This window comes from Etheostoma cragini, chromosome 7 (assembly GCF_013103735.1).
Source record: "Etheostoma cragini isolate CJK2018 chromosome 7, CSU_Ecrag_1.0, whole genome shotgun sequence".
Taxonomy (NCBI): domain Eukaryota; kingdom Metazoa; phylum Chordata; class Actinopteri; order Perciformes; family Percidae; genus Etheostoma; species Etheostoma cragini.
In genome coordinates, this window is record NC_048413.1 from 13,460,134 (window position 1) to 13,531,720 (window position 71,587).

Consider the following 71,587-nt stretch of genomic DNA (forward strand, 5'->3'; position numbering starts at 1 on the left):
CTACACTATTAACTAGGAACTAGTTAAGGGAAAGATACTCTAAAATAGGAACCATCCAGTGGAAGCTCTGACCACAAGTACCTGGATTAACTCCTAATTTTAACTACGGGAGTGAACATATTGCCCTTGTAATTGTATATAGGGAGAACAAAATAGCCCATTAAGATAGGGTGATATATTTAACCTGAACATTTTACCTCACATCAAGAGAAGTTTAACAAGTTCGTCAGTGTGTCTCACATTGTTAATGATGACATCAGGACCCTGCCATTTAGTCTTCTTCCTGTCATCACGCGCTTGCTTCACAAGAGGCCACAGTTTATTTCTGTTTGTCTCTCCTGTTGGGTTAAATCCTCAGTCATCCGGAGGTTCTTTCTCTTCATGACATCAGCGTTGATGAAAGCTCTCCATTATTTAAATCTAAAGGTGCGCATGGTGAACTGAATGATGATGGGACGTGTGCTTTTATCCTCTCTCGGGCGTCCGACCCTGTGCACGGTATCCACGGTGATGAATCCCACCTTGCCTTTTTTCGTCTGGGATGATTTCAGCGATAATCTCCAGCACCTCCTTCCTCACATCCTCGTTGCTGCTGTCTAGAAGATTCAGAAGACGAAGATTCTTTCCATTGGATCTCCAGCCCTTTCACAATTTCCTGCATTCTAGCAATCTCAGCTGTATTTTTCAATGGTGGAATTAGGATGCCCTATATTGCCCTTCCTCTTTTTACTTGCAGCTCAACTTTTATGTGAACACATCAAATGTAGTCAATTGCAAGGTATTTCCATCGCTGATAAGACTATTATTTGAAGTCAACTGGCAGATGACACAACACTGTTTTTAAAAGACAGCTCCTAGGTTCCTCTAGTAATTACTATAATAGAAGTCTTCAGTAAAACTTCTGATCTGCGCTTAAATCTAAAAAAATGTGAAATACTGTTGATTTGATCGCTAATCGCTAATCGCTAATATTCCTGTGAAAAACAGTATTCATTACTTAGGGCTTGTTATTGGTAAAAATGAACTCCAAAGATGCAAGAATAATTTCATTCCCATTGTTGAAAAAGCAGAAAAGAAATTCAATCTTTGGCTTTTAACGTGACTTATCACTAAAGGCAGGATTCTACTCTTAAAGGCTGAAGGTACATCCCGATTAACATACGCTGCACTGTCTTTATGTGTAGAGCAACAAATGTGTTAAAACTACAGACAAAGTTCTAAATGATTTTGGGTGGAAAAACCGCACTCACTATCTGAGAATCTTTACAGTGTTAATGAGGCTATTCATGCTTTTCACAAGTAACCCTTAAAACTAGAAAATCAATGAAAAAGTTAAAAGACTTCCAATAAAGACATTATAAAAGCTATATAAAATTTCCTCAGGGACATTAAAAGTGCCAACAGTTGAACTAACTATTCAAGACAAAACGACGAATACAATACCCTTATTAAGGGTTAGACTGCTCTGCAAAATGTAAAAAATAACAGAAGCCAACAGTATGTGCCACTTTTTTATATTTTGCTGTAACCTACATTTACATGATTATATCCTGACATTCCTTACCAGCTGGACTGGGTAATTCAGGTAATATTTTTTTAATAATAATAATTTAAACTGATCCCCTGTGGGGAAATTACAAGTTAACTGTTGTTATTACACACTACACACAATTAAAATGATAAACTATTTCTTAGTTGTGTGAATATGACTTGGTGATAGTTTGACCCGTTGACCCGGGGTCATGGCCAGAGCATGGCCCCTATAAAACCAAAGGGGTTCATATTTCTGTCTGACCCAGTTCCAGGGCCTTATCGGAACATGTAGAGTTACCGGTACAGTACGATCTGAAACAGAAAGCCACAGACTTAAAACCCTTAACAACATATGCATGTCATGACGGCCTACAGTATCTATGTGGTTGGCGATCGGACTAGACCACAACAAAATAAACCTGCCTGACAACATTCACTCTGGCATGCAGAGTTTGTCATTATCTTATCGTGATTATTATTTTTCTATTTTCACTGTGTTTATATGATGCATCGTTGTGCTTTGTGTTATCTCCTAGGTCTTTGTTTTACTGCTTCACAACCAGTTGACCTTTGGGTACAAATGACGTGATTGTTTATTGTTTCTGGGCAGTTTCTGGGACACAGATAGCATCTTGTAATCTACACTTTTTCAAAATGGTATGACCCATGAAGTATCTTACTATGATCTCTAACCTGCACAGCTGCTCTGCACAACATGGGGTCAAAAGCAGAAAATAGAGGATATTAAATTAATCTATATGGTGTATATATACTGTGTACATGGATAATAATTAAACTATGATTGTATTTAATACATTTCATTATAGATTTACATTTTCTGGCTACTCTGCATTTTTGTTGACCATGTAAATAGAACATAGATTCTAAAATAGTTTGACTTTTAGATAAACAAACCTGCACCCAACATCAGCACCTTCTGTCTAGTTTTAGTTTATATATTGATATATGAATCTGGGAGCAGGTTAAATACCTGTGTTTTTAAGTTTGATGGTGGGAGGAACCCTTTTTACATTGAGGATCATGAAATGTGGAATTTCATTTCAAACTGATGATGAACAACATTAGTTTGACATTTAGCACAGAAAATATTAATTTACTCATCAAGTGATGATGGGGATTCAACATAAGGACACAGCTACAGCAGGAAAATCCATTAGTACAATTACTACTACTAATAATAAAGCTCACACTCAGTTGGAGTATCAGTAATAGTTATAGGTTACATCTCCCTAATTTGCAGGACTACTACTGCACAGGAGCTTTTTAAAGAATTATGGACCCGAGGTGTCTTCTAGCTCACCCAGTAAGTGAGTCCTGCACCAGCCTGGGTTCAAAGTCATCCCCCATCTCTCTCCCCCTTTCATGTCTATCCACTGTCAAAAATAAAGCGAAAAGCCCCCAAAAATAATCTTAAAAAAAAAAGATGATGGACCCTTTATCCCCAATTGTGTTTGGTAAAGATGTTTATTGACTGCTTTGTGAGAGAAATATCTGCGGGAACGTGGCCACTTAGACCACTAGAAAAACTAAGAACAGATAGGAATAATTATATTTGCATTAATTATATTAAGCATTAATGGCTTTAAAAAAAGAGTGCATCACCTTTTCACTCAGGTAGAGACAGAAACATGTGAGTGCTGACCCAGCATCAGCATCTCATCAATGAGAACAGTTTTAACATAACCAACTCAAAGGGTGGTCCAAAAATGTGGGATTTTTGAATCAGGCTACTTCTTTTTTTCAGTTGCTGAAAATAGTAATTGATCATTGATAAAGGCTGCTTAACTGTAATCACCTGATTGCGGGGGCTGTGTGATAAGTTTACTTTTAAAAGACAAAAGGTTCTTTAGCAAAACTATAACTTTGCTTTCCCTATAAATGAAAAATTTAAAAATAATTTGCTCCAGTTACTCCATTGCTCGGCTGGCTTTGACCACTGAACTTAAAAGAGTCTGTCAGGGCCATGTCAATTTCCTATAGACAGTTAAAGAAATAGACCAACAGATCCCGTTGCTCTGGACGGAGACCAGTGAAGTCTATTAGAAGCACTTTTCCAGTGACAGCTGAGCGTTACTGCGCAGCCTGCAACTGGGCATGAAAACGTAGATGTGACCTGAGCAACCTGTCTGAAAGTTCTAAGTCTTGTGGTAGCTGTGCCAAGAGAAATCTCAATCATTCCAAATCTTGCAGAGACGGAGAGCGTAGGCACAGGGTAGAAGATAACATAGGCACAGGCTAATTATTGCTAACTAAAATGTTAGTTAACGTTAGTAATTAAACCTAAACAGCTAATGTAAGTTGAAACTGCCCGGACTGTTAGGTAGTTCCTCTCCTATGTAACGGTAAGATGAGTGGTTATGACACAATCGTTTGCCTCTTTTCACAAAAACGTCTGCTACGGAGCCATAAAGTGAGATGCAAGGTAAACCTCAAAATGAATGGCAGTCAATGGAAGGCTAACGAGGGATGATGGCTTGTTAGCATCAAAACGGCGCCATAGGAGCTACACATTGCGAAGAGAGGCTTAATTGACCAACAGAAAATCGGCCATTTTGAATTTATTGATAAATGTTGGTGTATTCGGTGTATTTTGGGCCATTAACAGGCACTATACTTCCCTTAGCATATTAACCCAATCTACATACAAAGTTGACTAGTGAATGTTATAAACAATATAAGACAACCAATAAAATACTTTACCACATAGCCACTGTCTTATTTTTACCCTTATTAAGGGGAAGATTGCTTTGCTGACTAAAAATCACAAAAGCCACTATGTGCCACCATTTTTCGTTTAGCCGTAGCCTACGTTTGCACTTTCATCTAAATAGCTGACAGTGCTTACCAAATGGAAAGTATGGTAATTGTTAGTCAATGTTTCTTGCTTAAAATGGTCTTTGATAATTGATTTTAAGTTTAGATGGGATGGTCCCGAGATCAATATAGATTTTATTTAACTGTGCACTTAGATGTTGAAATAAGCCAAATCATAGAAAACTGTTAATCGAAGATTCATTAACTGTATGAAACATTACTTGTTGATATTGTGACCTGTTGATATTGTGACCTGTTGACCTGTTGGCATGGCCCCTATAAAAAAAAATGGGTCATGTTTCTGTCTGACCCAGTTCCATGACCTTATTCTTCCAAGGCCTTATTGGAGTGTGTAGAATTACCTGTACAGTATGATCTGAAACAGAAAGCCACAGAATTAAAACCTCAAACTTATCAGATTATGTGTGTGTGTGTATATATGTATACTAATTAACCATTCATTGTATTTAAAGGTCCCATGGCATGAACATTTCAGTTTATGAGGTCTTTTTAACATTAATAGGAGTTCCCCCAGCCTGCCTATGGTTCTCCAGTGACTAGAAATGACGATAGGTGTAAACCGAGCTCTGGGTATCCTGCTCTGCCTTTGAGAAAATGAAAGCTCAGATGGACCGATCTGGAATCTTGCCCCCCTTATGACCTCATAATATACTGTATATATATATATATATATATATATACACACACACATACACACACACATATATATAAATACAATGGTAGTAGGTTTAATGCTGGTGTTTTAAATTCTGATGGTGGGTGTAACCCTTTGTCTTTGTTGGTGATCATATAGTTGGCAATTTCATTTCATACTTGAGGATAAAATTGTTAAAACAAGATTCAGCAGAGATAGATTTAGTTTTCATTGAGTGATGACAAGGATTTAACACAAGCACACAGCTGCAGCAGGCAAAACACATTAAGTACTAGTAGAACTACTCCTTCTACTACTTAAAGAATCAAACACACAACTCCTGAGATTAAGGAGCATTGTTAGGGATTATGGGTTACATATCCCTAATTGGCACTACTACTGCACCAGGAGCTCTTTAAAGAATTATTATTTTATCCTCAATTGTGTTTTGTAAACATGTTTATTGACTACTTTGGGAGGGACAGATGTGAGGGCACATGGCCACCCACGTTAGAAACAGATAGAAATAATGGGAGCATTAATGGCTTTAAAAAAGGAGGGCATCACCTTTTCACTCAGGAGAAAGAAACATGTGAGTGCTGACCCAGCATAAGCACAGAGGGAAAACAGAAAAGGAAAATGTCATTTTCAAATTTTTTTCAAAATGTCTCTAAATTTGCTAACAACTTAAAAAAAAAAAAAAGTACTGTATTGTTTTTTTTATTTTCACAGTGTATAACACGTGTATAGTAGGCAGACTTCCCATGATCTAAAGCATGTGGAATCAACCATATGGATCAGGTTTGACCAGCCACACATGTTTAAGGGCTGGGGCTGGTGTTGTATAACTTGTTGCTGTTTTTACAGATATTGTCTGGCAGCATCCTCAACCTGACATTAACAAAAAAGAATATCCCCCACCCTGTGACCCCCTGTGACCTGTGCAAATAAACACTGTACATTCATGTACACACACCTAACAGACCCACATACTCTCTCTACTCCTGTGTTTTGAGACCACTCTTAAATCTAAACATCGTAGATGACATGTGATTTCTGGAATGATGTTGTACATTCAAGTCTACTGGGGCAGTTGGGGTGGATTAGGGTTTCCATAAAAGAGGATGGACACCCTTGATCTTTTCAGATATTCACAAAGGAGAGGAACAGGGCAGAACTGGGGAACCGAGTGAACACAACAAGAGGAAGAATCCAGACACATAAAGATCATCTCATTTGAAAGAAAGAGAGCACAGATTTATTGGATTATTAGTGTGGATTGGAACTGAAATCATTTTAATCTGCAATCAAACCCTTAAAACACTTACACTTAAATGCATATTGTCGTCAGTGGGCCTCTCTGTAATTGCATGAATGACATAATGTCAAGGTGTGTTTTCTCTCTTCTATTTAGGCTTGCATGACCTTTAAAAATATAGTATTGTTGCAAATATATTCTGTCTCACTGTCTACACTTTCAGCATGGGTTCGTTGGTGATGAAGTGCATGTTGCTGTGTGCATTGATGAATGGAGCGGTGACGTGCGCCTGTATGCTGAAGAATCACACCCTATGGATTGAGAGGCACGACGGTGGCCAGTGTGTGGCCATCAACACTACCATCTGCAGCGGCTACTGTTACACACAGGTAAATACACACTCTCACACTGTTCGTGGTAACTCTTCATCTGAACATTTTGTTTAAGATGCAAAATAGTGAGGTTGATCTGATGCACATGATAAAAAAAACATTTGATGCATCCTAAATCTTCTAAAGCCCTGATTTTGCTATGTTGCAGTTCAATATGTGGATCAAAATGAGTAAGATACGTTGTGCAAGTAATTTAGTTAAAAGTGTGATAATACTTACTTAATTGTAACACAATTACTGACACACACCCTCGTGTAAACAGTCCTTGTTTCCCGTTTCTTAGGACACCAATTTGAGGGGACGCCTTGGGAGGAGTTTCCTGATCCAGCGCAGCTGTGTGCCTCTGTCCTTGGTGTACCGAGCCGCCCATGTGCCAGGCTGCCCCCAGGATGTCAACCCTCAGCTGTTTTATCCTGCGGCCAACCGTTGCAGCTGCAGGCGCTGCGACACGCGCACACATCACTGTGTTCGCAACAGCCGGATCCCTAATGACCGGTGCACCGCGACCCTTACTGTAGGCATACGTAGCCTACACACCGCCGCCGATTTGAGCTGCAAAAAAGCACCGCGACCCGGTGTGAAGAGCCAGACACCGCTCTCCGTGGGAAGCTAACGCTATCCACATGCACACGCATGGTGCAACAGCGGATGAACTTGCAGCTTGTTGATCATAGGCTAGTGTTGGGCATCTCAGCTCCTCGTATTGTTTTGTCTAGTTTGTTAGACAATGTAGGCTAATGCTATGAAACACTAGATTGAACATGTATTTAATTTTGTAAAATTGTGGAAAGTAATTAAGGACAACGAATATACAGGCCACACAAGAGTGCATACGTGTATTTCCACATTAAAGAAAGTCTAATATGATCAGTTTGGAAGGAGAATGGTCTTGTTTATTTACCATGGTTTCAAATTACTGGGGACATTTGTTGTACTAGTTTCCACAAACATGCCTATTGCTTAGCCCTATGCACAGTTTTGTGGAAAAAAAGCCACAGGTGTAACTCCTTACACTAATTGGGACTGTGTTGAGTGCCAGCAGGCGTGATTAATTCACGTGACCAGATCAGTTACACCTGTGTCTGCCAACCCTGTGAGAAACCTTTAGGAAAAGTTATATCATTATCAAATGTGGAAGTGGTTCGTGATATGTGTTGACCCATCCCACTTTACTAATAGCCTACTACACTCTGTTCATTGGCCGTCAGGTATGAAACGTCCCTGCTGCTAACCCAGGTCACAATAAACAACCGAACATAATTTGGAGAGGTCTGTTATTTAGCAAAAGTTACATAGGGGGTACCCAAAATATCAGGCCGTTTTTCAGCTGATATTTAATGCGTCCCGTCCCCTAACATGCAAGGGTCTGTCCTGTCATCAGCATGTTGTGTTTTTGGTTTGTTTTTTATTATGTGCTCGCTAAATGTAGCTATAATCTGACTAGCTAGCTAACCAGCCAACCGTAACGTTAACGTTACACAGACCATTTACGTTAGCGTTAGCTAACGTTAACGTTAGGCATAATTGAACGTTACCCGATATCCGTTAACGTTGATGCTAGTTAGTAAGCAAACAGTAAGTGGCGCAGTCATACTTTGCTTGTATCGGTAATTAATTAATTAGTTTTCTTTTCTTGGCTTAAATGGAACTGAAACTTCAACTGGGAACATAAAGCTCAGCTGAAGACTTGTTATCGAATCAAATGCTAAGGTAAATACGGATAGCGTTTTCTAATCTGTCAACTAGCTAGCTGACTTTAAATCTAATTTTTAAAAGGTGAAGAAGTTCAGGGGGCGTATCACAATGAATTACGTACAAAACGTTGTAAGGTTTAATTTTTAACCTGCTTATCACCAAAGGGCACGTAAAACAGTTTAGTAAGACTGTGGTAGTTTCTGTGCACTCGGCATGAACGTTAAATCTGGTTGACAATTGACTTTAAAAACGGTTCGGAGTGCCAACGGTCATAAAATATCAGTTATTTGATGGTGACTGCTTTTGTTGGCTGACAGTCACATAACTTTGTTTTACGTTTTGTTGACACTAAATTGACCATAAACCTAGCTAGCTAACGCTACAACTGACATAACAAAAGTTTTACCGCTAATTAGGACTAAGAGCGTTCGATGGAAATATGGAAACTCCTTTGACTTTTAGATCAATATAATCATCAATATCAACATTAATTTGATTGGTACTTTTCCGTTTCATGTTGAACGTTAAAGCAAGGGTAACTTTGGTAAACTGTTGGACGTTGTGTGTTTGTTTGTTTCACTAGTTATCCCTCCAGTGGTTCTTGCTAAGAACACCCACCACCATCTACAAAATGTCAGGAATACACCGTGTTCATTACAAAACAATAGTTTTTAATATTAAAAATACTGCATCCTCACAAAAGAGCATCATTTGTTAATAGCTTTCACATAGTTTGTCAGCTTTTATTTTGGCATGATGTAGTGGAAGATCAGAAGACGTTGGCAGGAGTTGTGAGAGAAGGCAATGCACAAATAAAGAACATCTTACTACAATAATGTGTGTGCGTGTAAACCTGATCAACAAGTGAAAAGAGTCAGGTATGTTGTCCTATTAGGTTTTTGTATTGTGCAAATTAAACACCTATAATCCGAATCTATCTAGTTTTCCAAATGTGCAGTGAAGGAGAGATACCACACATCCTCCCTCTGCTGTCAGACTTTATAATCAACACTGCTCCAAGTAGACCACATGCACCCTATGTGCCAATTTACTTGTGTAACATCAATCTACACCCTATTATGCAATATCAGTAACTCCTGCAATACTGTGAATACGGTGTTATTAAACATTCTGTCTGTGTCCTTAACTGTTTTAACTGCTTTATTCTTGCATTTTTACCGATGCGTTTGTCATTGCACTTTCCCTTTGATGCAGGATCACTGAAAATGTTTCCACTGTGGGATTAATTAAGAATTTTATCTTACTTAAAATGTTTTATATGTTAGTATTTTTCAGATCTTTCAACTGCCATAATGAATGAGGATTTTGGAAATAATATGCATATTATTTCCAAAATCCTAGTTATGGCCTAAGTTCCTATGTTGGCTAATTGAATAAATTAACCCACAAACAAAAGTGAATACACATACAAATCAAGTAAACTAAGACTTGTTTTAAATCAATTTAAAAAAAAGACTATATTTAGTTTTCACTACAAATATGTTACACAGAAGATGTTTTTTTTGTGAAAGATTAGCCGGATGTTATATTTATTATCGCGGTTTGCATAACCCTCAACAGTCTGTTAGCATATCACTCTTACACAAGGACTTTGTTGTTTTAAGCTATTGTTAACAACAGACAGACACAAATGAACAAATGTATATTTTTATCATTTGCACCCGAAGCTAAAACGTTATTACCGGCTGTGGTTCCGTTCATATTTGTTGAGTAATCAATGTACTGTACATAGAATATTTAAGTGTTCTTTGTGAGATTTTCTGTTCTTAACTGTAAATTGATTTCAATTTGAATTGTCTACGCGTGTATATGTTGTACATTGTTTTATACTTACTTACTAGGTATTCTGCTATCTATCTATCTATCTAATTGGGTTAGGCACTTTTTAAACTATGCGTGTTTGTTAATTGCTGGTCATGTCATTCAGGAAATGTTCTTTGTTATTAGATTACTAATTTTTGTTTGTGTGTGCCAGTGCGGTGGCGAGCAGCTCAGACCAGACTCTTCTGCAGCCCTCCAACCGGCGAGGCAAAGCCCCAACACTCCATGCTGCTGACCACTAAAATGAAAGCCACAGGTCCAATACCGGTGGCGGTACATGAGAGAGGTGCTCACCAACCCAGTGACAGTGAGTGGAAATCAGTGACCCTAAATATCTGGAAGAGGTGTTTCAGTGTTAGTGTTTGATATTCAGTTTCTGAACTCTGTAGGCACAAGCCAACAGTTTGGTGACACTGTCTGAGCCTTACGTCATCATTTTTAATTAGTCAAGGTGATACAGTGTAAGCGGTAAAATAGGGAGGTTTGACAGTATAAAAATTTGGAGACCGCCCGACTCTACTGTACACCAGTCTCTGATTAACCATCAACATACACTACGGGTCAAAAGTTTGGGGTCACTTACAAATTTCTATTTCACTCCATTATAGACAGGATACCAGCTGATCTGGGTGGGTGGCTGATCTTTAATGCAATATCTACATTTCCCATTATCAGCAACCATTCATCCAATGTTCCAAAGGCACATTTTGTTTACTAATCTGATATTATTTTAAAAACTAACTAACTAAGAAAACATTAAAAAACCCTTTTGCAATTATGTAAGCACATAATGTAATCTGGAAACTGCTGCCCTGGTTAAAAAAAAAGAGGCAACTGATCTCAGCTGGGATTCTGTCTATAATGGTGTCCAATGGAAATTTGTGAGTGACCCCAAACTTTTGACAGGTAGTGTACGTTCCTCTAATATTAGTCAAAAGTATTCCTAAATTCAGCTTTTTAAACTGAAAAATTAGGTCTAACTTCATATATACAAGGTTTATTTACCATGAATTCTAAAAAATAAAACTCTAGTGGTTAGAAGTTGGTGTTAGTGGAAGTGAAAAACATGACAAAAGTGTCAAAGTGTTTTTGACCCAAGAAGACCATACAAAGGTTGAACTGTTCCTTTTATATGAACCTTTTTTGACCCTCTGCCGCTGCTCTCTGTCCCTTTTTTCTCTTTCAGGGTTACTACGTGAGGAACAACATCCTGGGGACAGACGGACGGATGGACAGAAATGATTCAGATCTTCGGAGAAGTGAGACTGGAAAAAAAATCCACCTTAAAAGGAAAGACAATAAGTCTGACATGTCTCTCAGTTTATTACAGGAGTTAATTTGAGATGAAATGTTTTGTTACATCTCCACTCAAGCCATCTCGTCTACAGCTACTCTCCTACAAGCTGTCTCAATGTGGAAAACCTCAAAAACGATCCATTTCTTGAAAACTTATTTTAACTTTTAAAACGGTTACGAAAGAGAGTAGTATGTAGAGGGACAACAGTAGAGAGTAGTATGTAAAGAGACCACAGTAGAGAGTAGTGTGTAGAGAGACGACAGTAGACAGTAGTGTGTAGAGGGACGACAGTAGAGTAGAATGTAGAGGGAAAACAGTAGAGAGTAGAATGTAGAGAGACGACAGTAGAGAGTAGTATGTAGAGGGAAAACAGTAGAGAGTACTATGTAGAGAGACCACAGTAGAGAGTAGTGTGTAGAGAGACGACAGTAGAAAGTAGTGTGTAGAGGGACGACAGTAGAGAGTAGTATGTAGAGGGACGACAGTAGAGAGTAGTATGTAGAGGGACGACAGTAGAGAGTAGTATGTAGAGAGACGACAGTAGAGAGTAGTATGTAGAGGGACGACAGTAGAGAGTAGTATGTAGAGAGACAACGGTAGAGAGTAGTATGTAGAGGGACGACAGTAGAGAGTAGTATGTAGAGAGACGACAGTAGAGAGTAGTATGTACAGGGACGACAGTAGAGAGTAGTATGTAGAGAGACAACGGTAGAGAGTAGTATGTAGAGGGACAACAGTAGAGAGTAGTATGTAGAGGGACAACAGTAGAGAGTAGTATGTAGAGGGACGACGGTAGAGAGTAGTATGTAGAGGGAAAACAGTAGAGAGTAGTATGTAGAGAGACCACAGTAGAGAGTAGTATGTAGAGGTACAACAGTAGAGAGTAGTATGTCCTGTTCTTGTTCTGTGTGTCACGTAAAAGTACCTTTTAGGAGCCCACCCACCATCTTTTCCTTAACCTAACTGCGTCAAAAGTAATGCCAATAGTCCCGACCAAGCCCCTTTTAGATCTTATCCTAAAGGAGATATTTTTAGTGTAAATACGAACGCCAAAGGCATTTGACCAAACGTCCGTATTTTTGGAGTGACAATGTGTTGAAAAATGACAAATTGGCGTGACAAATAATCAACATGAAAATGTCCTGCTCATTTTTCGTATTAAAGCTATTCACACCAGCAGCCATGCAAATTTGCGATTTCAATAAAGCTTCCAGGTATTTGCTCCAGCTCAGTGTCGAAGGGACAGTTTGAGTTTCAACTGGGGAGAAGAGAGAGAGAGTGAAGGAAGATACGGTGTGAGCGTACATGAGATATCATATCATAACATATAAAGTGATTACCACTGGAGGTATCCTGTCTTGTTTTCCGGCTGACCTCTCCAGATTAAGTCAGGTTGTTTATTGTGACCTCGTAAACACACAAAATAACAGCTTTTGCATGTTAGTGGATGGGATACACAAAATATGCCTGATATTTTGGCTACCCCCTATGTAACTTTTGCTAGAAAACAGCAGACTTCTCCAAGTTATGTCAGGTTGTTTATTGTGACCTGGCAAACACACAAAATAACACACATCATGAAAGGCCAGACCCTTTGCATGTCAGGGGATGGGATACATAAAAATATCAGATGAAAAACGGCCTGATATTTTGGTTACCCCCTATGTAACTTTTGTTAGACAACAGCAGACCTCTCCAGATTATGTCAGGTTGTTTATTTTGACCTGGTGAACACATAAAATAACAGCTTTTGCATGTTAGTGAATGGGATACACAAAATATCAGCTGAAAAATAGCTAGATATTTTGTGGACCACCTATATAACTCATTAGGTGGGCAGTTAAAAAAAGTTGTTAATTGAAAACCCAAGTTAATCTAAATGACATTAAAACAGAATTCACGTTAGAGGACAGGGAGGATTTATAGGCCTGTCAGTCTGCCTGATTAATCTACAAAATTTAACAACGCTATAAACAATTCACAAGCCGCCTGGCAGGGATACGTACATTGGCACGACACCCGTCACAATAGACGTACTCAGGGACCGTCTTAAAATTGCAATAACACCTTTTTCAATCGAAAATACTTTTTTTGCTGTTCAACATAGAAATCTCAAACCAATTTCCTTATAGAGAGGGAGAGCCATTAAACATTTCACACTTGTGAGACTTGTGATGACTACTGAGCCTGGTCTATTTCTTGGCTGGCGATGCAGTGGGTGGAGTGCAATGTTGAATTTATCCCTGCATCTGGAGGGCTGGACTTGTGTATCTCTGTATAAATATAACCCTGAGCTTCTTTCTACTCTTGCCTTGCTCAGTGTCTCTCGGGGACTCTCAACCTGCTCTCCCTCTGCGGCCTCCTCATTTGTGCTGACCAACTTTTGCACTCAAAACAACCAAGAACCATGGCCCAGCAACAGCAGATTAGGTATGAACCGGCTCTGTCTAATCAGGACACAGGGACCCTCAACATGATACAGCATGTAGAACTAAATGGGAAGAAAGCATGTTTTGGTTATGTAAATCCATTTAACATAGTAAACACTAATAATTTGCTATAATAGAAACCTTAGAATGGGTAATGTGTGTATGGGTTTACTCTGTCAACAAGTTATTTTTAGATGAGCAGATTCCCAGAGGCAGTCACTCTATACCCAGTTCCGTTGCAATGCTAATGCCTCACATACAGTATACACACACTTCAAATTCAGTTTTAGTAGATTAAGTAACCTTACTTGACAGTGACACACCTTGCTCTACTCTATGAAATTTATTGAGAAAGGGAATGATTGTTATGCTAATGTCTGTTTCAACTTGTATTCAACAGCCTCCCAGCCAAATTGATCAATGGAGGGATTGCAGGCATGGTTGGGGTTACCTGTGTGTTCCCAATTGACCTGGCCAAGACCCGCTTGCAGAACCAGCGCAGCGGGCAGCAGCTGTACAAGAACATGTAAGGGTCAAACCCACCAAAACAACCACCACCCTGCCCTTTCCCTTGATTTTAAATTGTAAACTTAATGAAATGCACATGCAGATTGTTAATAGCCTTTTCTTACCAAGCCTGTTTTTTGCCAGTCTATTCATCACCTTTTAGTGATACCTTTTAGAGTAAGGTGTAGGAGTCCCATTAAGCTTGACAAACTGAGCTCAGCAAAGGCTGATGAACCCCAAACTGACCAGATTCTCAGTATTTAGTATTTATTTAGTAATCCCATTTTATGAATACATTCATAATCAACATATACAGTATACCAACTATCTACTTTTATAAAGGCTCTTCCCATGACACATTTTCATTTCCAGGCCCTGATTGTATTGTATTATGCTCACCTAATTATATTATGCATACACATTAAGTGTTTCCTATTAATAGTTTGCATAACTAATACATTTACTACAATACAATACTTTTTTTTTTCCTTCAGGATGGATTGCCTTATAAAGACAGTTAAATCTGACGGCTACTTTGGCATGTACCGAGGTAAGACTTGTCACATTGTCCATACTATACTTGACTTTTTTAAAGATTTGCCTGAATAGTCTCCTTGAAAAGAATATCAAGCTTATTATCAACGTTTTTGAGATTTGTGACAAACTTTGGCCCAAACCAAATCTACCAATTTAATCGGACTCCTGAAGGAGTCCATGTCTCAGTAAGTACAAAAGCAGTACAAATTGCATGTAAATTGCTAAATCAGTCGTTCATCTTGTAAAACAGTGACTACATAACCACAAATGACTTCACTGACGCAATGAACATTTAACATGTCACATAAACTATTGCTGCTTTATGTGATTGGTTGACTTCTGTGATGTGAAATTAATTTCTTTTACAGACATCTAGCTGTATTCCCAATGTTTCATTAGAATTAAGTTTGCCAATGCTTGTTATTGCAGGTGCTGCAGTAAATCTCACCCTGGTAACCCCAGAGAAGGCCATCAAACTAGCTGCTAATGATTTCTTCCGCCACCAATTGAGCAAAGATGGGTGAGTATTAACACTGAATATGACAGCCTACTGTACTGCAATGTAATTTTAACCACATTTTTGCATTTACAGTGGCAGGTTGACGGTGATCAAGGAGATGTTGGCAGGATGCTGTGCAGGAATGTGCCAGGTCATTATCACCACACCCATGGAGATGCTCAAAATCCAGCTGCAGGATGCTGGCAGGCTAGGTAATTATGAGGAACTCGGCAGAAGTTAACCGCCTGATGAAAAACAGTTACTATATGTTTCCTTTTGTCTGCCAGCTGCCCAACAGAGGATGGTGCCCAGTGTAGTAACAACTCTGAAGATGGGGGGGACCAGTGCAGTTCTTAGCCGTTCTTACAACACCAACCCTGTCATGCGAGTGTCAGCCACACAGATCACCAGAGAGCTGCTGAGGACCAAAGGAGTCACAGGACTGTATAGGGGACTTGGAGCCACATTAATGAGGTCAGATGGGATTCCATGCCTGCTCTTGCATAACTGGTTTTCCATCTTTAGTCAACGGTTTCTTAATGTGGTTAACATGCTTTGTTTTAACTTTCAGGGACATCCCGTTCTCCGTTGTGTACTTCCCTCTTTTTGCACATCTGCACCAGCTTGGCCAGCGTTCATCTGAAGACCCATCTGTGCCCTTTTATTGGTCCTTCATGTCTGGCTGCCTGGCTGGATCCATTGCTGCTGTGACTGTCAGCCCTTGTGACGGTAAGGGACTCAGTCTGTGCAGATAACTGGTCTGCAAACATTTTAAGTTGTTTCACAGTTTTAATAAATTCAGCTACGATAAGCTTTGTATGTCTTGTGCAGTGGTCAAGACGAGGCTACAGTCACTGAAGAAAGGAGCTAATGAGGAAACCTACAATGGAGTGGTGGACTGTGTCAGGTAAATTAGTCATACAGTCATCAAACATTATGCCTTGCCCTCACCAGGGTCCGCATGAAGGACACAGGCTACATGCTAACCCATTGCTCTCTTTTTGTATTGCAGAAAGATCCTGAGAAAGGAGGGCCCTGGAGCATTCCTCAAGGGGGCCAGTTGCCGGGCCCTTGTTATTGCCCCACTCTTTGGCATTGCACAGGTTGTGTACTTCGTAGGAGTTGGAGAGTTCCTGCTGGAGTACACACCTCAAAACATTTACTCTGCATAAACAAATTGTTTCCTAGTCTTTCTACTGCCTCATTAAATTACAGGCATCTATGCCATGGACATAACCATTGACCCAGCTAACCATTACTGTGTAACTTCTTTATTTTTGGAGGCTTTCCAGGTACAATGCTACAGTGACAAGAGAGAGGCCATTTTATTTTACAATGGTTTCAAGTTAAGCCTTTAGCATATCTCAATCTTAGATTGAAACTTGCCTGTCGATGAGCTTCAGTGAAGATTATTGTGAGAACAGAATGGCCTTCCTCACTGTGGGACTTGATAGTCCAAAATTGACCAAATTTCACTCAGGTCAGACTTGGCTACTCCTGTGGCACCAAACCTTTCTCTCCTGCTATCTTAGACCTAGTCCACATGTACAAGGGTGTTGTAAACTAGTTTGTTGGCCTTTTGTCCACACACAGTCCATAACAATGTTTTAGCTCACTGTAAGCTGAGCTTTTGGGAAACTATGGCCAGGGTGAAGGTTTTTAGAAATGCTGCTTGTGTGTTGTAGTGTAAGGAAAACAGTTTTTGGCTTGGGACATGATTGGGTGCGCTGTTATCGTCTTTTTGTGAGGTGTCACAAATGAGGTGACATTTCTTGCAATGGCAGACGTGGCTAAAATAGTACTAGAAACGGGCTGGTTAACTTGGCTTAGGTGAGATCTAACATTTATTCACCAACAAACTGTACACGCAATGCGCTTCTACGTTAACTTTATACTTTCAGTTTTTCCACTGCTATTTCGCCAACTAGTGGGCTGCAGCTGCTGTTGTATGCGCAACATGCATGGTGTGTCTGTGCCTGTGACACTGTCTGTGCCTCTGTGTATGCCTATTGTCATGTGGCACGTGTGCAGAAGACAACTGTGCGCATTAGCTTCATAATGGCACTTCATTAGGATGTCATGTCTACATAATCCAACACTACATGACACAAACCCCGCCGACTATCGCCGGTCTTTTATGGGTAGTACTAAAGGTAACGGCTTTTTTTCAGGCTTCTGATTGTCCAACATCTTTTTCTTCTTTACGCTACTGGGATTTTCTTTTGCCTGTTGACTCGACAGTGCATGGGTGGATGGGATATTTTATTTGAATGAACAAAGGAAAAAACAATTTTTAAGAAATACCAGTTTACGTGTGGATTAGATTTGACCTTTATCCCTAATTATGCTCTCTATCAATTGCCCTCACTGACTGCCTCTCTTTTAACCTAACCTGTAAACCTTGGAAACTACTAGGTGTGGCTTTTACATGCTATTTCAAAATAAACCTTACAGTGCAAGGGAAGATCTACTAAGTAATACCAATGGTAGAATATGAAAACATTTACTGGAATAGCGTCAATCCTGTTTTAAAGGGTTACATGTGAAATTGATGTTTAATCCCGGAATATGTATATACTGTATGTTTTTAAGCAGATATAATTTGAACAACTTCTCTCAGAAAATTGTCAAGTGTTATTCTCTGAACAACCTGGTTTGAAAAAGGGATTGTTTAAGGAGTCATAGCCTATTAACAAACAAATGAAACATTTGGACTTCCTGTCCACCAGTATGCCATATAGTGATCCTGTGTTGTACTAATTTCCATTACTAGGAGTGATTTCTCTATGCTATTATTTTGCCCATTCTCTTAATATACACTGCTTTATAATTGGTTACAAGACCGTAGCTGACCACAGGTGCTTTCTGGTGTGTTTATTTCAGAACAATTGCATTGTATTGAGGTATTTGGGTTTTCTACTGGGCACTGTGAATCTCAGTGGCAGCCTACACAACTCTTGTTTATTTAACATGCAAGCATGAAATCTGACTCAACAAGGCCTTCTGCAGAACTTTGGAGTGCTGCATTTTTGTGGAGGATATGTTGTTTGATGGTGGTGAGCTAATCTAATGATGGGCAATATTTAATGGGATTCGATGTGCTTTTGGGACCAAGTCTTATGAAAAAGGTGCAACATAACCTAAACATAGTCTGTGGTTGTGCCTGGTCAGGTTTTTTTGTCAGAGATACAGGAGCTAACCCCAATGTATCATGTTAGGCATTTAGAAGCAGAACAGAGTACATGTTGGACTCCACTCGCCCTTTCCTGGAAAATATCCCGGGTCAAAGTTGTATGTAAATATATGTACTGTGTTAACCAGTTCAGTAGATTCTTTATTTTTTTCCAGATATACAAGTTTTAAATGCTGAATAAATATTTGTAAATGCATTGTTTACTTGTGTTATTCGTGCTGAATAGCCGGAAGAATTGGATATTCAGTCATGTATTCTCGGATAAGGTTGTTTGGTAATAACAGCAGGTTGACTGTAGACTGTGTCAAACTTTTTCTGAGCGAGCTTGCAATGTGTTGCCGTGCTCTGCTACGCACACTGGCAGGGAAAATGCTAATGCTGCACCAGTGGGGTAACTCTATCCTGGGGAGTCCTGGAGCCTCTGCTGCATCACATGCATAACTAAATATTCAGCTGTCCTTGACGCTCAAGTGCAGAAACTGAATGGCGTGAAACCCATGCGACTAAACCTGGATGCCTATTTAATCACAGGGGGATATCTAATACAATCTGAACTGGGAAGAGATATATATTTTACTGTGATGTGTGCTGAAGGGAATCATTTCTACATGCATTCCCTTACAGATGAATAAATGTGATGGGAGGGGAGAAAAAGGAAAAGGTGCCTTCATTATATTTGAGGTACGTGTTTTTTTTCATTCCCGGAAAGGACTGGGAGTGTGTGGACATGCTGGTATATTTTCATGGCCTGAAACCAAGCAGCCAGTGGAGTATTGGACCAAAGATGTGTGTGGAATGGTGGTATCTGATGCTGATATGACTGAGAGATGTCTTTGGTGACTAGAGATTTAACAAGTTATTGAATATCAAACAATAACTACTTGGAGTTGTTGTTTGATACAAGATTTGCTGAGTAAAACACACAACCCCCCCTCAAATCTGGAACATGAACAGATTTTTAAAGACCAGTTTTGTCTTTTTAATTTTTTTTTTAGCAGTCATTTAAATGATCCAGTAAACATGCTAACTGGGCCCTAAAGAGACCATTTGGTGCGCTGTCACATCATTTTAATTACCATCTGTTCTTGTGTCAGTTCCTGTGAAAGATTACTAGATTTCAGTACAAAAGTAAATAACTAAACACTGATATCAGAAAGTGTGAACCTCTGTGATGAAATAAGACACAGAAAACGGTGTAAAACCTTATAAGCTTTATTAAACTTCCAACAGCTACTTCCTGAGACACCTGGAATGGTATTAAAATAAATTAACACAATCAACTATGAAACGCTCGACTTGGTGCACAGAGTGTCTTTTTACATGCACGGTACGTTTCATCCCCAGATTTGCACAAATATAACTGAGTAACAGCAACAGCTTTTTATGGATTGAGTTGCACTAAACCGTTCCTAGTTCCTCCTGTTTTAACTCCACAGAGATGACAGTGAAGTGACGTTTGTGTCTCGTCACTCCTCAGAGTAAACACTGTCTGCTGGAGTGGTAAGAAAGCCTTGGTGGTCTCCTCACTTGTCTCACATTACACTGAAATCTATAAATAAAGAAAAGACCAGTGACTGTGTTCCACACAGCTTGATTATTCTTTTATGACCAAGAGACTTTTAAAAAAGTTGGCAGACAAACTGTCGCTTTTACCACTTCAATTCTCTTGACATTGAAGACCCAATCGAGTTTGACACGCACCAAAACGATCATGGCAAGTCCAATGTGTGTGACAATTAATTGCAGTCCGACTCAACAAACGTATGTACATCTTTTGCTACATTTTTTTGCTACGTTCAAACAGCCTGTTGTTCAAAAATAGCTTATCGAAGAAAGGCACATTAAGAAGCTATTTTAGTTGCGTCGATTGGCTTTGACAACATAAACACTGTGCTACTACAACTACTGTAAGCCTTTGTCTACACACAGCATGTTAAATAGTAACTGTCACATCAACCAAAAACAAATGTACAACTACAAGAAAACACACATATTTACATACCGGAGTCCAGTAATAAACCCAACTGGCCTGATTGAACCTGGATCAATGGAAGTTATTCCAGATAGGCATGTCTGTCCAATCCTCTTATCTGCCGAGATTGATGAGATGTGAGGAAGGGGTTATTTCTCACTTTTAGTTTTGTTGTGGGTGGTGTACTTTTAAGGCATAGCGGGGAAAAAATATATAAAAAGGACATGATAGTGCTATCAACCTTCTAATCTAACTCTCGGCAAGAAAGTTGTATACATACATATACATACACACACACACACACACACACACACACACACATATATATATATATATATATATATATATATATATATATATATATATCCCAAAATGTTGAACTAATCCTTTAAGATAGCTGCACATTTTTTGTCCTTGTACAATTTATTGTGTATATGTGTGTGTGTGTGTGTGTGTGTGTGTGAAAGCACTGGGGATCAATTCCCAAAACGTTCACTGGCCATTCTCTCTCTCTTGAAACCCCACTCTGATTACACCAAACAGTATTCCCTACGAGATTCCTAACAAACTTTTTTAAGGCTGTGGTCTTACATAAGACAACATTGCTGTGCTTGTGTGTCTGTGCGCGTTCATGTGTGAGTTAATTTGTGTGCACAGATGAGCAAACTCAGCTGCTTTCCCCTCAGATTGCTCTCTCAGGGCCAAAGTTTCCCACAGCCGTGGGGTCAGTGTCAATGCTGTGTGAAAAAACATTAACACTACTGCTACAGTATGTCGGTTAAAATTTATAATGGCAGCCAAATGGCCATGAGGAAAAAAAGATTTGACAGATTGTCAGATTCACATCAGTCATTATACTGTTCCCACTGAGTGGATAGTTACGAAAGTAGAGCATGCTATTTTGCTTGTGACTGCAAATAAATACATAACATTTCAGAGAAAATAGATGCAGATCAGGCCAAAAGAACTGGTTTGAGCAGCATAGTGAAAAGGATTTTTTTTTTTTTTTTTTTACATGATCTATTTCCCGGGTCCCTGAATGCACAAAGTTTGACTTTTGATTTGAAGGCTGTACAGTCTTTCAGGGCTGGATGCAGGAGGGGAAGAGTTCAAGTATCCTTAGATGACCTCTCTGCTGTTGCGAACGGCACAACAGAGCACCATACTGAAGATCATCCCAATGACCTGTTGAGAAGGAAACAGATTTTTAATGAAGAAATTCACACTTATATTGTGTGCATATTCATGTAATTCTTCTCAGATGCTGACTCACCATGACTCCAGCAATGCCAATGCCCACGTATCCAATGATGTAGAGTTTACTGTTGAAGAACTCCTTGATGCCTGTCTCACAGTCCTGCAGATCAAAGGGAGTCAAGCAGGGTGTAGAGAAGCAGGATGGTTTGACTTGTCATGACATATTTATTAGACAACAATGGGACAGAATTTATTTTCCACCCTGAGTCTGGAGCTGGTGACAGAGCTAACCTTAGAATCTGTTGCAGGATCAGGGCAGGGGCTTTCTATGGTTCCACAACAGTTCAGCTGAAAGAAAAACATTGTAAGATTGGAGTATGTGTAAGAAAATAGCTTTTAATATTCCTGTTTTCTCTGCAGTGCTATCCTAAATATTTAATTTTTTACTTACTACTTTCTGGTATGAGATGATCAGTGTGCCGTTATTGTTTCCATTGTAGCTTGTTGCGTAGAAGTTCTGAACGTCTTTGATAATCTATGTGAGAGTGGACAAGTGAATGACGTGGTTAACTTAAGATTCATTAGTCACTGCGCTACTTAATCTGTCAAATTTTAAATGTACCTTGTCTTTGTTTAAGAATCCAAACACCCCTGCTGCCACCTCCGCACCAAAGATGATCAACAGACAGGCAAAGAACTGAAACAATCAAGAAAAATAGGTAAGTAGATGTCAGCTTAAGGTCATTCTAGGTCATTAGAGGTATCCAACTGAAACAAAGGCATTTTAGTTTATTCCTTGCTCTTGTGGTTTGTATATAATTGTACTTACTGAACCCAGCAGGCATTGAGATTCTCGAACAGCTCCACAGCAGCCGAAGAAACCAACCAACATCACCAGACTGCCAGCACCTATCAGGATGTACACACCTGGAGGAACCAGGAAAAAGACATGGTAAACAAAAATGCATGGTAAATAACCATAAGGCAAACTATCAGAATCCATCAGAATACCCCGAATTTGATGCATTCCAATTGTTAAATTATTGAGACAAATACCTGCCTAAAACACCTTCAAAAGTGGTTGGATTCCCCATTGCATCTCTGTTAAAATGCTCAGCTTTTCCAAGACAGTTCATCTGGCATTTGTAATCTACAGAAGCACCAGCAGGGGGAAGCATAGAGCTGCAAGTTGAAACACAAGCAGAGGGGCTCCTACACTGGTATTTACATTTCAGACTGTACTATTTCTATGCTCAGTGCTTAGATTCTTTATTAAGAGTGAACCCACTTATTGCGCCTTTTATTTGTGCCATATGTGATGCCTTGTAAATTGCCTTGTTGCCAAGAGCCTGATGTCAGGGGGAGCTCTAAGTGGGACCTCCTTAGATGCCCTGAACTCCCATTAACCCTCTCATTAGGAAGGCTAGATGTACATCGTGGGTAGGTCTGCAGAGAGGAATTCAACAACAGATAGGTTCCACCAATGACACAGGTGGGGTCTGTTGCCAGGCGACAGCTCTGCAGAGGATGCGGTGAGAGAGGACGTGTTAGGTAATGCAGGCTCAGGTGGGGACAAGAGAGGAAGATACTGTAGTCCATAGGATCCTGATGTGTCAACGAAAAGGCCTAATGTGATAAAATAATTTGGTTGGGTGCTTCATTTCTTCTGTTGTTAGGAAGGAGAGATTAGTTCTTGCCTTAAGGTGTCAAAGGATCCGTTAACATGTGGATCAGCTTTTCACTTCTAACAGCTGGTGACTTGTCATGCTGCTGCATTCACATTATTGCTGACACATTAGTTTTCTCTTTAGCTATTAGTCTAAAATTGTTTGTCTTTCTTCTTCTAGTATGCCATTTCAAAGTACAAAAAAGGGAAATTTTTGGGGGCTTTACACCAACATGGCTTAGCAACTGTTCATCATCTGAGTTGTGGAACACACGCATGCACGCATGCAATCAAGCCCCCCCCCACCCCCCCCACACACACAAACACACACACAAACACACACAAACACACAGATGAGGTAATGAATTACCTTTACAGTATTAAAGGCTTTTGTATAAAAACAAAGCAAAAGCTATGTGGCAGTACACTGGCTTCAGAGCAGAAAACACAGTACAAGAATGGTTAAGTCTTTCAAATTATTATTTTTTTTTAAATACCTGATATTAGTCAGTCAAGTTTTACACTGATTTCTATGATCAGAGAGGGACGGTAGATAGCTAAATACCTCTCTCTCTTCCTCTTGCAGAGACATTTTATTTGACGTCCCATCTTCTTTTCCTTCAAATCCTTGCCATGGATCCCCATCTGTTTCTATGATTGGCCTCTTCCATATGCCTTTTTAACTGTCCCAACACTCAGTGTCTCCTCCTCCTCTTCCTCCTACTATTTCATCTCTCTTTCCATTTGGCCAGGGTGAGCGATTGAAAGGTGGTTAGTAGCCCTGTGGTTTCCCTCTTGCAGTTACGCTCTATGTACAACAGTCATTTCCTTATAATCACACTCATCCCCACTCCAAAAGAAGCAAGCTCACGCCTAATAATAAAAAATAAAATCATTTAACCGTGTATGGTGTTGGGACTCCCATCAAGGTATGACAAACACACACATACAGAGTCACACACAAAAACACTTGCAAGCGAGTTGCAGTTGTTAAAGCCTTCTCCAATGAGAGAACCATCACATTTGGATAGGTATGTGGTCCTAATGGGTTAATGTGTATATTTTACAAATTTATAATAGTGACACATTTTGCAAAATTTGTGGTTTAATTTTAAAAAGATACAACGGTGTCATAATGTGATACGTTTTCAATACTGCAAAATTAGGCAGAATGCCTCATACACTTTCATTTTCCATTTCATATCGCTTTGCTGATACTTTAAAGTGAAACAACGGAACTTTCCTTCACCCATTTAAAGGGATTTTTGAGCAAGATAAAAAAGACACAAACGTAAGCAGTACTTAAAGGAAACAGGAAACGCAATATATATATATATACACACACACACACACACACACACACACACACACACACACATTGACAGTAGAGATTACCTGAGGTGTGCTCTGGTACTCACCAATGAAGAAAGTGTCTGGAGCCTTATCACCATTGAGAAGAGACACAGTTTCAGGGTCAAAACGCAGCCACAGTCCCACTGCCAGAACAAAGGATCCCATCAACTAAAGAGAGAGAAGAAAGAAAGATTTGTAATGAGCTTTTGCGACGTACTTATTTCAAAAGAAATTGCATGTAAATCATTAAAATATACAGGACCTCTGTAAAACAAGGGGTCCAATATCTGGGGTCCAAAATCCCACACTGACTCATGTAGACTTAATTGTAACCAATCACAAATAATCATCAATAAACATCAATTAAAATGGCACATGGTTGCAGACAACCCTCATTACAGCCAGAGGATCTATTTTCTGTTGTTTCATAATGAAGCATGTGTGTCTTATCATTTCTATCCTGGCTTTTGATCTGACGTCATTGCTGTAAATTGTTTTCAGCATTCACCACAAACACAAGGCTCTTTTCATCTAATGCACAACAGTGGAGGTATGATTTTCAGGCCTTCAGAAGGCATGTTCTTTTGCTCTCCCTAAATGTGATTTTCCATAAAAATACAGAAAATAGTGCTATGGAGTTTCCACTCCAGCTGTCTACGCTTTGCACTTTGGCAACATAAGTATACTCTTAATAAGAATTAGTTACGCTAATATGTAATATTTTTGTGTGAAAACAATAGGTCTGAATATCTGTCTACATCGTGGGTGGATCATTTAAGGGTTCTAAACGAATCAGGTCCAAGCTAACTTATGTAACTTTGAAACACCCTTTCTGGCGTCACAGTATGAAGAAAATGACCAGCTTGGCTGCGGGCAGCGGTATGGCACCTTGAGCTTAAACAGGCTCTCCTGTTTGTTTGGAAATGTGGTTACATTTTGCTCATATTTTCCTTCATCTAAACCACCATCAGCATACATCGAACAGAATCACTCTCCCTGTAATGCTCTTGTTTGAATGCAAACTCACTGCAGCAAAAAAGAACTTGTATTGTCTCAGTGGTCAGAAGACCTTGAATAAATGCTTTGTTTTCCTAAGATCTGAGATGCTCTCAGGGGCAGAGACTGTTGTGGGTGCTCCAATGACAGATCAATGCAGAGCGGTTTTAATGATGATCACTAAACCTATTCCCCTTGAGGATTATCGAGTCTAAAAACCTTTTGAGCTGAGCTTCAAATCAACAATGTCTATGTGTGTGTGTGTGATCGTGCGTGGATGTATGCATGTGTGCAGAGAAATAAAATAGTTTGGAGAGTGGAAATGGAGAGTATTAAGGACTGCTTGTCACATGGTCTCTCTGTGTCCTAGATCTCAGTATTTAGGTAGACCACTGTTAGTTTCTGTGTCCTCTGGCTCTGTTAGTCATTTTTTTAGAGAAACAACCCCTGTTGCCAAGTTCAGTAAAAAAACAAACTGTCCCCACGTTGGTGTCTTAATTTTACTTTGTGACTCATCGCTGCCTTTTTCTGGTTCTCGGTTTCTCTTTCATTCTTTATCTTCTCGTCCTCACTGTCCACACTCTCCTCCTCCTCTACTCCAGGTCCACAGGTTATATTTCATGGTGTTGGTCTGAAGTAAAGCCAGTAGTTCAGTTGTAAAGCATCGGAATAAGACAGGTGTTGGGATGCCGGCTTCCTCCGAAGCTGAGGATTTAATGTCATGCGTGGTGATGGATGGGACAGCTGAGCTCTTGGGGTTCAGGATTAGCAGGTCCAAAGTGATAAAGCACAGTGAACAGAAGGCTGCAGATATGTAGACTTACTGAACCAGGCTGGATTAGTGCAGAGAGGGGCTCTGGATCTATTTAACCCTGGTATTTGTCTGAGCACCTGATGGTCCAAAGGTGTTGTTGGAGGTGTGAGGAGAGGGCCGTGGATGTGCACAGAGACAGCGCTAAGAGCTGCTGCCATCCCAAGCTAGATGGTGTTAGTGGTGGAGGAGGAGTAGGTGGTTGTTCCACAGCCGAAAAGAGCTCAGAGCTCTGTCAAACCTCATTACTATTATGGTTACATTTAAAAGCCTTTTCAAAACCGGATGCATAGATGGACACTGAAAGGTCTCATTTTAGAACAGGGCGGGCTACATCAAACACTGCAGGCAGTAGTACTAAGTACATTATCAACTCTGGCACTCATGACTATCCCAAAGGTCCCATTAACCCCCTCACTGCTTACAAACCCCCCTGCTTTACCCTCCACCACTTTGTGTACCACCATTACCCTGTCTGACACCAGACAAGCCCCTCCCATCTCTTGGACTCTCTGTCTCTCAAATCTACTTATCTCCACGCATCCCCATCCTCTACCCCACCCCATTTCACCCCCTCCCTCCCAACCTCACCCAAAGGACAAAGACCCACTGTCTCCCTTTGACTATATGTTTTGCCGCACAATAGAAGGGAAACAGACATACACACAATGAAAGAGAGAATAAAAAGGAGTAGGGAAAGAAAAAGAGAGCTGTGAGATGACCCATCATCTTTTCTTTGCCTGAAGACACTGAAGATAGAGATGAAACCTCAACTAACCTGTATCCTATGTATAAAGGTCTTGTATAGTCTACTTGTCTATAAAACACAGATGGAAGGGAAAACTGTAGGTACCCTAAGTCCTCTTCCTGTCCCAACAACACTAGGGATAGTAAGTTCATATGTCTGGATATTTGTAGGCATGGATGGAAATCTCTCTGTCGGAGCTTTATTGAGGCTCTTTTATAGTAACAAGGCCTAGATTTTAACAGTGCAGTAAAAAAGTGTTTTGTGAGGGGAATTTCCATGAAAACAGGGGCTGAGCTGACACAGGGCTGTGGTCTTGGTCAGAGACAGTCTATGCCAGTATACATTTTCTAGGCTAGACCTTATTTTTTAAGGAAATAACACAATGGAATATCTGTAAACTACTTCTTCAATCCCGGCAGTAATTGGTGAGTGATTTTAAGCTTGTCACAAATAGTCTTTTGTCTGGCATATGTTTGGAAAAAACAAATGCAAGCACACAATAAAAATGATGGGCAGAAGACAAGTGTAAATAGGAGGGAGATAATTATGGGTGGAGTAAATTCTATTGTACTCTGCCACAGGGTGAGGGTGGGGCACACATCAAGCTCCACAGCACAGACAATTATGCCGGTGTTGTTTGGTTCAGCGTAAAAAACAATGCTTGCATAACGTGGATCTTCTTTCTGGTAGTATAGCAACACAAAAAAACGACATAGGACCCAGGACCTAACAGAACTAAATGCACATTTTAGATATTGCATTTTTAAGTTGTTTTTGGCCAGAAGACACAATTGAACGGTCTAGAAGAACAACAACTCAAGCAATGGAAAAAACTAACAGAAACACTGGTGTGGCCTTTTCAAGAGTTTTGAAGACATTTCTTTTCTGTAAGACATGTATAACTATTAACCTAACTGTTTTTAATTAACTAACCAAATGAATGATTAAGCCAATGTGGAGTCAATACCAAAGTGTGCCACATCAGATTATTTGTGCTGCAACCTCTACACACTGTTTACCTCACGGGTGTAATGTTTGACTAAATAGGGCAGTCGGTGAACTACAGCACACAAACACAAGCCAACAAGGTATTGATTTTCTGTGGCAAGCTGTTGTGTGGCAGCTATCAGCGTAACATATATACAAGAGCTCGGCCCGCGTTACATTAATGACAGTTCAGCATTTGAGCCCTGCAGGAATCCAACTATATCATGATGCTGCGACATGGAGTCAGAGAGTTTTATAAACACAGACCCACTTTGTACGTGGTATTAATTGATGACCATTTTTTAGGTGTGTCAAATAAGAATGGTTGTATGACACTCTTTGCCAGTAAGGTAATAACAACCTCATTTTGTGTTTAAAGTGGGTGAGTGTCAGTGTGTATCATGGCTCCCATCTGTTGACATTGTTCCAAGGTTCAGTGTCCAATAGAAAAGCCGTCTGCCCGGCTCTGCTCTACTGTTCACTCAGGGCTCATGAAGGGGATTTGAGAGAACCACAAATCTGCCCCTCCTCCACACACTCATCATCTCTCACTCCACCATCAACAGAGAGGAAAGCAGGGGGGGTGTAAACAGAGATTGGGACGCTGGGATTATGAACGAAGGGGGATCACTGTTCTTTCTTAGTGAGAAGAGTGCAGGGAATGTGCCGAACTTATATGGAGCATGCACATAGCAGTTGTCTGTGGTCCTGTTGAGTGACATGTAACACACACACAGACAGACAGCCTGTATCCACAGAATATCCCACTATCTTCGTACTGTTGATTTTCTATCTTTATCTCTGTCAGCTGTCCCTCTTTTGCACACACACTTGAATATCCCTCTCAATCTCCCAATGGCCCTTTTCTCTCCTGTCACATTTGCTGTATTCCTTTATCTGTTTTTCTTGAACGTGACTTTCAGGGAGTCACACATTGTCTTTCTCTACCTGTCTGGCATCTCTCTCGTCTTCACCTCTCTGTCTCAACACACGTGTCCACACTCAGATTTTAGCAACAGCCACCCTCCTTCTGGACATGCGGATAGTGGTAAGTGGAGATAGAATAACTTAATGGTGGGACCGGTGGGGCCGCAGCGTTAGGGTTCTGCTGCTTAGCCAGGCAGGAGCAGCAGACTGAAGTTATGCTATTGTCCTGTTGTCACAATGGATCCATTCACGCTGCACTCAGCGCCTGATCCACTCCACAGATGCTTGTTGGAAAATGTCTCTCTCAACACACACACACGCACACACACAAAGGAGCATCCCCTCTGAGGAGTGAATACTATAGGCTGGGAGAGTTATGGCTTCGGGAGGGGCGGGTCATTCAGAACACAAGACAAAATAAGAGTGTTTTTGCATATCAGAAGATGGCAAAATAACTGTTTTTTCCTCAATTATATTATTTTGGTGATCGTTGGGAGCCAACATTTTAATTTAAATCGAAATTCAATAATTGCACAGCCCTAGAAAACAGTGAAACATATATGGCAAAGTGCGCCTTTACACACACACACACACACACACACACACACACACACACAGACTCACACACACACACACACACACACACACAAACACACACACACACACACACACACACACACACATACACACACACACACAGGTTATCCACCATCTTCTTGTAGACTTGAAATTAATGTGTTCATTTTATAGTATGCACTTTGAAATAGACTTTAACAAGGATGTCAGGGTTTATGATGGCACATATGGAAAGCATGTGTGCAGGCCATAAACACACAGACACACACTCACTCACCCACCCACTTTTCACATACACCTGACAGTTTGTCATGAGTAAAGTGTCTCTCTTGTGCCTCTTTCTGAGTGCCTAAGTGTTGCTTTTTTTAAATTTCAAGAGGAACCAGTTGGGGGATCTTGTGCCCCGAGGTGGTTGTAACTTCACTTTATCAATCAGCTCTGCACTCTGCGTTTGTTAATGGAGCAATGTGGCGCAGGGAGCCAACAGCTGTTTGTTTTCCATGCTGCCTCTCAATCTCTCCCTCTCCCTGTCTTTTCATTCAGTCTTCCTTTCAGAAAAACACCCTTCCCCGGGAAAGGGGAGCAGGTTTTTCCTTTGTGGAAAATCTGATTTGAGCCCGTTGAGCCAAAAACTAAAAGCCTCTGGCTGTCACTCTTTCCGCGCCACGCCGAACGGCAACTAAATAAAGCCTACTGGAGGAAGAATGCGAAAAGTAGTCTACAACAACCTCGAGCATCGTAACAAGAATAACACGTGGGTGTGAAAGTCAGCCGTGCAGAGTGGGTATGTGCACTGCTGCACTTGCTCTGTGTTCATTTACGCACAACTTGCATCCCATCGCCACACGCATGCACTAACATGCCGAACACGCACTTACCCAGAATATGAAGTTGAAAACGAACAAAAGGTATTTCACACATTTCATTCCTCCTTCCACCTTCGACATTTCGCCGGATGTGTTTTGCTTTTATCCCCAGAAAATGCTGTGATGGTCGTATTGGATCCGCGCACTGACAATAACGGTCCAACCAGGTCAATTGTGCACCAGGAAGCGCCGTCTCTCTCTCTCTCTCTCTCTCTCTCTGTGCGCTCGCCTCATCACACACGCACACGCACACGCACACACACACACACACACACACACACACACACACACACACACACACACACACACACACACACACACACAGGATCCGCTCAGACTCTTTCTAGACCGCCCCTTTCAACAATGCAAAGCGGGGCTGAAGGGAGGACCGAGACTAGGCCTACACGATGGATAGGCTACTTGACAAATGTTTCCTGTAACAACAAAGGAAAAACTTACATTAAATTTGTCGTGGTCAGCATGTCCTATATATATGTAACTTCAGTGACCCGTCAAATCTGGCTTAAAAAATAAAAAGCATCGCAATAAGAAAACAATAAATGAAAAACACATAAACTATCACTGCGACAGTTCCCAAGTAGTTTTTTTAATATGTGTGATAACCCCCTCTTTAGATAGTTTTGTGTTGTTCTCTTGTCTGTAGTGTTATGAGTAAAATACTTTTCATTAAAATCCCCTTCAGTGCTGATTCATTATTTTTGTTATTACAAACCAAAATTTCTTTTCATGCTATGCATATGGCAATTATATATTTTAATGAAATTATTCTTTCTATTTCTCTCACCATGGCACTAATTTAGTCCTGGAGTGATGATTTGAAGATGGGTTTATCATTTGCTGTCCTCATTCAACTTAATCATCAGCGATGTGATGAAAAATGTGATTATGGCAACGTCACACTAAAAATCACTTGACCCACTGATTAGTATTCACTAAATTGAACGCACACTTGACTTCTTAACCTTCTGCAAAGCATCAGTTTAGCTCAAACAAGATGAAACTAGCATTAATGAAGTGGAAAGAGTTGCCCCTCTGCTGGTTTTCTTCCCTCAGTGTCATCAGTGACTGGAAGCACGTAATTCAGCAGCAACACCATGTTCAGGATAAATATTTTCCCCACAACCATGGAGAGCTGGGGGGACGTCCAAAGAGCAGTTCATTTTAGCACAGGGAAATTAGGCTTGGTTAAAAAATGTCCTTATAGAGGAACAAAATGGTCTGCCAAGCTGATCGCTATAGGGAAGGAGTCAGACAGGAATGACAGGTTGGGAAAGATGGATCAAAGGGCTAGAATACATGCTTAGATGCTGTATTTATGGGAAAATCACCAATATGTAGCTCTTTTCAGCAACTTAAATGTCTGTCTAAAAAAAAAAGCTCATGTCAAACTCTCAGAGCAGAAAGGTTTGTGCTGCAACACTCATTACGGGAATTGTGGAGGACAGGAATAAAACATAAAGGTTTAGTTTGGACGATAACCAGAGCAATGCCAAAAGAGGAAAAAGCTGATAAGACCGGGGCATAAGCACTGTGTCCCTGCTTGTTGATTATTCTTGGCTGTCGGCGGCTCAGTTGCTATGTGGTTCCAAACGTGTTAACAAGAAAAGTGCGTTCAGGTCATGACCCCCATGAAAATAGACAACATATGACTGACACTTAACAGGCCTATGGTGGGGTTGGCGTCACCAGTAGCTCTGTCTAACTGTTGAGTTGGCTATTGTAAGTATCTTAAAACTAAGAATTTTGAATTTGGGCTGGACCTTTTCCCAGGCTCTGAGGTCATTAGTGGTGACAGATGATGAGGGTCAGTGATTGTCTCACTTGAGGCGAATTGAGCTGTAACTGTATTGAAGCTTAATATAACTTTTAAAAGTAATATTTATTATGCAATACAATGTATTAGTTGATACAAAAACAAAGTGGCAGGAGCATTTAGCAATGAAAAAAACTGAAAACATCTGTGGCAGCATAGCACCATCTAGTGGTCACCTTGCAAACATTGACTGTGTTGTCTTGTTTTCAGTGAAAGTCACTTGAGCTCTGACAGTAATCTTGTACTGGGAGATGATGAGTACAAATGCTAGGTTTTTACAAATGGTCACAGAGAAGCTGTTGACTTGACAAGGAGGGCTATTCATTTACATATACCAGCTACGTCTGTGTTTGCCAACTTGACCTGGAACCAATTTGTAAACTATAAAAGTTACGATGTATTATTTAAAATGCTTCCCAGAGTCCTTGTCTCCTCTCAGGAGTGTGTAGTTGCAATTTTTAAAGCCAGAATTGATCTTTTTCTCTTTGCATGCTGGTTACCACCTTGTATTACTTCACCTTTGATCAAACAACCTGGCTGCCTTGCAATGAGGTTACCCTGGCAACACACCCATTTCTGAATAACATCGTGAAGCAGCAGTATTGGTGAAGGTGAGAGCACATAGGCTCCTGGGGAAGGTGATGATGTGAAGAGAGGTGTGAGAAGAGAGCAAAGAAGAGAGAGAGAGAGAGAGAGAGAGAGAGAGGGGGGGGGGGGGGGGGGGGGGGAGAGTCATTTTCCTCTCCTGTTCATTTGGCACCAATATTTATCAGGTATAGTTTTCAACTTCACCACAAGAGTGAAACATGCTTGCTAAACCTGTCCCAGACATCCACCGTGACAAAGACCTTGAGGCTCCCATACATACATGTAGTGTCAGTTTGTTTTTGGTAATTTCAATATTTCACATTTTCTTGTGAATATGCAAACAAAATCAACCCAAATGATGAAGAGAGGTGAGTGCATTGATACATCATATTACCATATATTATATAATTACTTGTCTACCTGTCTTGAAAAGGAGCTCTGAGTCAGAATCTGCATTTCCTATCCTATTTCACAACCTCGTAGACTTACCTTTTGACCCTTTACGGGGTCCATGTGGGTTTAGAGGGCAACTTGCATTGCAATCTTTTAAAATTCTGCATTAATTGCTTCTGGACACTTGGGGGCGGTAAGCATAACATGTGACATATTTCAAACTCCTAAAATTGATGGAGAGCTTGTTAGCAAGCATGTTGAGCAAACACAGAGCAGCATTACCATTCATTTAGAGTTGTGCAATGACAATGTAAGTCCAATACTTTAGCTGCTAAATGATCCACAGTGTTCACCAGCTGTTACCTATTTTTCTCTCTCTCTTCTGTTTGGTACTGTACAGGTACATCATGGAGGGTTTATTCAGAGCTGTTCACCATAAACAGCTGCCTGTTGCATTTGGTCAACACTGATGAGAGCGGTGAGACTGAACCAAAACATCAAAACGAAATAATGAGCTGAAAGATACTTAAAATGTCACCTTGTCTTGGATGTTAATCTCTCACTATGATCAAACTGTTTCAGATTTCAACGTCAAGTATTAACATGAAAATATTGATAAGAGCAAGTTTAAAGCCAAATTGTGAACATCAACACTCTTTTAAACTGACTCAAGAAACCAGGCAAGTACTGAGGTGTTTAATAAATAACAGCATGAACAACACAACAACAATAATAACAACAACAACAACAACAACATTAAAAGCTTAAATTCATTTAGCATATATACACATACTGTATAGATTTTCATATTTGACTGTATAAACCATAAATATGACATGCAGTCCTTATAAGTTAAAACAACCAGGACTTCTCCGACTGAGGTAGGGTCAGGGGCCAAGAGGTTGGATAGATGAAGCTGTGTGTTTGTGTGTGTGTGTGTGTGTGTGTGTGTGTTTGTGTGTGTGTGTGTGTTTGTGTGTGTGTGTTTGGACGTGGGGAAGAGGATTACAGTATTGGCAATAAAGCTGCAGTGGCTGTTTATTAGAAATGTGTGTGCTTGGTTCTTATTTAAATGCTAAGGAGTCGTCCTCCACGGTCAGTGCCCCAGACGTCCCGCCCAAGACTTCCGGCTGAGAACACACACACATGCAGCGTTGATGCGGATGAAACGCCAGGCTGTCCGTTCCTTGAAGATGGTCAGGGCACTCACGAATATGTGTGTGTTGGTGCAGTAGGAGTTCCAATGGCGACTGTCAATGCCGAGACAGCCCGAGTTGCCTGATCTGGGACCCTGTTTGCCACCCCGTCCCCCTGTCCGTCCCCCGTTTGCAGTCCCAGAGCCTCTGTGCGTAGGGGAACGGCAGGTGGTCTCATAGAAGAACTGTTTCTTCACCACATTGTTGATTGTAACGTTGGGCAGCACTGTCACCTCATTCCCAGTTATGTCTGTTGCTCGTGTCAGGTTGCCCACCCAGGTATTTATGCTGTCACATACTGAGTACTCTCCTCGGTGCATGGTGCGCGATCCTGCTCTGCGCCTTACTCTCACCCCCCTCACCCCTTCAATGTCATAGCCCTCACCTTCCAAGTTATCATGAGATGGGGCCACCTCGCTGAAGACAACCCGGGGGGAGGAGCGGTAACGTCTCTTGGAGAAGAGCTTGGGATCCACCACTGGGATGGAGGGGTCAGGGGGGGAATCCGACATAGAGTGCCCAACGACAGGGCTCTTATCCTGGGTGTGTGAAGGTGCCCGATGGGGCCTCTTGGTCCTGTCGTGGCTGGTCCTGTGATGGTCATGTGAACAATGGTGGTCCCCCGCTGCTGTCTGTTGCTGTCCTGCTCTGTGATTGGCTGCCGGCTGCTGTCCTACTTTGTGGTTGGCTGCCCCGGCGCACCGAGCCAATCCACCTCCCATGTTCAGTACAGCCTGGACGCCGATCAGGAGGAGCAGGACCAGTGGTGACGACCTCATGGGCACACGTCCTGATCCGAGCACAAACAAAAGTTCAGATATCATGTTTAATATGTCATGCTTCTATTGAAAGAGATAAGAGTAACAACACAAAACATTTTATAAAAAACTCAATCCAGTTTCTCAAATGTGAGTTTTCTTTTTATTTTGGATTTTTTTTCTTTTCTTTACAAAATAAGCAATTTGATGGCATTTTTAGTGCTCTGAAATCCCGAGATAGCCAGTTATCATTACTTAATGTAGAAGATCAATTAATTATTTGTCAACTAATAAATTAATTGCCACTTAATTTGATAAAGGATAAATCGGTTTGAGTCATTTTTAATTAAAAAAGTTATAAATTGTCTGTTATCTAGTTTCTTTACTCCTCTGACAGTAAACTGAATATCCTTAAGTTTTGAAAACAAGACATTTGAGAACATCATCTTGCGCTTTAGAAAAACTGATTGACATCTTTCACAAATTTTCTGGCATTTTATAGACAAAAAAACCAACTCATCTATTAATTGACAAAATTATCGACGGAATAATCGACTGGCATCGCATTAGTTCAGGCAGATCACCGAAGTCGCATTTTTATTGGATGACTGGCATCAGGTGTTTGCAGTATGCTTCCCAGTAATTGGTTCGTTCACACAGTCTACCAATAACGTCCAATCATATTCATGCAGGTGTTAAGCGCGGGCATTTTAACATGTCTCCTGGTTACTTTTATGGCCAGACACAGTCCTGCTTCTCGTTTTGGGTTTCTTAATTAAGGAAAAAAAGTATCGCCAAACGCCGTGTCTTCTGCTGTCCGTGGGGGTCAACCGGTTGTCAATCAGTCGTCAGATGTCGTTTAGATCCAGGACAGAGGTTTACCTGTGCTTTCTGTCGGACCGACTCCGCTCTGTCAGGGGACTCTTCGTCGAATTTCGACTCGCCATCATGCCGGCGTCCAAGCTAAGTACCTGCTGCTGTGTTGCTTGTGCATCCAATCGTTAACAGTGACATTGCATGGGATGGCTCAGTAGGCCTATACGCTATGTTTGGTTAACTTTGGCTGCAATGTTGATGTTGGCTTTGTTGAACTTGGCTGCTGTGCTGTTGATGTTTTTAAGAGTCAATGTGCGACTAATGAGTTAATTATTGGCCATAAATGCCAATTATGCATGCTTGCAATTGATGTTGTGCTGCTGGCTGCTCGGTTTGTCATGCTGCTGAATCTGTATTTTGATTGAAATGTTCAGTATTCACTTGCACTTCATGTGTTTTTATTTGCTTTGGTATTGTGAGTGTTTTGCCTCGTTGCTAATGTCCAAATTTCAATATTCTTGTATGGGTTGAACTGGTTTTGGTTACATTCTCCCCTGGTGGTTTGGAGTTGTTCATTACTGTTTTATATTACTTAATGCATGCTATTTTGCTCATCAGTGGAGAATACTTTACTAACTTTATTAGGTTTCAGCAGAATCTTGTCACTATCACAGTTTCTTTGAATGCCCCATCACAGAGCCGATCCTTTTCTGTCACTTCAAAGTTATTTGAGTTAGTAGGCCTACTTTGGTTTAGAAACATGTTTCCTCCATTTCCAGCATCACAGGAACATCTCTGGTCCTTGAACATGTCTTGTTTTGTTGCTGTGGTCAGTGTTTATGGTACCTGTGGAATGTGTCCAGTTGAAGTGGGAGCTCCTGTGGACTCTAGAGCCAGACTCCAGTGCAGGCCGGCCCCCTCATGCCTGCCAGCTGGACTCCCTGAACCGCAGCTCTGCAACACACATGCATACAGACCAAATGCTTAATTTCATGGATTTACATATCAGCATTTCACATGAAGAGAAAACCAAATGAAAGAGAACTAATTTTCTATTAAGATTGCACATTGGACTTGTAGATCTTTCTTCTTCCACACTGACATACCGTTCAGCTTCAACAAGAAGTGGTAAAATAGTGCTAGTAAGAACTCTCTTCCCTGACAATCGCCACTTTTCCACACATACACAATTTAACATTATCTGACCTTATCTATGCAAAGTGTACACACACACACGTTCATCATGTTCAACTCTGAGTTTAGACTTTCCATACATTGGAATGTTTGGCATTTCACACCTCATTAGATGTTTTACGTACATAAATAACATAAAATAGTGTCTTTCTTTGACTTACATGTGCATGTAGGAATGCATTACAGATTGTTGTTATCAATAGATTGCGACAATACTATTTGTGACTTCTCTTTCACCTGCTGGTACATTGGACAAGGTTGTAAATGTTTAGCTCCACCTGTGTAATTGTACAACATGGTTGTGAGTGGCAGAGCATCCTGGCTGGATATGCTTAATGGTCATTTTGGCAAAAACATTTTTTTAATTTTTATCTTTTGTGGGACACCAGTCTTCTGAATTACTTTCATTGGAATCCTCAGTGTAGCAAATAACCAGAAGAGGACACTGTTGCCTGCATAGACCAGAATTCAAAAACAACGGTCAGGCAGCTGAGAAATGTAACTGGCCCAGTTCCCATTGAAGATGGCAACTTGGATGCATGAGAGACTTTCAGCATCTCAAATACCTTTTTAGGTATTTTCCCCCCAAGCTAAGTATGCTTAAGTCCTTGAGATTTCTTTTCTTTGAACCATGTTTTCTTTACTTTGTCTGTATGGCAGTGGTAACTATTGTAATGTACACTAAAGTACTGTATTTTAAGAGACTTAAGCATTTCTATTTAATGCCAGTGTATACTTATTTTCCACTACACTACCTTTTACTCCACCACATTTTAACTACATCGTTCAGCTTTTCACATTGGTTAGGTTTTTGTACAAATCATCATCCGGTGAGTTTTGAAATATGATTCATTGTCACCCTAACGCATATAAAGCATTAGCCTCAAACTGGCACATTACATGCTGCTTATTAATCTGTCATAATAATCTAATTGTATAATGTTATAATTGACTAAAAGTAGCCGTTCTACATAATGAGTACTTTTACCTTTTGCAGATTAACCTTATGCACTTTTATTTGTGTAAAATATTTCAATGTCGGACTTTGTAATAGGTTTACATTTGGGTATTTATTGTACTTGATTAAACCACTGCTAAAGAGTAAGTTTACCATTGCAACTGCAAAACATTCAAGCAGTCTTTGGAGATGGAGAGAGCTATCGTTTGAGAACTATTGGTGATATCTTTTGGCATCAAACAATCACATACACGCACGCCTACACACTCACACACATACGGATCTGGTCCAAACAGGGAGTGAGTTGATTGATCCCGGCTGACGGGCAGCTCACTATTTACATGGCCCAGGGTGAGCCTGGAGGATCCTAATGTTAAAAATATGTGGCTTGTGTTTAATGCCAGTGGAGCCAGCGTAAACACTGCAGCGCAGGAGCGTAGGGGTCAAAGCGGTTTGGAGAGCACCTCTGACTTTTGGGATTACTTCAGCACTGGATCAGAATCCGGCTGTCTATCCCTCCAACCCCCTTACAAAAAAACTGGATTTAAAATAACAAACAAACGCACACATGCACCGCGACACAAAGTCTATTCAACGCAGCAGTGTGCGTTGAATGGAGTTTGGACGTGCTCCCAGTGCTGTTTGTTTGTGCTATGGTTATACGGTTTCTGCTCCTGTAATTGTGTTTTAGAATTACGGGAAAGCTATATATTTCAGCCACATTTGCAGAGTGACTGGGCCTGGAATAGAAAATGTTAGATCAAATGGTCCAATGGATTTGACATGCAAGCGCACATCCTATATCAAACTGTGGGGGGGAGGCAATCCATATGGTACTGATAAAACAAGAGGTTTTAGAGTTCTGTGAGAGGTTCCCTGCACTTTGACGTGCACAGGACAGTAAATCGGTTTCCTCTTTTGTATCCAGGCAGGAAAAATCACACACACATGGGAGATGCCCTGAAGAATAAGGGAGCTTGTCGGAGACAGTCCTTCTCACGTTCTAACCAAATAATGACAAAGGAATCCCAAAATTGTTAATGATAGACAAAATATGGTTCATATTTCCAGACACTCAACATACTGTATTAATACACACTGGTATAAACAAAGCGGTTGTTGGATTTCCTTTTATGATTCATGTCTAGTACAGTTTGCACCAAGGACGATGTTTATGAGAACAGACCTTGTAAAAACGGCTCTAATGAGGTTCCCTTTCTCACAATAGGCTAATTCCCCAGCTTTGCCAAACTGTAAATAAAGACCACCTCTGTTGAGTCATCCATCACCTTCAAATGCTACACTGGCATGAGTGTTTGAGGCATCACATGGCACTGCCTGGTAAACAAGATTGCAAAACTTGCTTGAAGTATGTGAAAAGATAAGTCATGCAGCTGCTAGTTTGCGACCTGGAAAACCAATCTTGGGTGGGATGAGAGGAAAACACTTCAGACAGAGACTAATTACTTATCCCCAGGCAGTGGAGCCCAGCCACACATTTTCATGTACTGATTATGCAGTGTTAGCCAGTAACACATTTTCATTTAGTGTGCTGTTCCACAAGATGCTCACTTGCTGAGCTGAGGTATCTAAGCTGCCAAGTTGTGGTTACAGTACAGTGTGTTGACTGTGATACAATGAGAACAAGGCATGTGGGCCAAAACATAAGCAGTTTAGGAGAGCAATGCCCACCATTAATCCGAGGTTAGTTTACATTTAGCAGGGCTTCCTTCCTATCCGTGTGATGCATTAGTCATTAGGTACAAGTCCTTGTTAAAAGATGTGCAAGAGCGGCATGTCAACACATCTCTCAAACAACCACACACCTCTCTCTTGGAGCGACTACAACAGCGTCAGGTTATGAGAGGGTGAGAAAAAGAGTGACAGCTGCAGAGATGGAGAGAAAGGAGACCGAGCGTGGTGATGCAGAGGAAAACAGAGAAAGTTAAACAGTGTTTCTGTGTCTCTCATCAAGTCAATGTTAGTGCAGTTCCTCCTGCTGTCATCCACTGGAAATAATTATCGAGAAGGACGACTGCCAGGTCAACTTGCTCTTTTTTCTTTCTTTTTTTAACTTTTACTCTTATCCAAATGATTGAAGACATTTATTTCCTCTACAGAAATGGTATCTAATGCTCGTTAATCAATGCTTGAGAAATGCAGCGACTTATAAGGATTAGTCTTTGAGGACCAAGACTTTTTTTTTTTTTTTTTTTTTTTTTTTTGGGACATTTCTGAATTGAAATTAAACTCTGGAGTTAAAATGTTTTAACTCCAGAAGCTTGCCATCCATGCAGACAATCTGCTCGTCACAGTTTAGACAAGCTGCCTCGTGAAACTAAGCAAACAGCCAGGACATTGCCATAAATATAGTTTTTGTCACGCAAAATTATGTCATGCAGCGTCTGTTAAAACCCCAATAAAGTTACGCTCTCCAAACGTTCTTGAGTGGCTGTCAGCCAGGCCTAATACTAGGGTGAGGCATCGTTTGGATTTTAACGATACTGATTCTGATTCCTTTCAGTTCCGATTCTTCTCGATTCTGATTCTCTGAGGGGTGGAGTTGAAACCGGTCACTTGCCTATTTTCACAAATAAGTGGAATTTTTTTTTTTTTTTTTTTGTAATGTAAAATAAATCCCCACTAGGCCGCTGCTTACTGTGCTCCAAAACTGCAACACAACAAGCACCTGGCTGCTTTGGAAACCAAAACTTGGACAAAATAAATAGGGAAGAGATAATCGTATTTGAAACAAAATCCTCTAATTGATTCCAATAAAAAAACTAGTCTACTGGAATCGTAATTTTTGAAACGATTCCAAGTAGGAATTGCTACTCTTGGAAACACTTCAAGTCTTGTATGTGGGATATATGGCACATGTTGGACAGTCAGAAAATTGTAACTATAGAATAAACTTTGGAAATTCATCCATCCAGGAAATCAGTGTTTTAAAAAAGACACAATTAAATAAATAAAAAAATGCTATGCTTGCTTCGATTTTACACAGCCACCTGTTCTTTTTACACTGACTTCATTGATAAAGTCAGTGGTTATGTCATTAAGATAATATATAAACTAAACCAATGGAAGATGTACGCCCGTGAACAGTGAAGCATTTTAATACATTCCCACTTTTTAAATTGAAGACAATTTGAAAACTCAAGTACATTGCTGTAAATTTGTGAAAGTCAAACCAAGGAAGCCTGACTATTAAAGGCTAACTTCACTCGGTACTAAGTCTGTATTGTTTAGAATGGGGCATGTGAGTGTGGCTTTAAAACGCCCATATAATGCACATTTTCAGGTTCATAATTGTATTTTGAGGTTGTACCAGAATAGATTTACATGGTTTAATTTTCAAAAACCACCATATATTTGTTGTACGGCACATTGCCGAAGATCCTGTTTTTACCCTGCCGGTTTATAAGAGATCTTTCAATTCAATTCAATTCAATTTTATTTATAGTATCAATTCATAACAAGAGTTATCTCAAGACACTTTACAGATAGACCACATCTCACTTCTTTACTATCTTTGTTGGGAGTCGCACATGCACATTAGCTAAGTAATGTTCACATCAGACAACTACTGTTTCTCCAACTTTGGTCAGTACAAGGCAGGATTAGCTGGAAGACTTCTTCCAAACCAAGGTGCACTTGTGGAATACCTCCAGAACAGGGACATGTAAGTATATTATGATGAACTAGTGTGTGTTGTAGCAGTGTTTTGCCATTGAGGAAAAGCTAGCATGCTACAATTAGCCTTCTCATCTCGGCTAGTTACATAGACATCCGTGCAGATTCTGACCAGCTCACCCGGGGACAGAAGGCAGTGGACATTCAGAAACCCGTATCTCACTCAAAACAGCATATGTTTTTTTTGTTTTTTTTTCTTCCAAGTTTTTATATGTGAGTGGAAGCACCAGAGACACAAAATAACTCTCCAAATCCCAGAAAAATGGATTTCTTTTATAATAGGGGCACTTTAGGTGAAGATAGTAGGAATTGTTCTATATTACATCAAAACATGGCAAATAATTAATTTTAGTTAGTGGCACTGTTCGGCACGTTTCTCAATCAGCCTGTAGCTTTAATGTGAATAGTACAGCTGAAGGAGATCAGCCTCTGGCTTTTTGTTTAAAAGACATTTGCTCTGAGAACCAAGGCACCTGTTGTGCATCAGGGATACTTCAAACGGTAAACTCTGCTGCTCTGGCCTCAGGAAACAGGAAGTCAATGACAGGCATACACAACCTGTTAAAGCACTTGAGTCCTCAGAGCAATGACAAATGTAAGATCTGCCGAAGAAAAGAACATTTACAAATGTAAATGTATGAACTGTAGAAAAAAATAGAACATATGTTTGGTTTTTGACATCAGCTTTTAATAGCTTGATGGGTTTACTGGGTGCAGCAATGAAATATGCCTGGCGTGCACAACACAGGTAAATGTGTTTAAAACTTTCTGTAAAAACATGTAGCTTTCAAAAGACTGACCTTTTTTTCAACTTAGCCGGATGATACTGGACGCCACAGAGACGCAGGAACATAACTTCTCTCATCCACTAAATGTTTTCCAGCTCAATAACTCTCTGTGTGTGTGGTTGTGTGTGGTTGTGTGTGTAAAATATCTGGTAAAACAAAAGCTTGTGGGTCTGTACAGGGCATCTTGAGAATATCACAGAAGCAGGGAGCCAAGGTGTGGAAACTTAAGGGAGCAGACTTTGGCAATGAGACAGCGTCTTCAGCCTGCTGTTCGTGACTTTCTCTGGTTCTTTTTCTGTATGTCTGTCATTCGTCCAGGTCCTCCCTTTCTGCTTCTGGAATCAGACCTTATGTTCGACTTTTCTCTCACAAGTAAAATCCAGAGGTAACTTCCTAGACTAATGGCTGTTTAACAGCAATAAAATCATTCAACACTTTAAGAGTGTTTGTGTGTGTGCAGGTGCAGAGCACTGCTCTTGTGGATCCTCTTTTTATTTCTGTGTTTTGTGAAAATGACAAAACCATTTTCTTATCCGTGGACTGTCTTGCTGGAGATCTAATCCCCATTCAATTTCCTACTTGGCCATCTCAAACCAAGACCTGTCCATGCGTTTTTTTGTTTTCTTTGTGTTGTGAGCTACAAATAACTGGCTACTGCTTCAGAAGCTGTAAATAAATACTTTTTCTAAAGACATGCCAAAAACCCACACAATATGATTTCACTTGGCATTTGAAGTGGAAGGAAGTTGTCTTGGAACTGGGATAATTATATAGTAATACTTAATAGTTGGACTGGTGTCTGCATATGGCTCCACTTTAACTCTTTTTCACTAATGCACACTGTCCAAGAAAAGTAGATGTCAAAATATTGAATCAAAATGGAAAAAGTGTGCAAATGCATTTTATCTGATTGTTAATGCCTTCTAAATTTGTACCACATCACATGGGTGATGTAACCCGAATAATGAGAATTTAAGTCATTGTACTCTCAATGTCTTCACATGTAGCAAGGCTTAAACACACTTTTACAGTGCCAAGGCTCCCATTCCAGTCGAAGATACTGAAACAGTTCCAGGAAAAGCAGGCTTTAAGTGTGGCATATACTGTATCTCTTTACCCTTTTTATCTGCTTTTCAGCCGAGACTTTGCAATTCTACTGCTATGCATAGTGCTACATGTGGTTAAACTTTCACGTCGGCTCTTGGCACAATATTTGTTCCGAAGTTGTTTTTTATTTGCAAGGGCAAACATGAGACAAAGCAGAGACAAGAAATGAATAAAATGTCAGCCTTGTACATGTTGTCACACATTGTCCTATAGTAAGTCCAACAGTGATTCATCATAATAGAAAGATTGAATCCTTGTGGTGTTTGTGAAATGAATCAAAGATAATCAACATTTTAGCTGAGAGGGAAATTTGGCAGTAATTGCATTTGGAAGAAAGGGATGAGTAACAAATAAAAAACTGTTTGTTTAAACTGAAACAATGTAGCTCTTTGTATAAGGAAAATCATAGTTTTTTTTATTTTTTTTATTTTTTTATGTGGTTTCTAGCACATTCCCAGGAAAAAAAGCCTGTTATTGAAAAATGTTTTTGAAGTAGGGATGTTCATGATAACTGTTGTTGACTGTTTTAACCGCTAACTGACAATAAGAATTTTGACCAATTTATACTATCCGTTGAACTCAATATTATCATCTTTTTTGCATTGGATAAGAAAGTGGGCTATGCAATATGTTTTTTAACTTGCTAGGGCAAACTTTGCATATTTTACGCTCCTTTTGTCTGCTAAGTTCGTCAGTCGTCATTATTAATTTTTAGCGATGCGATCAGGGCTGTAGTTCTAGACGTTGGTTGCCTGGTACACACCTGCCTGTGTCATAGACCTTAATCATCAGGCATCAATCATTTCACACCGGCCACAGCCACAATGTCAGCCAGCACTTTGTATGTACTTAAAATAGACAATTAATAAGTTGGGAACATGTTCGTTTTTTTTTTTTTTATTGACACCTGTTTTACTTATTTGTTACATTTTATAATCGGCAGTTCGTAATGTTCTTGTTACACCAGAATAAAGTCTCAACACGTAAAATTCAGCTTTAGGTGACTCTGTGAATTTGTATACTTAAAGTAAAACATAATATGGCCTGATTTGATTTGTGCACACAGTGTTGCTTTTTATCAATAACGTTATCAATGAAATAATAATTATAATAATGCAAAATGATCATCTAAAATAGAACACATATTGTCTCTCACATCACAAATAATGATCTAGTAAGTGGTCTTGAAGAGGAATCTTTTATTTTTTTTAAGTGTTTTGGTCAGGACTCTGACTCTAACCTCTGAACCTGGTCTTGTCTTGGACTTGAACCTCTTTGGACTTGTTCTCGACTAGTCCTGGTCTTGGACCTGGTCTTGGACCTGACAAGGCTGACTACAGCCCTGAATGTTTTTTTAAATTTTTTTTTCATGTTCTTGTGAAGTCCTGGCTGCTGTCTTGGACCCCAGCAGAACTCCAGGCATGAGGTTTCTTTGGCAATAAAGTGAAATTGCAGCCAGAGCACTGTGGCTGTACAAGTGAAAGGTCTTCTCTCCCTCTTTGTTCCCCCTCTATAACCGGGCCCATCCCCAGTCAACCCAGCCTCTCCTTGCACTGGACCAGCAGACGTAGGAGGCCAGTCCCCCAGGCCTTGAGGACAGAAACACAATGATTAACATGTTTTCCAGACCCCTAGTTTTAATGACCTTGACATTCAACAATCTTCTCATGACAAGTGGTTAATCTTTTGGCATGGCCACGGTTATAACTCCCCATTTCCTGGTGAGAATCTAACATCCCACAGTGGAGCACTGTGAGGAGGAGGGCTAGAGGCACGTAGGCCGAGGGATGGAGAAGAAGGAATCAGAGACATCAAGGGATGGGGAGCGGCAACAAGTAATGTAGGGCGGGGTGCAGATGGGCAATGAGATGTCTTGGGAATTTGGCAAATAAAGAAGCATGTGTTACAAAGATGCAGAACAAGGAAGTACAAGGTTGAAGGGGAGCAGAAATTGAGACAAAGGAGTTCAAGGACAGGGAAGAAGGGTGGAATTCAGGCTACAGGGAGTTAAAGAGTTGAGGAGTAAAAAAACACATTTTTCATGTTTCATTGTTGTCTTTCCTCCCAATAGCTTTAACCGAAAATAACATGTCTCCCCTTTCTTCTTCTTTCCCTTTCTTCCCTTTATCAGCAGACAGACGACAAACTGTCTCAGATGTATTGTAGCTCATGTTTCTTATTTACTCCTAGGGAAGAAGAACTTCAAAGCACCTACATTTTGCAAGCTTTGCTCATATTGATACTCATCCTCCTGGAGAATACAACTATATTAGCATGTATGTGATTTGAAATCGCTAACACTGATGAGGTGAAATTAATCTCAGTCGTGTTTCTGATAAAGATCTCTGATTAAAGTTTGAATGAGTCATTCAGTTCATCTAGAGTTTGACTTTACCCCACTTACAATCTGATACCTGTGCTTTTAAATGCGTCCTTTCCAGCTTATACCCTTGATTAAATCGAGCATATAGAGTTGCACGTGACGCTTTGACTGCATGCTGTCAAAACAGTAAAACAAAGCGATTTTGTGAATGAGTCACACAGGTGGGTTACAATTTGGTACGGAACATAAAGGTAGGAAACGTGGGCGTAAATGGACAGATGCGCTCACTCAGACACCCAAGTTTTTCCATTACGCCCCAATTGTGTTGCACATCTGATGCCATGAGCATGGGTGTTGGCCCAAAGACGCAAGTTGGGTATATGTTGCATCAGACATATGCATGTATGGTGTTTTTTTAATGAAAGTTTGGCTACACAATAAGCATGTAAATATTCTTAACATCTTAAGGGTAGTTTGGGAAGAGAGCTAATTAATGAGGAAAAAAGTGTAGACCGTATTTGAGAGGCAGTGAAAGTGCTCTGGCTGCAGGCTAACATTGAGCTTTGCCTTTTTGTTTTGAAAATGTGTAACATGGAATTGATTTGTTAAACTTAATTACATTTTCTTTTGGCCTGGTTGTTTGGGGCGAGTGTCAACCAGCAAGGGCGGCACGTCTGAAGCATGTAGAGATTAGGTATCTCACTCCAGGATACTGATGTAAAATTGGTAATGTCACTTGCATGACGGCATGCTGCTGCAATGTGGCCTTAAAGAGCCATTAGGCATAACTGACATACTCTTTGCAGTAACCTCAAATCCTACTATAGGTATTTGTATTTTAGCCCTTCTAGTAGCATAGGTCAATGCATAGCAGTGTTTCGCTGTTGATTGGTTGAGACTAGAATATCTCAACACACATTGGTCGGATTGCCATCAAAGTTTGTCTATTTATGGAACATCTAACTACCAATACTTTAATTTACGACCAAACGCCTGCAAAAAACTCATGACATTCCCATTGGCCTCTGTTTAGTTTCTCATGAGTGAATATAGGGCTGAATGATTATTTTCCAATCATAATCGCAATTTGAAGAATGTGATTATCTAGTTGTGAAGACTACGATTGATTTTGAATGTGAATATTTAGTTGAATGTTTAACATTTGGTTTAACATGTTTTATTACTTAATTTATTTACAGTTTTTTAACAATATACCTGTTGGAATAATGTTACATATCGCAGGTTGTAAACAGACATGTCCTATTTGTAGTGGATTCCTCATTTACTTTTCATTACTTTAACATTATATTAGAAATTTTAAATTGCAAATCGTAATCACAATATCTGGCGGAAAAATCGGTTGCACTTTACATTCCACCACGGTAATAAGATGGTAATAGTGAGGTAACAGTGCGGAATTACAGAGGTAATATATAGGTAATAACTTGTAATTACCAAAGTTATGACTGGTAATACATCACAGTAATAAGGTGTAATACTGGTAATATAGTTTTATTAATATAGTAATAAGAATGATAATAATGGTGTAAGATATGTAAAAAGAATAGCTTAGAACAAATAAATTCAGATACATGTTTTTCTTATCTTTTTAAATACCTCATTGAAGAAGGACTCCAGGAATTCGGTGGGTTTTCCTTTTTCCGAATCTTTGTCGAGGCCAAATAGTCAGAGGTTAAATCTTCGGCTGTGACTCTCCAGCTTTTCAGATTTGTCTCTCAGTTCTTTGTTTTCTTTCTGGAGAGCTTTCCGTATACGTGCTCGGTTTCATTCAGTCTCTCGTGCATGCCGGAACGGCCCAACTCTCCATCTGCGAGTTTATCTTTTACAATCCTTCAGTCCGAGTTGGATGCTTCAAACTGAGGTTGTAATTTTATTCATTGCCTCGTTTTTTTTCTTCCTCCACTATCCGCTTCAATCTTCCATGTTACATGCCTTTTGTTAGCATTCTCGGTGTGTGATATAGATGCTGACATACTGTTCTGATATCTGTTAATTATTGTCAGAAAGTTTGATGTGCAATATGTATATTTTTGATGATGATTGATAGCTCATGTTAGACTGATGGTATGCTTCAGTAAGCTAGTTTGCCACTATTGGGTTTGTGACACATTTAAGTGTATTTTAGTTCATTTAAACAATATAGGACACTGTATAAAAATACATTACGTATTTCCTTTATTTCATCTTACATGTTAGCTACCTGTGTGTGTGTGTGTGTGTGTGTGTGTGTGTGTGTGTGTGTGTGTGTGTGTGTGTGTGTGTGTGTGTGTGTGTGTGTGTGTGTGTGTGTGTGTGTGTACTACCGCATTGAAGTATTGTGTAGTTATGTTGTTTTTATAATTATCATTGTACAATGTCTGTGACTCATTAATGTCTAAGTAACTGGTCATATTGCTTCAAATCTCAGTTTCACCCTTTTTGTAAGTCAAATAAACTGAGTTACGATGGTCCTAGTCTCCAGTGCTCGATGGTGGAATGTGTTTAGCTGCTTGTCTGATTGCACAGGGTTACATGCATGCAGGAGAAGACACACTTCATGGTAATTTTAGAATAACAGAGGTCAAGAGATTACCTAGAAACTACCAGAAGCATTTCCAGGTAATCTCTGCACTGCTGTCATTCTAAAATGACAATGTAATTAAATAGAAACCGGTAGTTTTGGATTTTTTGCCACTAATTCATGGTTATTACACAGAAAATACCAGATGTGTTTTTAGGTAATAAGTCACAAGTTCCAACAATGTGTAAAGTATTACCTTGAAACAAAAGGGAAATATTTGGAATATAAAGGGTGAATACATTTCAGCATTATAATATAATTACAATTTTAAATTCCAAGAAGTTTTATCTGACTCGGAAGGTATTACGTTGAAAGCAGCCTTTAATACTGTAAAAAGGTCAACATATATTACCCCATTATTAACATGTTATTACAATATTTATATAACTGTATTACCACTACCCAGATAAACATACGGTTATCATTGAACACATTCCTAGTTATTACCTTGGTAATTGCATGTTATTACATGTCACTTTCTTATCACCTTATTACTCAAGCATTACATCTTATTACTGTGATGTATTACCTGGTTATTACTTTGGTAATTACAAGTTATTCCCTGTATATTACTTCTTTATTATCACTGTTACCCCACTTGTACCATGTAATTAATGTTGTAGAAGCCATGCTTGCATAAAGAATGTTTTAGCTATTCATACATAAAGAATGTTCTATAAATCTTATAGCGAGTGAAGCAAACTATTGTGAAACCAGTTATAATGTGTGTTTTGGTAACCATACTGCTTTCTGGGTCACGCTCCGGTCACAGACCAAACAACGTGTCTAACCTAGCATGCAACAAGCTGCAAACTTTTGCAGACTTGTTACATGTTACATGTGTCAAGTCTGTTTTCTTGATGTCTTTCCTGGGTCTATTCAAAGATTAATTAAATGACAGTGTAAGTGAGAAACTAGGAGTCTGAGTTTAGACCCAACAAATGTAAAGTGCGAAAAGAATCTTAGATAAGTGGCTCAAGCGGACATTGGGCACAGACGTGGTCAGCTGATCATGTGTCAGCTCAGCTCGTTAAAACTAATTACACATGCCTCGATGGGCCTTTACAATATTTACACAATATGCATGCAAGGAAGAAAATTTGGAGGAAAAAAATTGCGAAAACCCCAACTTACAAAATAACATTATGTACTTCATTATCCCACATTGACACAGTTTGTCACATAAGACCAATCCCACACATAATATCACATGAAAGGACATTACAGAAAAGGCTATCAAATTTTTCATTCAAGCCATTTGGAGACATTGTGTTGAGGTAATAAATTCAAAAAGTTTCTCTCTAAAGAATACTTGTACCATGATTGCCCCCTCTTGAAAGGTTCTTAACACATTCTAACCCAACATATCTCAATGCGCTGACATTTTGACCAGCTCACATTATGAGCATGTTAGCACTTTACTGTATGCAACATCAAAAACAAAAGGTAAATAATTAACTTCACATCTCTTGTCTCAAGTCAGGTGCTCTCAATCGACATTTCAGATTGAAACTAAAGCATGAACCTCAATAAAAAAAACACAAAGTATTCCTTGTGTTCTTTATATCATACAAAACAGACTCAACCCTCTTTGTTGTACTCTCATAGATGTCACAGGACTGTACTAAATCCTCTGAAGAGTGTAAAAATGTGATATTGTCGTCACTCCCAGCTTTTCTTTGAGAAAAATCTTTCACTACTTGGCCATTCTCTATTCTGTGTGGTCTGCACATCATTCTGTCATCTCTCACTCTCTCTGCTTTAGTGTCTCTCTGCCTTCCTATCTCCCACAGTCCAAATCTCCCTCTCCTCCCTCCCCCTCTCTCCCTCTCTAGCTGATGTCAACCACCTGTCTGCGTGGGACCTCCCAGGCCCATCCTCTGTCTGTTAGCAGCCTGCCATGTTCAGTGTGCAAGTAGAGTTATGGTAAGAGAGTGGCTACTTTTCCAGCATGTCTGCATGTGTGTTTGTGTGTGTGCGTATGTGACCTGCAGCAGAGTTTTGGATTAATTCATATTTGGAGTTTGATGCATGGGCTTAACAAAGAATCCAGCAGAGAGAAATGGCTTCAACAGCGTCATTCTCCCCAAAACTCCTCATGATTCACCATTAATCCTTGAGTTTTGACTTAAAAACTTAACAAAACTTGATGACAGATAAAACAAGGTTGTTTGAAGACAGAGGTGGAGAAAACGGCTTGTAAAGAGGCTTTGCGCTTTTGTTGTTTTTGGGATCCAGTCTGACTAAAAAGAATGACGCCTTATTAATTTCTTCTCATTGTGTTGGAGACCAATCTGTTATGACTAGCAAATGGCTCGTTCTCCTGCATTCCGCACATTACCAAATCGGCATAATCCAAATACGTGCATAATAAGTTGCTTCACTTGTATCCTTGGGGCTAAGGTGTGTGTGTGTGTGTGTGTGTGTGTGTGTCTGTGTCTGTGTGTGTCTGTGTGTGATGAGTATCCAACACAAACAAGCGTGTACATATACACGTACACACATGCACATTGCTGGTACACATGTACAAACCTTCAATATGGAAGCAGATAAGAAACGTACAGTAGGTCTTTGAACTTTAACAGCCACTGAGTACTTAATGTTAAAATATTTTATTTTAAAAAACATGTATCTGAATTCTATTTGTTCTGAATTTAACTCTTTGAAATTATTTTACTTCGGAAACTTTCTGAATTGATTCACACAGTAACATCCAGGCTACCCAGGATAGGAGAAGCAATTGAGCCTGCACGCAATTGAACTGACCTCTGGCCTATCAGAGCACGGCCTGTTTGTCAGGTGATCCAAGAAATCTGCAGGGATATTGAACCTGTAAAGATGACTGTCAGGTAAACAAAGGTTCTCCGGTAAGGTGGTGGTGTTTTATGTACAATCAAACTCAGGGCTCGACAGAAGTATGTATGTATGTATGTATGTATGTTGTATCACATGACAGACAGGCCGTGCTCTGATAAGCCAGACGTCGGTTCCTGGGTAGCCGGACGTTACTGTGCTAATATTTAACTTACATTTTTCGATTGTAATTTTAGCTTTAAAATTTTATCAACCTGAATCTATTTGATCTGAAATTCTGTAAGTTTTCTTCTTTTTTTTGTTGAATTTGTCACCGTTTGAGAAAAACAATCATCAAAATTCAGGTTTTTAAAATGAAAATCAAGAATGTTCATATTTAAATTTCTAAGATGAATTTAGGACAAATCAATTTAGATATGTTTTTCAAAATTTAGTATTCACTGGCTGTTAAAGTTTAAAGACTTCTGTGTCTTATTTGCTTCCATTCTCCAATGCTGCTACAGTTTATTTATATCTATTACTTTTCTTTGGAGTAAACTTGATCGCTCTCGCTACAACAGATTAGTGGATGGCTGAAAAATATTTATAACAAAACATTTGATAGCAAATGCTAATTCCATCTTATATGGGGTTCTGGGGTGAATATGAAAATTTTAAAAGTAAGTGTTCTGTTGTTGGCAACGAAGGAGCGATTCATGTCTGGACAAGCTATAGTCAACCGACCAATCAGGATAAAGGGGAAGGAAAGCGAGAGTAAGACGTGTCATCACTTCAATCCAAATGTACACACACATAAAAAGGGGTTGTGGTGAAATGATTCAAAGAACCAGACGTGCACTAAGTCAACAGATTAAGACCACAACACTGTTATTGTAGCTGTAAGAACAGCCCTGGTAATTTGGTGAATTATCAGCTACTGTGTGTGCACATGCATGAGAGGACAGCGAGCAATAACTGAAAGTCATAGAGGCATTTAATGTGAAATGTGCAGGCGTGTCCGCACATTGAAAGTGTATAAACTGCACACACGCACATGTGAGCAGACACAGAAACAGGAATACATAACCCTTTGATGGAGCACCTGTGGAAATCAACACAAAGACTGACTTGCATTAGCAGTCCTGGATTCAGTTTTAATGTATACACAAGTCAAAACACAGAGTATTGTTCTTGATTTTGTACAGTGCTAAAAAAAAAAACAGGTTCATATGGGGGGGGAAAGGTGCTGGGATGAAACAATCTGCTTATGTCTGACAACAATTCTGTCTAAATCCAGTGAAATTACAAATGTCATACAACGTTAACTCTGATTTCTGTTGAATACATTTCCTCCCAAACATTGTGAGAAGTTGTTTGTAAAGCGAACGTCAACAAGAATTATGGCAGAATGTAACTGGAGGTGATGTCACGTTTCTGTATGTTCTACTCTCCTCCCTGTGCCACATGGGTCAGGCTACTGACCTGTCGTGACCTCCAGAACCGTTTTTCCTCCACAAACACAGACGTAACCCCCGCGGCTCTGACCTCTCCCACTGATTTCAGACGGAACATTTCAGCTGGGTCACTTTACGCCAGATGTTCTTAGCCTAGTCTGTGCACTGACCTGTGCCAGACTGCAGCTGCGGTGACCAAAAAGATAACCAAAATAGGGCCTGCATTTATTTTTTTTAACCATGAATTATCATCCTCTCATTTTGACCCCAAACAGGAATGCTTTGTTCTGGATGTTCAAACGTTACCAATTTCTCACAGAGACAGAGAGATACGAGAGTTTTGTTCTCATTGTAAATACATTGATTTAAAGTGTAAATTAGCACAAGATAATAGAAAACAAAAAAATGCTGTCAAGTTTGAAAAAGATGCTTTGTCAATCAAGCTAATTTCACATTTTTGTCTAATTTGCAACTTAAATTGCTTTTAGAATAAATAATATAAATAAATAAGTTTTTAGTAAAAACATGGACCTGGGATCAAAAACAAATTTAACAGATATTTGTCTTGGTAGCTGCTACCTGGGTAAGAATTAGTGCTGCTGAAACTTATAATGACAAGGAGGTACTGTACATAGAGGCAGGGAAGGAAAGGTACTGTCTAACTCGTTGATTTTGGAGAAAAGTGTATTATGAGCAAGTAACCCTTGATTCCAAATTAAATCGTCAAGATTTTGAACTGAGAACAAGTGTTCATATAAAGTAATTTTCACTAATGGGGCTACAGGCCACTAACCACTGTGTCTAACTCGGAGAAGACTGGAAGAAGATTGGAATAAGTCTGCCTCAAGGTTCTAGGACCTGATAAGACATCAGGCATCATTTTTCTGTTTAAACAAACCCTTAATTAGTTTTTTGTTGCCAGCTGGCGCTGTCCCAGATATTTTCAATAACACTAGTAGTACTTGTGTCAAACTAAGTCTGGTGGTGTGTTTGTAACGAGAAGCATTCTTTTGGCCTGGAACAAATGTTTGGCACAGTGTAGTACTAGAGAACACTTCCTCCATGACATTAATAATTTAAACAACTAACAGTAACTATGAAAACACGTCACATAATTCTAATCATTACTGTATCATATACCAAAACAGTCTGTATTGGGCTGCAAGTGATTAGTGGAACAATCCCGCTGCTTTACACTGCATTGGTTAAACTGTTGTTAATACTAACGAAGGTCCATGAGAAACTTTTTGGTCTATCTGCCAATGGCTGGTAAACTGAAACAAATGTACTGGCCCCGTCTATTTCTTTAGCTCCATGAATGCATTCATTTGTGCGTATGCATGGTCTAAGACTGTTTTTAAATTTGTTCGCAGAGGTATGAACAAATTCAGGTGAGAAAATGTTGATGAATCCTGGATTTAAATGTTAATGTTCGTATGCACGGTTTAAGCGCAGATTTGAGAATGAGGCTCATTAACGCACTTCAGCACACAAAATCCAGTACAGTGCAATAGGGGTTGCAAGGACAACAATGTTTGTGTTATACCTTGGGTTCTGTTTAGGTTGAAAAAAATACATTGAAGGAGCATTCAAATTAGAGTAGTCTCACTTTGATGGTTAGTGTTGTTGATTTTAGGCCCTTTAAGTCAAACAGCCACAGCCATAAATTGACAGTCCAGGTGTGCTGTCAGAGCCTCTCCCCTTCCCAGGTGTCCTAAACAACAGTCTGCAGTCTACAGCCCAAACCATCTCATCCTTTATGTGTTTAGGGGGTGGATCTTCTTCTTTCTGTCTTAAACTGAGTGATTAAAATTTCTTACATTTGCATGTCTGTCGATGGCATAATGTCACGTCTCCACACTGGAGAGTACCAAACAAAAACTTTAAATCCAAGTTCATCTTGAAATTTGTACAACTTTTATGTTTGTATTTATTAAATATTTGCAACTGAATGACAATGGGGTGGGATTACAGTATATTGATCAATGCATTAATGCCCATACACCTATGAAAATACATGTCATGAACTCCTGAGATAAAATGTTAGAATTGAAGTGCACAATATCCCTAGATGCTACGTAATGAGTAGGGGACAAAGCCTTTATATGGCGGGCCGCCAGGCCATTGGGAAACCCCACCAGGCCGGAAATAAAAATAATGCCAAATTTCCCCTGTGTTCATTCTCCAGCTGCGCATGGCCATGAACTGCCGTGAGTCACTGAATAGCACAACTGTCTTATTTATACTTGAACAGGTGAAGTGAAGTTAGCCCACCGGTAGTCTCGCATTGCCTGACGGATTCTGTGTATTTAGCTGAGCTAGACTAGAGAGTATGCTGTTACAACAGATCGGTGATGCTCTCTTGCCCTCGGTGTTCTCCGTAAAGGTGGTTGGAAGTGATGTTGTGTAGTGTTTTCTGTGGAGTGAGCACTGTGCCGGACTTCATTAAAATAAAAAACAGCCTTTTAAATTAGGCCTGCACAATTATCAAGGAGGAAAATGTTATTTTTAAATAACTTTGTATTGTACAAAATTGGATAACAAATATATTCAAAATAGCAATTTTTGCTTTGCAAACAGTACAAATGAAATAGAATAAATAAGAAAAATACATTCTTATTAACAAAAAAAGTCATATGTGCTTATAAACAATATTCTTTGTACAGCCTCTTCTTAAAGTCTGCATGCTCTGAACTTCTCTACACTTCTGATACTCCATAAACGACATGCACGACACGTGCGCTACTGCCTCTATAGACTGACTGGTTCTCTTTTGTGGCCATTATGAGAGTAGTGCTTAATACAGATTAAACGCAGAACCATAAATCTGGCATTAGTCAGAGCAAAAATGGCAAGCAAGTGAAGGTGTTTGAGGGCTGAAGTCAGTGTCTCTTCCTGATGTGAGTCATGTGCAGATTTGAGTCGTGCATGCTCAGATTTAAACAGTTTACAGCATAATATGTCATACTGAAATTTATGAAATCCAAACAGTAATACAATCTCATACAAAAAATACCAGAGGCTTGAAATTATTTCAAAATTTTTTTTTATCCATGTATGATATTGCTGATTTTGATGGCCAACATTTAGATCAAAAAGCCATTCAAGTGACAGCCTTTATTGTGTTTTATTTCCAGCTTGTAGCCAGCAGTGAACAAACTTTGTTAAGGAGGTCTTAATTTTCTGAGTTATTGACAAAACAGAAGTCTCTCGTTCTCTTGTTCATCTTGTAGGCTACTTGTCGCAAAGTGACACATCCGGAACTCCTATCTGCACTCGACCTACATTGGGCAGTGACAGCCAACAAGGAGGTTACATAATCGCACATGATGAAAAAGCGATTGGGGTTATATTAATTGGGCAGCGCTATTTTAAATTCAACATTGCTTGTATGGATGTAACAGGTGAACCACTTTTTAAAAGTGAGATTCATGCCAATGTGAAGCGTGGTTCATGTGGATTTTGAAAGTAACTAAAATATTTAAAGAAACTTTCTAAACAAAAGTTTTTGTTTAGAACGGAATTTGGTGCGGTGGTATCAGACGCCCCCACCCCCACCGAAAAGGCTACAGCAGTCAGCCTAGAGGGAAAACATTTCAGGCTGTAGCCAATAAGGTTTATTGATAAGAATATTAAAAGTAAATATCATCTAAACGTAATATCTGTTTTTAAAATGTATGCCATCTCTGTTTTCCCTCATTCATGACTGAATGGAGCTGTTTCAGCTAAAACTCAGTAGCTACAAGCACAACAACCACAAGGTCTATTGATGCAGTATCGGTTTACCCAATACTAATGGGTTGTTATTTTTTAAATTATCGTTGGGTTATTAGTTACTGGTTCAAGTTAACCCACTATTTTGTTTGTGCTGTAAACTAATGTATTCCTAGTTCAGTCCTATTCAGTTAGTTCAATATGTATTCCATAGTAAGTCTCTCTCTGTCTCTCTCTCTCTCTTCCTCTTCAATTTGTTTGCTTCATTGGCATGACATAAATACATCTGTGTTGCCAAAGCATAAGAACAAACATACATATGAACAGTAACAAAGAGTAAATAACACACACACGCGCGCACACACAGGTGCTAACATAGGGAAAGCTGTAATTCAGCTTCAAAGGGAAACCTGATAGGGTCATGAATAATCACAGACATCTTTGTCTGTAGGGGAAAACAGCACTGTCATCTGCCCTCCATACACACACCAGTTTATATGGCTTAAGCTGTTTTTACCATGTCATTGGGTGTTTTTCTGGGTTTGCAGATACAGAAAGGGCGACTATTTCCATTTTTAACTACAACCAAAAAAACAAATTAGCCTTTTGTTGTGATTAAAAATCATGAAAATATATATTTATTGTTAAAATAAATATGAAATTGGGGGGGGGGGAATTGCAACTGAAGCTATATCAGAAATGCCTTTTTAGTCTGCAATTTCTGGATCATTCTGCAGGATTGACAGACAAGCCAGCAATGGAGCCCAGACTCATTGTAACCAGCAGACCTCAACTCTAGATTACAAGCCAACAGATTATTATTAAAATTCCAGCAGAAATATTTTAACCTGTTTAAAGCTGACAAGCTGCCTACTTATCTAGCCTGCAAAATGATGTTTGAAAGTGCAATTTCTCTTAGTTGTTGATATGTTTGAGACCAGGCATGTATGGTAGATCTACTGTGTCAGCTTGTAGACACAGTGTACTCTGTGTGGTCTGTTGTCAGTGGCTGCTCTCTGACTATCAGTCAGTGTCATTGTCACAACAATAACATAACAGTGGCAATTAGGGTTGGGCAAAGTCTGCCAAATTGACATATGACCGTGTCCTCAGTGAAACATTATGGACACTAGCTCTCTATCTCACACACACATACACATGGACACACACAAATATACAAATCGGGAGTGTAAAACATTGATCAGCTCCACACCCATACACACTCTCCCTCTCTCTGTCATTTTCTTTCTTGGGTGCGTGCTGTCCAGAGGCAGTACGCAATTACAACTATTGGGGGGGGGGTAACATCCCAATGACTGTTGTGCGAGTGACTTATTGACAGTAAAACATGTTGATTGGACATTCTCTTTCTACATAGATGGTTTAATTGTGTATATACAAAGCCAGGCGGTGCCTTTACGAGACCAACAAATATAACATGTAATGTTAGCCCTTTTTGGTTAATCTTTTTTTTTTCTTCTTATAGTCAAGCAACTGGAACAATTTATAAAGCTGATTAATAGGAGGCTACACTGATATATGCACTTTAATTTAAGTTGAACATACCACAGAGAATGTGCTCTGAATTATCCCGTGTTAACCACATGGACAAAGTACAGTATCTGTTGAGATGACATGTAAGATATATAGCCAGACTGCTGCAGCTTTCTCTTTCCACTTCCTCCGTGGACCAACAGAGAGGTGATGAAAACAGTTGACTCCCCTCTGCTCGTAAACAATTTAGATCATTTATTTTTGTACAGGACGGGCCATCTTTCACTTGAGAGTGCTTTACTCGCTAGCCTACACAAAAGGTTTTGTCACGTTTTCTTATCCAAACACTGACGTACGGCACGCACAATGCTGTAGAAGGTGTGTGTGCGTGTTTGTGTGTGTGTGTGTGTGTGTGTGTGTGTGTGTGTGTGTGTGTATAATATGATTTAGCATTTTTGTATTTGGGAATAACGCCTACATTCTTTTAACATCTTCAGATTCAAATTACATGAAAATAACTGGTCTAATGTGGCGGACCAAATGACTGCACTAATGGGGTACTGTTGTAGCCTTTAGTGTATGTTTGTTTCTGTATGTAAATGTTGGTCCGCGGTGACATTCCTCCCCTGTCAAAGCTGAAAGGAATTCCCTGGTAGGAGTGGCAGGCATGAGGTCTGTGTTTAGCACTCACACACATACACACATAAATATACAAATCGGAGCGTAAAAAACATTGATCAGATGTACACCAATACAAGCACAAGGCCCCACCCAGACATAAAGATAACCTCAGCAACATACTTCATGTCGGACATTGGAGCTCATCAGAATCTACAAGTCCTTTTAAGGGTTGTGTAACATGAGCAGAGAGAGAGACAGATACAAAAAGTGGAGAGAGGGAAAGAAAGAATGAAGGTAACCTGATGTCCCAGGAGTTTTCAGAACAGTGAACTGGTTCCCATTGAAGTTTTGAGAACCCCTTTTTTTCTAATCCTCACCTCTATTCTCTCCTTCTCTCTACACCCTCTCCTCTTCCATTCCCTCTCTCCAACTGTATATACCTGGTTGTGTTGAACCTGTTGAAACTTAATATTTATCACCCAACTAAACTGTCTGTGTGGTAGGCAGCCAGAATGTTCTCCCCCCAACAGAGGACTTAACTGGCTGCTGCTGAGCTCAATCTCCACTTCCGCTTAATGACAGGTATGAAGAAAACTTCTGAGAGAGACTCTTTTCTCTTCAGCCTCTATATTTCTTTGTCTTCTATGCACACACACCCAACACATTAACACCATGTTTAATTAGGGTCTTAAAAAAAAAGGTAAAACTCACCACCCTGTTCTCTGGTCTTCCCAAGGCGTGAAACTTCCAGATTAGCTCTGCTATATTCCACCTCACTCTCTCCAGGCCAGGCGCAATTATCCCAGTCTCCAAATCCCGCTTCTGCTTTTAAAGCTGTGAGTTGAGGTCTCAGGCCATCCAATTCTGTCTGTCTCCCTCCCACACTCTTTGGGAAATGGATTGTTCTAAAAGTTTAGTAAGAGGAGCTGCTCCCTCCCTCCTATGTGGCTGACTGCAGGTCCTAGTGCCTACCCTTTCCACATGCTCTGGGACCAAAAAGAAAAAAATGTACAGCTGGTCATAATTTGCACCTAGTTGCCGTTATTCATCCTCTCCTTGCATTCATTAATTTCATTCATTTGTCTCCTTTGCGCACATCGGTGGAAATAAACTTTTACACGGGGATGATTCAGCTACTTTTCCTGTGAGACTTGTCCAGTGAAAGCTTTCCAAGACTGTCATTGTAGTTTCACACCTGAGTCATTTATAGCTTGGCATACGTAGATACCCTTGGACATAGACTTGTTGGTGCAACGTGCATCGGCCATTTGTGTGGTAAAACCACCAACATCCTTGGTCGACCATTTCAGAAATGTGGTACACTGCCATTTTCTAAAACCTGATAGTGTAAAAATGCTATTCAAACATTGAAAATGTGTACAGTCCAGTGGAATCCATAGAGTTACAAGAATAGAACTTTGATGGTCTGTTGCAATCAGGAATTCATCTCTGCTACTTGTCAAATGGAGAGAAAATGGGAACAACCCTACCGGAGTAAAACCATGCAACTGTGATATCCCCTCACCCTGGGCTGAGATCAGCCACACCCTATATTCAGCTGTGCCCCCAGGCTCCAGTATCACAACAGTCCTTCTTTGACATTTTTCCCTTGTTTCTGCATCTTTATTTCCCTGTCTCTCCAATCTTGCCTTCTAACCCTTTTTCTGTTTCTATGTGTTCTCTCTTTCACAGCTTCTCTCTGACCTGAACAGTATCATTGTCAGAGCCCCTGGCGCTGAGCAGACAGACATCCCACCATTTTGCTCCGACAGACAGACAGAGAGGAGGGGGAAAAAAGTGAGAGAAATTAGAGAGAGAAAGAAAGGATTGTGTGTCAGTGTCATCCCTTTGTCCTCTTGTGAAAATGGAAATTCTTTCACTTTTGGGATGAGTTGCTGTTTTGGTGTTAATGAAAAAACTTTATAGGGTGCAAGTGGTCCCTGGAAGAATTAACACAGGTGACAATTTGAGAGGGGTCTCTGTTCACAAATTGTGACCCCTGCCAATGAGATTAAACCCAAATGGGCATTTCCCTAAAGCTGTGCAACATTTACTGCATGCTTGCGTGCATGTGTGTAAGCTTGTGTCACTGTTAAAACGGCCTTGGCCCTCATTATTGAGCCTGAGCCTGAAAGGGGAAACTCCCAAGACAGTGAACTTTGACCATGCACCCCATTCTGCGGTTGGTTAAGGGTGAGAAATGCTGCGGAGGGTGAGCGTTTAGGGCAGGGAGGATATAGAGAAGGTCAAGAGTGCACCAATATCCTCATATTTCAAGCATTTTGACGGCAGGGCGTCTTTGGAGGATCCCTGTGCATGAGTTTGATCTTGTTTCAGGCTGAGACCTGATTTTAAAAACTGCATTAATGATCAGGTTTCTTAACCTTAAACTAGATTTTTGTCTCTGTAGGTTAAGGATAAGGGTCTGAAAGTGTCTTAACCTTTTTTATATCCGAAACTGTTCCCTTATTCACTCAGTCACTATTCACTATATAGTGAATAAATACTAGTGAACTATATAATCAATGACCAAACAAGATTTCGGACACTCGCTGAAATATCGTTGCGCCACTACATGCGGCGATCATTTGTGTGATGGAGGAAGGCGCGCCACAAATGTAAACATATGTACATATGTAAACAAAAATAATTTTAATAAGTACCTGAGGCAAATAGAGCGCTTCGGAGAATAGTAAAAGCTTGTTTATAGGCTTGAAAGTTTGGGCACCCCAGGTAAAAATGTGTATTACTGTGCATAAAGAAGCCAAGAATTGGTGGAGACAGATTAGACATTCGTTTAATATGTTACAAAAAGTTAAATTTTATGTCCATCATTTACAATTTCAAAACAACAGAAAACAAACAAATGGAGTCTGCAGAAGTTTGGGCACCCTGCAGAGTTAATACCTTGTACTGCCCCCTTTGGCAAGTATCACAGCTTGTAAATACTTCTTGTCAGCCAAGAGTGTTTCAATTCTTGTTTTAGATGTCTTTGCCTATTCATCCTTACAAAAGTCTTCTTAAATTCTTTGCAATTTCTGGGCTGTTTGTCACGCACTGCTCTTTTAAAGTCTAACCATAGATATTCAATTATGTTGAGGTCAGGAGATTGTGAAGGCCATGGCAAAACCTTCAGTTTACGGCTCTTGATGTAATCCACCGTGAATTTTGAGTACATTATCCATTTGTGGAAGCCATCCTTGCTTTAACTTCAGCTTTTTCACAGATGGCATCAAGTTGGCATCCAAAATTTGCCGAAGTTTTATTGAATCCATTTTTCCTTCTACTCGTGAAATGTTCCCTGTGCCACAGGTTGCAATACAACCCCAAAGCATGATTGATCCATCCCAATGCTTAGCGGTTGGACAGAGGTTCTTTTCTTTCTTTTCTTTATTTTGCGGCCAAAATGTTATATTTTAACCTCATCGGTCCACTGAACGTGTTTCCACAATGCACCAGGCCTGTCTATATGTTCATTTGCAAACTTCAAAAACAGATTTTTGTGCTGAGGATGTAGAAGATGGTGTTCTTCTGATGACTCTTCAATGAAGACCATATTTATACGAGTATCTCTTTATAGTGGAATGGTGTACCACAACTCCAGTATCTGCCAGGTCTTTCTAGATGGATCGTGCAGTCAAACGTGGGTTTTGACTTGCTTTTCTCCCAATCCTGCAAGCTGTTCTGTCTGATATTTTTCTTGGTCTTCCAGATCTTGCTTTAACTTCCACTGTTCATGATGACTGCCATTTCTTAATTACATTCCAAACAGAGGATATTGGCATCTGAAAACGCTTTGCTATCTTTTTTTAGCCTTCTCCTGCTTTGTGAGCGTTAACTATTTTCAGTTTCAGTTTTTTAGACAACTGCTTAGAAGAAGCCATTGTGCTGATTTTTGGGGCAAAGTCAGATGAGTCTGGGCATTTAAAACTTGAAGATTGACATCACCTGGTCTTTCCTGACATTGATTGAAAACAATCCATGACAATGTCAGGTCTCAGCTTTCCAAAGGTGGCGGTGCATGCTATAAACTCTGCAGGGTGCCCAAACTTTTGCAGATGCCATTTTTTTGTTTTCTTTTATTTTTAAAGTGTAAATGATGGAAATAAAATCTAACTTCTTGTGACATATGAATGTCTAATCTGTAATTTGATGCCTTTTCGGAGAAAAACATTTAAAAAAATTATACATTTAACATTCTTCCCATGGATAGTAATGCAAGGTTGTTTGTGGTTGTGTCAGATTTTGGTGTTGTTAAAATTTTATTACAGTGGATGTGCATGTGTGTGTGCTTGTGTAGGATGAGTCACAATCAAACCTAATGTGTGGTCTTTAATTTACAGCTTTATAAATTCCAGTCAATACCTCCAAATACTTGACATCTTGTTCTTATACTACCACACAGTGCATAATTATTGAGATGCATTCTAGACGCCACTACATCTTCATAATTTGCATGGGTCGAAACATGCTAGTTAATTACTTTTTGTTATGCAGCCATAGGGTGCCATTGAAGCTCACCAGCATAACATCCACATGCAAATCCAAAGGAAGAAAAACTCCATTATCCATAGATCATTAAAAAACTAAAAAATATTAAGTAAGTCACCATTAACAACCTTAACTAGCAACCTGAGAAGGGTAACTTTACTTTGGTATACAGTAGAACAACATAATCAGCATTTAGAATTGGTAACATGAAATAAAGTTTCAGAACTTTAGAATTGCCAAGACAAACTCAAAAATGTTATAAAGTCCCTACACACTGTTACTAAATTGAATTACACATTTATTTCAACTGTAATCTGCATTGATTATAGTTATTTTTTGTTTATTTAATCGCCACTACATGTAGAATAGATAACACTTTATTGTCCCTGTGGGGATATTTGTCTTGGACATAAGGCTACAATCTGTTGCTTCACAACACAAACATGAATTCATATACATAAGATCAACAAAGCATCTTATGACATAAAAACAGGACACATGACGGTACAGGCAATACAACATCTTAAGTAGTAATTGTAATATTTAAGGTGCGAAGTGCTGGTGTATTCATTGTACTTTTGCTCTGGTGTGCTACAATTTACTAGTTCAGCTGCATGATAGATGTTGGGATGTAATCATATATAACCCAACACTGTCCAGAGATGTAGTGAGAAGATGTTTCCATTTAATTTAAAAAATTTAAAATTGAAATCATCCTTTATTTTAACACAACAACTTTCATTCAAGATCTCCAAAACTTTGGCAAAAAACTGTATCTGTATAACAAAGCACAACTAGAGGTAATATTGTTTAAACGTGTTGTGTCACTCATTCTTTAGCCCATTGGGAATGAAGGAAAAGCAGAATAATTTGGTAGAGACATCAGTATCACAACATGTCATAGAATTTATTGTCCTAAAAGCCTTCTAATGACATTAACGATTAGTTTATTTTCCTTTTGCCCTTAAAATAAAGTAGTAGGAATTATTCAAAAGAAGAAATCTTCATGATTTCCAGCATGGTCACAAGTTTTATTTTAATTTTTTAAGTTCTGCGCTACGTATTAAATCTTCAGGTACATAACATGTTTGTTAAGGATAGGATTTAAGGAAAAATGTTCCTGCACATTGAAAGGAAAAGCACACATTATGAAAGTTAATCTTACCTGTGACATGACTTTGTTTTCCTGTTAATGGGCATGATATGATCCTACCTAAAGCACTCTGCATGATGTACCTCTTTTTTGAACAAGCATCAGTCAGACTCTACTCAATGATTGTTAATACATCTCATCTAACATTTATTTTTATTATTTCTGTCCCTTAATGGCTATTGAAAACCTACGCCAAAACATCCGTCATTGATTGAGGCTTTCTGGCCCAGTTATCTTTATGTCACGTAGATGAATGGCTTTATTTCGCCTTCACCTTTTTGTTGACTGTGTGTGCCTATGGGTTGTATGCATGTGCGTGTCATCCTCTGAGGCGACTGAATGGCTGTTACTCTGCGCATTGTTGAGTTGGAGGGCTAGTCCTCCTACACCCTCATCATGGCCTTGTGCTGACGCATCCCAGAAGCCTCTTCACTCATTGACTCCTCTGTCCCCTTCCTCCCACGGCCTTGCTAGGCAGAATCCCGCTATTGTCTCACCACGCGGTGTACACAGGCTAGCAAACAGCCGGGCTCACACTCGTATGTACTGTGCATCATGCATGGTATGTACACATGGATTCAGAGCAATGGCGGAGCAATACCTGAACCTTCAGAAAAAGCACACTTTATCATCATTTGCTCACATAATTTCAAGATGTTTTTCACACGCCAAATAGTTTTTCATTTGTTTCCAGTCCAGAATCCACAGTTTGCCCTCCAACCCTAATCTCCTATCAGAGGAAACCAGGAACTTCATTTAACTCCAAATCCCTGTGTGTTTATGCATGCATGTGTCTGTTACTCTGGTTGTATGTGCTGGGTAAGTAAGTGTATTAGCCTTTAGCCTCTCTCACAATTGTTTCCGTGACATGCCCCACTGCTTCTGCAACCCGTTCCAGACTGTCTGAAAAGACTATTGTAAATCATATTTTAGCTTTATAGCTATTCTGTGACTACAGATTCATGGTTTCCAGGGTCCGAATAACCAAACTCTATGGCAAAGTTGTTTAGCGGCTGGCTATTTCTAATTCACAGAGGGCATTGTGTCCTGTAATCGAGGCCTGTCCTCAGGATCTATTGCTTCAAAGCTCACAACTCATAAACTTAGATCTCTGCCTAAAAACAAATTATTGCTTTTGAAATCCTTCTGCATACAGTGTATCACCAATCCAGCCTGGTTTAAAACAATTAGACAGGAGGCAGTTAACTTTTTATGAAGTCACACAAATATTGAAGCAAACACAGGATCCATGGAGCTGCATACAGTACATCTATCATGTGGCAAAAATGTAACAAAATGGAACCAGCTATGAGCAGGAATTCACTTGGCTTGCGTCCTCACCAACATTTCAAAATCTATTTTTTTTGTCAACTCTCCAGCAGCAATCTACAGTCATATCCAAGGTAGCACAAGGAGATTGAACCTTTTTGGATTTTTTTTACTAGATTAGTTTTCCAACCAAAACTTCTTTTAATTTTTCTAGTAATAATTTCCCCCCTTTTTATACGAATTCCATAGATATGAGCCACACGGTCCTTAAAACCTCCACTTTTCTCCCAAATGTGAAACGGCTGTGACTCACATCCTATCTCAGCACATGTCAGAACATGTCCTCTGATGTCTACGTATGACGCTACTCTAATTATTTCCTCTCAATTTGTCAAAGAATTTTCCACTTTCATTCAATGTTTGGTCATTAACCCCATATAACTTATGACTGCAAGCACAAGCAGGTACCTGTTCCTTTGTGCTGTTGCCAACATACTAGAATACAAAAAAACACACATGGCAACCATTGAAATTATTTTTTAAATTGCGCATATCTCTTTATTTTATGACACAACTTAGCTCCTATTTTTCCATAATGATCAGTGCAGGACATTTGGCGTATAACTGGTGAACATGGTGGAGCATTTATCCGCCAAAGAGCCAGATATTTCCTTCAGAGTTGGTGGAGACTAGATGAGAGCTAAAAGAAGAGTAAATATTGGACTTACAGTAAACTTGACACGTGGCCACAAACATGTTAATCTTTCACCAATTGGCTCAATATCTCAATATCTATCAGGGTGTTTCCAGCTGACTAATCTGAATAGTATCCCAATCAAGTAAAAACTGGTGAGAACCCTGGGGGTGATTTGTGTACTTAGCCCTAGTTGGCATGCATATAGGAGAAGAGAAAAAAGTAAAATAACTGCTCACTTGTAAAGCTTACAGAGTTATGTACTTAAATACTGCAAAATGTAGCAATTAGGGCTGCAGCTATTGATTATTTTAGTAATTGAGTATTTAACTGATTATTTATTGATTTATCGAGTAATCGGATAAGAAAAACCTTTGCTTTAGGCTATAGTAAACGGCAATATTAAATTTACAAAAGAGGGGTTTCTTTTTTTTAGAAAAAGCAATATTATTATTGCCTAAATTTCTTACAATAACAGCAATAGATGCTGATATTTTAAACCACTAGGTGCATAGGCCAGGCACCTTACGCTGTTTAAAAAAATCCAACAGCGCTGTTCACTAAACCCAGGTAAATGTGACTGTACAAAGCTTACAGCAGGGCCATTTAATTAAACTTTTCAGGTGGACACATTTTAAGAAGGTGAATACTGAGTGAAGAGAAAGAATAAAGAAAACAGACGTCACCGGCATGGTCCAATGACGTTCTTCACGTGCATATTAACTAGCCATGAGGTTAACTGCTCTAGTAGAGTGGGGCTGGTTTGTCTCCAGCAGCAGCTAAGTTTACAAAATGTGTCTAAGTTTCAAGGTTAGTAGCAAACTAATAAACCGTTGGACTACAATCTAAACGCTTTCATATTAGCTTCTTTGTAAAACCTCTCTATTTGCAGAACGGCATGCTGTAAAACTGCGGGGTGGATGAGAGCAGCAGAGGTTAGTTACCTTGTGTCGCATTCTTTTCGTGGAATGGATGAATAGACTGGCTGTTTTGTACTGCGGTGATGTAATATTGACACCCTACTATTGTGGTAAGCTAGTTTGATTTTACAATAGGCACACTGCACAGAGTAGTGTTTTTTTGCATCTTAAGATTTGTTTTCGCTTGCCTATCTCTTCTCTTAGAACCACAATATTTTTACACACTTCCTCCATTTTGTAATCTGCGGCGTCAGCCTTGAGTCAAGCTTCAGCACGTTGGCGCTAGTAATAATCATCTGTGTGGAAACACAACGAAGCCATAGATTATTTCTCCATGCCGCAATGGTGTCCCAAAACTATTAAGAACACATAAGTCTGGCTTACCAGATGTACGGTGCTGGATAAATCTTGAAATGTCAGACTTTCTCCTCCCCCTCCGCTATCTCTGCTTTCTATTTTGCAAGGGCCCCATCGCTTCATCCGGAGCTTGGCCCAAGATGATTGTTGTTGGTTTTAAGGAAATGTAAACAAGCCCTACCCCTTCAATGATAAGCGCTGTAGCCAGACCATACTCCAGCTCTGACAGAGCGCTGTGGAGATAGGTCTGCAGACTGAAGAAACATCAATGACCCACTTACATGCACACAATATTCAGTCTTTTTTGCCCTTATTCCGAAAAGAAAATATTCCTTATATAGCTAATGAAAATGAATATTCCACTAATATTCAAATTTACATGCAGCCATGCAAAATCTTTATTTTTTTTTCTTCTTTTTTTTTTAAACTCTTCCACCAGTGGCAGACTTGTTGCGTGTGTAAATTCCTTTGCACATCCAAAACCCTGTTTATTTCCAAGTCTTTTGTTTTCTTTTTAATGTTTAAAAGTACATGTGTTTCTCCTTCCAACCAGAAATGTGGGCTTTTCTTCTGGGCATGCATCTCTATCCCTGCCTTGTTAGCTTGTTGCTTTGTGTACAACAACCACAGTAACACACCGAGCTAATGTAAGCAGGCAAGATGCCATGGACTGTCCGAAAACCGTTGCAAACTACGATTTAAAAAAACAACAATTGAGTCTTATTCTGAATGAATACTTCCCAAAACTGGATAATATCAACATATTACAACATATTAATTGGAAAAAGGCCTTTTTTGGAATATCCAAACGCAACATGCTGTTTCCATGACCTGTGCCAAATTTAGTATTGTTATATTCAGATTAATAGTGGAATGTTGGTGTGCATGTAAATATTGCACTGTAGTCTATTTTATATCAATTATTCTCATGAACACCATCTTGTTGATTCTCTGTGGCACACCAAATCTGTAGCTAAAATTAATCCTAAAAAAAATTATCTATGTATTTGTGACCTATTTTTTGAAAGCATGACATCGCCTCACTGCAACAAATTGTCTTTGGGCCAAGAGCCATAGATCGAGTCGGTCAGTTAGGAAGTATTGGGAGACTCATACATACATACATACATACATACATGCCTACTTATGTACATTCATGCATTCATTCATTCATTTATGGGCAATAACAAAAAATATAGAATAAAGCTTTATATTACTAGTACAACAATGCTGTTTGGATGAACTCAACGACACCTCCCTCTCAATAAGACTCCTATGTAAAAAGTGCGAAAACCACCAAACATTGTTTGGTATACCAAGTGATGAGCCTACGAAGGAATAACATTGCACAAGAGTTTAACATGAGAAGTCAGAATGGCTTTTGTTACTCACACACAAGAAATTGAGAGTTAACAGTGTGTTTTGATTTGAAGGTTTTATAAGCTTTTAGGCCTGTTCCGTTGTCCTGAGCTGTCCTTTGGAATGCTTAGACAAAAGAGTTCAGTGTCAGTCAGTCAGAGTCTGCAAGGGGGATTAGATGGGAAATACCAGCATAAAACTCAACATGTTATGGAAATGAGCTCACCAGCTAGCTCTGGAGCCACCAAGGGACTGGAATGACTTGCGACTAGGGATAAATAATTCACATACACACTAGCGCACATTTGTACACAATTAAGAGGGACACACACCAGATCTACCATGACCAAGCTTGTATAAGTGTTTAAAACCTTTTTTGTCATTTGTTTAGATGTAACGCAAGCACAGACTTTACTGGAAAGGTCATGGACATAGAGAATTACGGATATAAACAGTGGGATCAGTAATAGTAAGAATTCTTACGAACTCTTTGGTTAGATGCACTTGTTTCTAAAGCAGAAGTTCTGCTTTAGAAACATTACTTCCGATTACTCTTGAATGTTTCCAAACAGAATAAACTATTTTAATGTTGCAAAAGTCTTTTAATCAAATCAGGAAAAATGTGGTCTTCCTTTCCACGTCTTCTAGCAGATTCATGTAAACGTTGTAGTTCAATATGTTGGAATTTTGTCGGTTAAGCAAACGTTTTTTTTTTCCTTTTCTATTATTATTAGTTTTTTCACTATCTTTATTTTAGGTTCTCGGTACACAATCAGGACGGAATCAGGATCGGCATGCACAAGAAGTGCTTCTCTATCTATCCATCCATCCATCCATCCATCCATCTTCGTACGCTTATCCGGTATCAGGTCGCTGCTTCTGCAGGACTAAAACGACCACACCGGTGTTTTTGCATGTTTAAAGCTCCATTACCAACTATTTTATATTAATGAACGTCCATTATATTAAAGCTGTTGCCAAATGAGTTGATCCAAAACAAACAAGCCTATCAGCTCCACAAAACTTTGTTTTTATCAGTATGGCCATGTTTGCAAAATGGTGTATTCCGGCGACATTCACACGCAGTAGCTTTCTGCGTTTTACATCACTGCTGAGAAAGAACAACAACAGCGTTTGGTTTTGGAGACGGAGAGGACATTAAAATTACAAGATAACTATCTCTTCTTCTTAAGTGTTCATGTTTAAAAAAATATATAAATTCTCTGTGTCCTCCTTTATTTAATGGGGAAAAAAAACGTTGCTTGAAACTGTGTGGCGGGGGTGGGGGTAGTGCTTGATCACCAAAGGCTTGTATCATGTAGATGAAAAAATTCAGTGTTGTTGCCATTACTTTGAATTCCTCATGGGTAGGGGGGGGTAGAAACAATGCACTATAACTTTAAGCCAAATAACTACTATTAGCATACCATTTTAGCTTTGTAATATTTTGTCTCAGCTCTTTCCAGAGGTTTGACAGAGAAGAATGGTGTTTTTGCTGTCATTTAGTTACACTTCCACTACAATATGACTAAGATATGAAGTCAGCAAATACTTTTTTGAAGAACATTTAGTACCACTAACTGTCAAATTTATGACATCAACATTTTCATGTTATTTGTATTCCCTGTTCTATTATAGCTCCAATGTCAGAACTTCATTGCAGCACGCAAATACACCAGCAGGAAAGATTCATAGATCACTGGGATTTTAAAACTCTAAAATATAGTAACTGTAACATAAATACGTTTAGATGTTCAAAATCATGCATTAGATATGTTATTGAGAAAGTTGAGTGAGCTGATTTTGATAGCATACCAACATGAAACTGAAAACTATGGCCCCCTGGAAAGTGGGAACATATTTAAAAATGACAGGCACCACTTGCATAACTTGTGAAATGGATTTCAGTAATGTGAGTTTTTTTTTTTTTTTTTTTAACAGTATGTTTATTGAAATTTTCTTTTACAAGACAATTCACACAGATACATTAACACTTAGTTCCCACCCCAATACAACCGAACACAACGCTCTCTTCACTTTTAAAAAATAAATTACAAAGACAAGAAACCAAATATACATTACTGTACTTTACACACAAAATTTACATTTTCCAGCAAAACACAATAATGGAAAGGAAAATAAACAATCCAATCTATTAAAGAATAGCCCTACTTCAAAGTTACACTGCTTGTAAAAAGTGATCAATATTATTGTTTTTAATGTAGTGAATAAACGGCTTCCAAATTTCTTTGTATACATTCATTT

The 71,587-nt window shown here is 39.5% G+C and overlaps 4 protein-coding genes across 5 annotated transcripts; 2 read left to right on the top strand and 2 right to left on the bottom strand.

Annotated features, from left to right (window-relative positions):
• Positions 1-6,488: 6,488 nt before the first annotated feature.
• On the top strand, positions 6,489-7,286 carry LOC117948175 (follitropin subunit beta-like). Its single transcript, XM_034877689.1, has 2 exons — positions 6,489-6,670; positions 6,957-7,286. Exons 1-2 carry the CDS (start codon positions 6,506-6,508, stop codon positions 7,284-7,286), a joined length of 495 nt encoding a protein of 164 aa, XP_034733580.1. The 5' UTR covers positions 6,489-6,505.
• A 6,443-nt stretch (positions 7,287-13,729) lies between these two features.
• On the top strand, positions 13,730-16,810 carry LOC117947649 (mitochondrial glutamate carrier 1-like). The gene is made up of 9 exons (XM_034876775.1): positions 13,730-13,937; positions 14,337-14,462; positions 14,938-14,993; positions 15,410-15,500; positions 15,573-15,691; positions 15,767-15,953; positions 16,051-16,208; positions 16,311-16,386; positions 16,492-16,810. The coding sequence occupies exons 1-9, from the start codon at positions 13,915-13,917 to the stop codon at positions 16,649-16,651; spliced, it is 996 nt and encodes a 331-aa protein (XP_034732666.1). The 5' UTR covers positions 13,730-13,914; the 3' UTR covers positions 16,652-16,810.
• A 4,847-nt stretch (positions 16,811-21,657) lies between these two features.
• Positions 21,658-30,984, bottom strand: LOC117947659 (tetraspanin-2-like). Of its 2 annotated transcripts, XM_034876799.1 has the most exons (8): positions 30,784-30,984; positions 24,926-25,028; positions 22,671-22,768; positions 22,464-22,538; positions 22,293-22,376; positions 22,133-22,189; positions 21,918-22,001; positions 21,658-21,829 (listed from the first exon to the last, which is right to left on the bottom strand). In XM_034876799.1, exons 1-8 carry the CDS (start codon positions 30,850-30,852, stop codon positions 21,764-21,766), a joined length of 636 nt encoding a protein of 211 aa, XP_034732690.1. In that variant the 5' UTR covers positions 30,853-30,984; the 3' UTR covers positions 21,658-21,763. The 2 variants fall into 2 exon arrangements, with proteins under 2 accessions (XP_034732690.1, XP_034732691.1); XM_034876800.1 differs by lacking the exon at positions 22,464-22,538.
• A 3,279-nt stretch (positions 30,985-34,263) lies between these two features.
• Positions 34,264-59,962, bottom strand: ngfa (nerve growth factor a (beta polypeptide)). Its single transcript, XM_034876788.1, has 3 exons — positions 59,791-59,962; positions 37,203-37,310; positions 34,264-35,572 (listed from the first exon to the last, which is right to left on the bottom strand). Exon 3 carries the CDS (start codon positions 35,559-35,561, stop codon positions 34,683-34,685), a length of 879 nt encoding a protein of 292 aa, XP_034732679.1. The 5' UTR covers positions 35,562-35,572; positions 37,203-37,310; positions 59,791-59,962; the 3' UTR covers positions 34,264-34,682.
• Positions 59,963-71,587: the final 11,625 nt, after the last annotated feature.

What these genes read in the sequence shown, in the direction of transcription:
- ngfa (XM_034876788.1), bottom strand. Translation starts at nt 35,561, where the DNA reads ATGAGGTCGTCACCACTGGTCCTGCTCCTCCTGATCGGCGTCCAGGCT.
- LOC117948175 (XM_034877689.1), top strand. Translation starts at nt 6,506, where the DNA reads ATGGGTTCGTTGGTGATGAAGTGCATGTTGCTGTGTGCATTGATGAAT. An exon ending in GCGGCTACTGTTACACACAG is followed by an intron (nt 6,671 to 6,956) that starts GTAAATACACAC and finishes CCCGTTTCTTAG; the next exon opens with GACACCAATTTGAGGGGACG.
- LOC117947649 (XM_034876775.1), top strand. Translation starts at nt 13,915, where the DNA reads ATGGCCCAGCAACAGCAGATTAG. An exon ending in GCCCAGCAACAGCAGATTAG is followed by an intron (nt 13,938 to 14,336) that starts GTATGAACCGGC and finishes TGTATTCAACAG; the next exon opens with CCTCCCAGCCAAATTGATCA. An exon ending in GACTGTCAGCCCTTGTGACG is followed by an intron (nt 16,209 to 16,310) that starts GTAAGGGACTCA and finishes TGTCTTGTGCAG; the next exon opens with TGGTCAAGACGAGGCTACAG.
- LOC117947659 (XM_034876799.1), bottom strand. Translation starts at nt 30,852, where the DNA reads ATGTCGAAGGTGGAAGGAGGAATGAAATGTGTGAAATACCTTTTGTTC. An exon ending in CTCAATGCCTGCTGGGTTCA is followed by an intron (nt 22,539 to 22,670) that starts GTAAGTACAATT and finishes TGATTGTTTCAG; the next exon opens with TTCTTTGCCTGTCTGTTGAT. An exon ending in TTGGCATTGCTGGAGTCATG is followed by an intron (nt 21,830 to 21,917) that starts GTGAGTCAGCAT and finishes CCTTCTCAACAG; the next exon opens with GTCATTGGGATGATCTTCAG.